Source organism: Sylvia atricapilla, chromosome 5, assembly GCF_009819655.1.
Source record: "Sylvia atricapilla isolate bSylAtr1 chromosome 5, bSylAtr1.pri, whole genome shotgun sequence".
Lineage (NCBI taxonomy): Eukaryota > Metazoa > Chordata > Aves > Passeriformes > Sylviidae > Sylvia > Sylvia atricapilla.
The window spans coordinates 2,280,800-2,352,888 of NC_089144.1; the positions used below are offsets into that span (position 1 = coordinate 2,280,800).

Genomic DNA, 72,089 nt, shown 5'->3' on the forward strand with positions numbered 1-72,089 from the left:
TCCATCGAGCTAGTTCAGCAGAGAGACCTCAGTCTATCAGAAGCTGAAGCCAGAACTATAGCTAAAATGGAATTTGAATTTGCAGCAAAATCATTTATGTTGGAATCGTTGAAGCTGGGCCTAGAAATGAAACCAAACCGTCTGTGGGGATATTACCTTTATCCAGACTGTTATAACTATGATTACAAACAAAACCCACACAATTATACAGGAACCTGTTTAGATATTGAAATAGAAAGAAATAACGAGCTTAACTGGTTGTGGGAGAAAAGCACAGCACTTATCCATCATCTATCTAGAGACAGCCTTAAAATCTTCCAGAAATGCTCAACTGTTTGTTCGTAACAGAGTCCAAGAAGCCATTAGAACTTCCTATGTCTCTAACTCTAGTCACCCCTTCCAGTTTTTGTGTACACACGCCCAGTATTCACAGATGTCTATGAGGAATATCTCTCTGAGGTGAGTGAAGCTCAGACCTTAAATAGTTCAAATTTACATGGCCAGATGACATTTTGCAAATATACTAACTTGCATCAGAAAGAATCTGTAATTTTGTCTAAAAGCTTAAATTAATCTATCAAAGAAGTTTTACCAAACAGAAAAAAAAGAGGTCTATTTTCAAACTTTTCTCATTATATTATCATATAGTATTTTATTCTCTTGAGTTGTCCTCACATGTAATGAATTATCACAAAACTAGAAAACACACTTAGAGGAAAAAAATATGAGTAAAGTTTTGCAAAGAGAATTAGTATACTGGTCTGCTTTTTAGGTTATAAGAGAAAAATACAGTAAAATGGAGACTTTCCTTAAAAAGTGTTTAAAGCTAGTGAGAAAATTCCGTCCTTAGTTGTACTCAAGTAGCTTTTAAATTCGTATTTTAGCATGTTATGGGTTATTTAAGGTTAGGCTTGATTATTACAGTTCTGACTGTAATTTCCCTTCACATTTTATAGACACCAACCCTGTCAGAGACTCCCCCACTCTGGGCAATCTCTTGTTGGTGTTCCAGCCCATGAGGAAGGGAAAGTTAGAGTCCTGGTGATGGCTTTTTATCTGGTGTCCTCCCACATTCTGGACAGTGGGAGTGTAAATGTTGTCCCCAGCTCTGTGGATACTTTCAGGGAGCAAGGGACCTTGTTGGGATCCTAATTAATAATTGAAATCCTATAATCTTTACTTTTTTTTTTTTTTCCCTACAGTAACTTGTCTTTTTATTGTTTTTTTCATTATAGTCCTCTCCCATCCCATACAGGCCTCAACATTTTGCTAGGACTAGGCTAATAACTGACCCTAAAAGGAGAACTCCTAAAAGGAGACTGAACAGAAACAAATTTCCCAAATTAATCTCTGTAAAAGACCAGAGACATTCTCTGGGAAAGAGAGATTCCTACTGTTGAAAGCTCCTTCTCTTGCTACTTTCCTGTTTTAGCACTTTCTGGTAAAAGAATTAAGTTAAAAGAAGAAAAAAAAAAAAAAACCCAGCTGTGTTTCCCAGTATCTTTACCCACAGCATTACTGAAACCAGTTGCTGCCAACTCTGAGCCTCCAGGAGGCAATGCAGCAAAATAAGTCTCAACATGCTTAGAGGAGTGTATATCATATGCCTTACCACTGGCTCAGTTTTACAGTGTCGTTTTTCTAAACAGATGACACACATAAACTGGATATTGTTGGCAGCATTTTCTGGTATCACCTGTGCAAACCAATTCCAGGATAAAATTGTGCAATTGAGAACGGGACGTTTGTATCATTGTGTATCATTGCTTGCTGTCTTCAAAGTAGTTATTTTGGATATGCCATTTACTAAAAGCTTTTTTCATTTGCCTTCATGTTATAGGTTACTTACATTTGTATGATCCTTTGCATGTTTTCCTTCAGGATGACCTGGTCAATACCATTGGAGAATCTGCTGCGCTGGGTGCTTCTGGAATTGTGATCTGGGGTGATATGAATTTAACACAAAATAAGGTATGCTAAATCAATTATTATATGAAATTTTTAAGGAGAAATAAAGTGAAAAGGATGTAAAGCATTATGATCACTTACATTGTATCATCTACTTTTAAATGATGATCCATATTGCCAGCAGTGTTTTTTAGTCAAACCCAAGCATATCTGAGGCTTATTAAGGTCATTAACTATGCAGAACAAAAGTTCAGTTTTTCAATTTATCAGTACTGTAAATGGACAAGTTACTATAATAACCACAGGGAAGTTAGCACTTGTTTAATTAGTATAAAAAGAATTCCTGTATCTTCATTTCATTTTAGTCATGAGGTAAAAGAAAAAATTACTTGGGCTAGCCCAGAACAATTTTTCAAAGACCCTTCTGCTTTTTGGAGTGGGGAACTTGGCAACAGCAGTAGGAGAAGTCAGTCTTTGAAAAGTCAGCCCTAGCCTGTTCCGTGTGTTGTAAATAGTACTTGGATTAATTCCATTGTAAGAAACATCTGAGTCAGAAGAAAAAAACACTGATTTGTTTTAGGAAGGGGAAATACATAGTTTGAGAAACTGTTACAAGGATGGTCTCATAATTCTCTCCAGGTTAGTTCATTCATAACCAGGCAAGTTAGATTTAACAAACTATTGTATAGTTTGTTATAGGGAAGAATTTTGTGGAGCCTTCTGAGTGCAAAGAACCAAATGCTTCACTCCTGCCAGACCTCCTGCCACAGAAAGCATGGCCAAATATTCCTCCACAGCTCTGTGTAGGTTGTTATTCCCCAGAGCACCCCACTTTGACTTTTTCTGTATGTGCCTGCCTTGAGAAAGGATATATCAGTTGCACCTGGAACTTTTCCGCTCTTTATCTCAATATCAGAACATAGATGAGCAGCAACTTTTTTTGTCTGAATTTGAGATTCCTGTGAGAAAAAGAACTCTCCACAGCTCAGAGACTGTGTATTTGTGCACTAACTGCACCTGATTTTTCACAGCTTTTACCTTCACTGGCATTTCAGCAATTAAATATTACTGTAATCCTCACTTCTGCATCAACCAAAATTTCTTGGAAGTATTTTTATCTATTCCTAAAAGAAAACCAAAAACCTACATACATCTGGATTCACCAAAGTGATCTCCATGGTATAAGTAGTAGATGTATCTACATGTGGTATTGGGCAAATGATCATAATGTCAGAAACAAAGAGAGAATTCTCAAACCTTCTGGTCATTAAACTGTGCCAAGAATGCACAGAACATATGCCAATTTCATGGCCAGTTAGAAAGATCAATTATCTTAGCAGATCTTCAATTTGACCATCTGACCACAAGTCTTTTAATTTAAAAATGTCATTTTTTAAAATAAAACTTTAAAATGAAAATTTTTAAATGAAAACTCACTACCCTTGTAGCCAAGCTATTCAGGTCAGGAGAAAGTTAAAAAGTCTCACAGAGATTACTTGATATAAAAAGTATTTGTTTAGGCTGAAGAAGTGAGGGTTTTTTTCCCAGATCGATTCAAACTATTTAAGACTTAAAATGAACTTCAATTCTTCATGAAAATCTTTAAATGCATCTGTTTCAAAATGCTACATGAAACATAGAGATAAAATGAAAGCTTAAAGACAATTGCTTTCTGATCTAACTGCTTTTTGTAACATCTCCAGCAACTACACAACATAAATTTGCTGTGATCTCTGAATTTTATAACAGCTTCTCAGATAAACTTGCTTCCAACAGCGAGTTAGAGCTGTTATCAAATCCTCAGGGGAAACATTATAGATCTTACCGTGGTACTGTTATTAGAATGGCAGCATTTTAATGGTTTCCATACTGAACTGTGGCAGTATAATGCTCTTTTCACAGAACACCTGCAGGACTCTGGACAACTACCTGAGGAGCACTTTGACCCCATACCTCATCAACGTCACAATGGCAGCCAGAATATGCAGCCAAGTGCTGTGCCAAGGCTCTGGTGCTTGTGCACGGAAAAAAAATGGAATTCCAGTGACTATCTCCACTTGAACCCTGAGAATATTGCAATTCGAAGGACAAAGGATGGAAAATACACTTTGCGAGGGCAACCGTCGTATCAGGATCTGCAAACATTGATGGAAAAATTTGATTGCCATTGTTATGCAGGGCACAGCTGTGAACCTAGAGCTGATATAAACGACATCCATTACCTCCGTGCTTGCATTTCAGAAGATATTTGCATTCAGATCTCCCCAAATTCACTTTCAAACATAGAAGCCTCAGAAGAAAAGATCCTGTCTAACAGAACTGAATTTTCATTTATCTCTGAGTGTAAGGGGACATTATCTACACATCCTGAAATAGAAGATTTCCAACCTACCTTTGGAAATAATACATTTAATATAACAACTGCAGAATATAACCCTGTTACAGCTGCCAGTAGCTATGATTTAGAAGAAAATTATGCTCGTATTTCAGTAATTCTTCATCCTATAAGATAAGGATATTTGATCTGTTTCACTTAGTTCTACTTTTGAGAACCTTAATATAAATGCCCATGAAAGTGAGAATATCCTTTTCCCTGACTATATCTGAAATTCTAAAGGGTTTTTTTTATCTACAAAACAAGCACACAAAAAAATTCCTGAAAGGTTTATGGTCTTATCTGTATCAGGTAACTTTTTCAATCCATAGGTGCTACTTCAGCTTGAATGTACTTCCTCAGTTAGTTCTATAAACTAATATTTGTGCCAAAGATATATTGGTCTCTATATACTGATTTTGTCATATGAGAGGATAACTCAGAATAAGAAACATTTTTACAGTTTACATTTTAACCATTATGTTTGGAAAAAAAAGGTAATTATTGACAATGCTCTTTCTGTACTTCAAGTTAAGACAGTTAAATATATAATATATAAAATAAGTCATGAGTTTGATGCTCTATGCAAGAATGAACTTAATTCCATATGAATAGAATTAGCTCTTAAAAATATTTGGCTTTAGATCTGTGAACTTTGCAGCATAAAATTTCTCTGATTAATGTAATGTTCCTCCATTTTTCACAAAACCTTTAGGGATCCCATCATTTTTCTGTCAATTAAATATATTTGTAACTCTTCAGAAGGTTCTAATTTCAGTATAAATGTTGACTTTGATATTACACCTTCATTATTTAAAATTTGAGCCATAGCAGTTTATCCTTTCCTCTCACAAACCTCCCCTTGATTTCAGATGTCCCTTCTTGGTCTCCAGTTGTTTTGTCTTGCCAATACCCACCACTCATCTGCTCTGCCTGTGCATTCCCTGCCAGCACAGGTTGTCAGTCCCAGTTTCTCCATCCAGCCATCCCTAGAAACTGGACAGGGCTGTATGTGCCATTTGGACAAAAGTGTGCATGGGACTCTATGCCTCATTATTTCCTGAGGAGTCTCTTTGGTAATAAATAGTTTGTTCCTTAGGGAAACAACGATGGAGGCAAAAAAAAAAAATAAATTACTGGGGACCTGAGGCAATCTCAGGATCACCTTTCTGATTCAGTTTGCTGGCAGAAACTGAAAGTATTTGCTTAATACTATTCCATTGCCAAAAGCAGTGTGAAAGCAGCAGAGATATTTCAGAAGAAAACTACTTCCAGTATCATATCAGGAGTCTGGTTATGATTAACATATAGTCAGTTTAAGCATTTAGAAGCAATTAACTGCAGTTTATTTGATAAAATAACCTTTTCAAATTATTATGTCAGATGCTTAATAGACAGTTGGCCTTCTGATGGGTGAAGTGTGGCTGCTGGCATGGATACATTAAAAATTTCCCCAGAGCCAGGCATGATCTGAATAAATAATTCACCACATCCCACATATAGCCTGCCTCACTAATGAAAATAATCAGGACTTCAATATAGTGGCCATTTACTTATAAAAAGTTCATTCTGTAATCTAGCAGAAAACATGTATTTTATCAATTTTCTTTGACTTTTCAGGTTGTTGGTCATAACAGAGCTGCAGAAAAATAGATGAAGCCTTTAGACTTAACATGGAGAAATAATGTTTTATGGCTTTTGAACAGCAAGTTATCAAGAGGAAGGACAATTTTCACATCCCAGCTACAGTGATAAGTCCATGAGTCAAAGCTGTTTCTGCCATTAATGTTCCAAGTGGAACCATGAATAAAAAATATATATGTAGCAGATTGTTCAGTACAAAAGAATCCATCTGGTTTTGATCACCTGTGTAAAAACATGCTTTTTCCACTGCAGCTTTAATATTGGTTATTTTATCTGGGTAAAGAAAAGGCATGATGTCATAACTCCTGTGCCTGAATTTGTGGTAACTATCAAATGGTTTCTAAAAACTGGAAACAACACTGGAATGCCTTAGCAAAACTTGTATGACTTAATGAAATTCTGGGTGGTTTTTTTTTTTCCACAATGCTTTGACATGGCTAACTGAAAGATACTGGATCTGTAGCACTTGGTGCTAAGACAGCTTGCAGGTTAACAAAATCTGCAAGTCTTGCCATGAATGCTTTTACTATCAGCCAGGTAATAGCAAGCAGAATATTTGTGATGGACCTCAAGCAGGAAATCACCAAAAAGGAGGAATGAGAAGATAAAAATCACAGAAGAGTTGAAGCAGAGCACCCAGAACCTCCCAATGGATGCAGAGGAAGCAAACTGCAGAAGTGAAAGAGTGAAGCAATGAGGAATGTGGACAGACCAGTCTCTTCCCATTCAGCATTTTTATCTACCTGTTCCTTAATATTGACAACCTTTCCCCAAGGCTCACTGTGAAGATAAAGGAACACACTAACTGATACATTAGACCTATTCCTCAATCTAATATATTTATTTTTTTTTTTCTTGAGAACAGCCAGGACCAAAAAAGTAAAAGGAAGATAGAGGGAAAGCAGTCTATTGCAATAAACTGTGCCTTCCTAAGCTGCTGTCTACCTTGTGCTCTGATGCACAATGCTTTGCCAAACACTTTCCAAATGTTCATTCAGGATTATTTATGTTACCTGCATGTATCTGCAGCTCATGCTTTAAATCCTACAGACTTCAGGATTTAGGTCTGCTATGTGTTAAATTACAGGATTTTCCAAATAATTATTTTTCTCGGTATTATATTTGCCTTACCTGTATTCTATGATAAAGAGTCACCCTGGACTCAATGAGTCTCCACAGAGTAAAAGGAAAAAGAAGGAAAGAGGTGCTATGCCATGCATTGCTGGTGACTACCATATGTTCAAAGCCAAATTTATTTTCTCCTAAAGTGGACCCCTTCCCAAAGAGATTTTCTTCTATTCACTGCATTGCCTGTAATCATTAGTTAGCCTTATAGTTTTCACTTCTTGCATTCTTGTAATTTTGAAAGGATTAAATAGTTTCATTTCAGAACAGTTCATTTTGATTGCCATTCATTATTTTGTATTTCTCCTTCCTAGAGAGACCTCAGGCTGGCAATACTTAGGGACACAGAAATGCTAAAGTGATGAAAGGGGCTGTTTGAGTGAAAGCTGTTAAACACCCTCCTTTGATGTTTTGACATTTCGCTAAAATTTTAATGAAATTCTGCTTCTCTATCTGAATAATCTGGATCTAGTTTATTGTGTGCTATTCTGGGACGTGCAAAGATATTCACACTTCAAAGGGAGAAGGCAATTGACATTTGAAACAATCTGAACAGAATAAAAACAATAGTCCTCACCTTAGAGTTTTTTACTTTTTTTTGGTAAAATAACAACACGGAGAGATGTTTTGAGAGGCCAGTAAAATCACTTTGTTGACAGTCTAGGATGTGACTAGAATCCTGAAGAGTTCAGCAAAATTTGCTTTATTCCCTGCATCACACTGGGATACCCTGTTGTAAATATACACATCAACGAAGAATTATACAGATTTCAGACCCGTGCAATATGTTTTAGACAACTCTAGACAGATTAGACTTCTACATGTACCTATCCATCACTTTTCAGTACAAACAAGACAGCAGAGACAGTTCTGTAATTTTAAAACACATTCAGTTATGATTTTATGATGACCTTTTCAAGATGACAATTAAATTCCACCCTTAAGCATACACACCTAAAACTTGAAAGATTTTTTCACACTGCTTGTGCCAAGCTCTTTTGCACTGGCAAATACCCAACAAAATTAGGGCTTGAGACTTCAAGTTGGAGTAATGAGTTTCATTTCAAAAAAATAACATTGATACAAAAAAAAAAAAAAAATCTTTATTATGTGTCTTAAAAAAATACTGCTTTATTTAATGATTTCGTCTTTCCTAAAGACATTCTTGTGGTGTTTGTTCCTGTAATTTATTCTCCTGTGCTACTGAAAGCCATTGTATAGGTGGCTGGAAATAGATTCAAAGCTTACTCGTCTAACTTCATCCCTTACCACTTCTAAATCATTCCCAATGTGTGCCTATCCCACACCTCCCTCTCTGTTTTTTGGAAATACTTCATTGAATAGCAACTCTGCTTCACAAGATTTTTCATTCTGATGATGATCATGTAAACATGCTGCATTCAAGATAAATTCTCAGCTTTTGTGTCTACCAGTCAGGGTCTTTACAGAATTTACACTATTTACAGAATAGTTCTTTCAAGTGGCTGTTCCAAAACTCTTGCAGCTACTCTTCACTATCACTGCCACTCAGGACTGCAAAAGCTTCCCACATTCGTTGTCCCTTTGTTATATACAAGAAAGTAAAGGGCACCTATCAGTATTATAATCCTTAAGGGAATAACTTTGGATTTAATTATGTTCGCTAATGTGTTACCATCATCAAGGTATATTGATTATATTCTCTTTGGTCAGTAGTAATTAGATGACATTTTTCAGTGTATGCTTGCATAAGCCTTAGTTTATAATGATATATGATGTAATGATATATATATGATAGGGTATTAATTGATTAGCAATCAGACACAAACAGACAGCATGAAAATTAATGTGGATCATTACTTTATGTATTCAACTGAGGTTTTGGCTCTGTGCCACCAATTCGAGGGTGGTGCTCAGCACCATGTGGGCTCTAGACAAAATGCACTCACCTGTCTCTGCCTTTGTTTTATATCAGGAAATATATTTATTCAACAGAACTCTTCAAGATCCTGCAGAAGAGATATACCATATGTTGGCAGTCTCATGGACCACCCTCAGGCTACTGGCAGGTTGGGACAAGAGGACAGCTTGTGTCACCTACTCTAGTGATTAGTTGTGTCTAGTGATCTCCTGAGGCAGGCACAAAACAACCACCCCTTTAAAGGGAGGCTAAGGGCACCCTGCAGTCCCACAACAAAAATATGGTTAATGTCACAACAGAGCACCAAGTACCTTATTGCTGGGGCAGCCAGTAATTAAGGGCCCTGGACTAATAACAGATTTAGGCTGCCTGCAAATCCTGTGCACTATTTCAGCATGAACTGCATATACCAAGTTTAGGTATCCAATCACAGCATTTTTGAGTAAAACCTTAATCTGGCACTTTAACAGTCCTCAGAGAAATCGTTTCTCACCTTTTCCCTCGCCAGAACATGACAAGAATTTAGGGCATGTATTAGAGCTGTGGGGCTGCAGCCAGCAGAGGGCACAGATGACACATGCAGACACTGCTGAGTCCCTCACCAAAAAGTTCAAGACAATCTGTTACCTTCAGCAATGCAGCTGCTTGACTCTGGCCTACAAACAGAGAAGATGACTAGACACTCCCTGATGTAGTGCCTCACTACCAGAAATGACTGATCTACAGGTTTATTTTTTTTTCCCCACGCATCTGTTATATCAGGACAAACCTGAATATTCCAGTGAGACATCACCTCTTCTCATGCTGTCTTCTCTGGAGATTTCATTCTGCTGAAAGCTGCTTCCCCTTAACATCTGCTCAGGGAGGTGTTGAATCACCATCCCTGGAAGCGTTCAAGAAACAATTAAACGTGGCACTTAGTGCCAAGGTCTAATTTACAAGGTGGTGATCACTCAAAGGTTGGACTCCATGATCTTGGATGTCTTTTCCAATCATAATGATTCCATGATCTTCAGGTACAACTAAAATGCATGCTTAAAATACAGATGATGTGATTGAATTTCTTTGGTAGTGCTCTGAACTACCAAATACCTCTTTTCTCCCCAAATGTGAAAGATCTGGACATGCAGTGTTGGTTCAGGTCATTTTGCTGACCATGTGTTTATTGCATCCCCACCACTGTCACCTGAAACCTCAAATACACTTTTACAAATTTTTATAGGACAAATAAGTCTCTGAAAAAGAGTAAGCTGCTTTGCATCCCTTCAGAGCACTTGGAAGACTCAACAAGCTGGGTGCTTTTATGGTCCCATAACACTGCTAAACTCGTTCCTGCAGAATATAAACTCAATAGAAAAGACAGAAAAGTAAAATATTTTGTCAGTTAGTGGTTAAATGTTCCCCAGAAAAATTAAGTGGCCATACAGGATAACAGGATAGCTTTTAGCTATGAAAAAAAAGTGTCCTCTGAGTTGCTAATTGTAGCAAGGCAACAATATGTTTCCATACCATCTTCTATTACCAAACAGTCTGTAAAATAAAGAATGCCTTTTATAATCATACAGTTTTGTGAAAGATATAACAGATTTTAGAACAATGTCGCAGAACTTTAAAAGTGAACAAACCAAGACACTATAAAAGACTTCAGTCATTGTACACTGAATCGATGTCTTAAAATTTATCTGTGCATCTTCGGCCAGCCTTTTATGAGGATATGCCTGAAATGTATTTTTTCAGAGAGTTACTATATCAACAACGGATTAAGTAAACTACCAGCATTATGAGACTCAAACACTACTAAAAAATTAATATTTCTTGCAAAAATAGAGACTGCTCAATTTTATGTGAGTCGTCCCCCATGCAGTAATCAGAACCACTTCATTCCCAGAATTCACTCTCACAAATGGACTGTCTTTATTTCACACATCACCAGATGAGGGTTTTTTTTTAATATTTATATTCATATAAATTATTATATTTATCAGTTTTAAGGTAGCCAGAAGCATTTCACCTATTCACTCAAAATTCTGTAAATGCTTTGGCCAAAAGAAGTTTTTAAAAATTGAAAGATACATAGCAGAAAAATGAAAGATTAGTGACGTGCCTGTGAATTATTTCCCAGCCCTTTTACCCGTCCAACTAGAATAACCACTTCATCAGTTTTTCCACCCATTTCCCCAGTGATTTCCCCCATTAGTTGTAGTGTAAATGGTAAACTGGCTGATATATTTGTGACTGCTGCTGAGGATTGTACCTGTGTATTGAGCAGACACCTGGCTGCTACTCAGAGACAAGGTGAACCAGCAGAGTTCTGCTACACTCTCCCTCCATGCAGGATCCGACCTGGTTCCTTTTACTCTGCCACCAATTTTCAAGAAACTTCAAGAGCCGTATCGTGCTTTGAAACTGCTGAAGACTCTCGGGGAGGGTTTCCTCACCTGAGATTGAGGTGGTTTAAAGTCCTTGGCCCTCTAAAAGCCCCGAGTCGTGTCGGTATAAAAAGCAGAGTCCTCAAGGTCTGTTTTCAGGTTTCTCGTGGTGTTTATTATTTGGTATCTCAGAATTTTCTCTGCTCCCAGCCGAGGTCTGGACAGCAGCTGGGACACGAGGTGACAGCCCACTGATGGGATGTTCCCTGACATTTATACAGATAACTATTGTTGGTTATTTACTATTTTGTGCCAATGCCCAGTGCCCACACTAAAAGTGTCATTTCTACTTTGACCCAATCCACTCCAACTATTTTGTGCCATCACCATCCCAAAAAATGGAGGACGAGAAGAAGGAGGACATGAGGCACCACCCAAATTCCACCATCTTGTCCCCATTCTATAAACTCTAAAACTACTGAATTCTGTATCATCTACTGTGCTAAACTACTGTTTTCACATCCCAGTCGTTTATTATTCCTCTCTCTGTGTCAGAAACCTCTCTCATGGACTAAAATCAAACCCAGTGTTTTCCTGGGCTCTGTGCCAAGGTCTCTGAGCCCCCTGGACCAGCTCCACACCCCTCTGTCCAGGGCTCAAATTCCCTTCCTCGGGTCCCAGGCCATCCAAGGGGATGTCCTGGACTCCAACACTATCAGTGCCACGGTTTTAAGAGTGGCATTCAAAATTCTGACTCCACCAAAATTACAAATGCTAGGGAACAGCATTAGCAGAAATGGACTACCTGTAGCCAGAACAAAACCTGATGCTACTGGGAAAACAACAATGAAAAAACCCAACTCCCTCCTTCTTTTGTTTGTTTGAGACTTTCCACTGAATATAAAATTTGGACTAAAGCAACCAGATTTAAGGGAAGCAATGAAAAATAATTCCCCAACATTACCATTGGGTGGCAGGGCCAGCTCCAGTGTCCAATCTCATTTTGGAAACGTGCATTTAAATGTACAAGAATAATAACTCGGTAGTTTTAGAATTACACTACAAATCATTTTGACTGTGCCTAAAATCAGGGCATGAAAAACCATGAAGTCTTTCACCTCTACAGCTGGCCTACAGCCAACTGCCCTTGAGAGCTGTAAGATTTTGTGGTCCAGCTGACATAACCAGTAAAGTTTTGTCACAAACTGCATTCTCGAGATTGCTGAATTATGTCTCTCAAAACACCAAAAAAACCCCCAAATCTCAAAATGCTTTGATGATTGTGCCATGTTTCAATAGAAAAAGTATCCACACTAAATGTGTATGTGGCTTTACACCTGTATGAATGTCCTTCATCAACCAACACCACCAGTTCCAGAACATCAAATTTCAGTTGCATGTTCTGAGACTGGCAGATGGATCCAGAAGTGTTTTCCCTGTGGTTATGGGTAAAACAAACTTTTCTCTAATATTCTATGGCAAGACGACATGCTGAATGTCCCTTATTCAGTGCAGGCAGAAGGTTCTTGGTGAAGTAGCATCCCTCATCACTGATCACAACACAAAATCACTATCACAAGCATCTTTTGAGGCAAGGAGTCATACTACGGGCGATTTTCCAAAAATTATCACCGAAGAAACAAAATAAAACCATGGCAAGCCCTGGATCTGGAAGCCTGTCACTACACAATGAAGAATTGAAGCAGAGTTTCCTGGGAACAGTGGAGGTCCCTGCCTCCACATCATACCATGTGATGGTATGAGAACTGCCATCGCTAGACGTGAAGAACCTACAAACCCGATGCTGTCCAGCATCCCACGCCCACCAGCTCTGTAAGGCACTGCTGCCAGCGGTGTCTCGGTGCTGGCTGTGTGATGCTGTACAGCCGCCCATGTCAGCGGCTCTGTGCCGGGCTGTCACATGCTCGCACAGCGCTGTCCCCGCACGGATCCCCGCGGTGTCCGGAGCCTCCCCGCCGCTCCTGCGGACCATCCCCTCCCTGTGCGCCCCGGCCCGCCGCCCTCGGCCCGGCCCGGCCCCGGCAGGGCACTGCCACCGCTCCCGCCCGGCCCGGCACAGGTTAACCCCTGCCCAGCCCGGCCCGGCACAGATCAGCCCGGCCCGGCTCAGCCCGGCACAGATCAGCCCGGCCTGGCACAGATCAGCCCGGCTCAGCCCGGCACAGATCAGCCCAGCCCGGCTCAGCCCGGCCCAGATCAGCCCGGCCCGGCCCGGCCTGGCACAGATCAGCCCAGGCCGGCCCGGCACAGATCAGTCCAGCCCCGCCCGGCACAGATCAGCCCGGCCCGGCTCAGCCCTGCCCAGCCCAACCCGGCTCCGCCCAACCGAGCCACGCCTAGCCCCGCCCCGCCCCGCCCATCCAGCCCCTGCCCCGCCCATCCAAGCCCCGCCCACCCCGGCCCAGCACCGCCCGGCCTCGCCTATCCCGACCCAGCCCCGCCCGGCCCCGCCCATCCAGGCCCCGCCCCGCCCCCGCCCGGCCCCGCCTATCCCGGCCCAGCCCCGCTCAGCCCAGTCCCGCCCCTCCCGGCCCCGCCCCCCCGGCCCGGCCCCGCCCCTCCCGGCCCCGCCCCTCCGGCCCGGCCCCGCCCCTGTCGGCAGCGAGCGGCGGCGGGCGAAGGGCGGCGGCGCGGTGACGTGAGGCCGGGCCCTGCGCTCCGCTCCCCGCGCAGCCCCATCGCCGCCGTCAGCCCGGCCCGAGCCCCGCCGCCTCGCCTCGCCTCGCCTCGGCTCGGCTCCCCCGGCGCTCCCATGCCCAGCAGCGAAGCGGTGCCGCTGGGGCTGGGCGCCTGCCGCAGGTCGGGGGCGCTGGGCGGGATGCTGTCGCTGGTGGCGCGGCTGCTGGAGTGGCTGCGCTCGCTGTTCTGGAAGGAGGAGATGGAGCTGACGCTGGTGGGGCTGCAGTACTCGGGCAAGACCACGCTGCTCACCGTGCTGGCGGTACGCGGGGCAGGGCGGGGCAGGGCCGCCCTCAGGGGCCGGGGAGCCGCCCTCAGGGCCCCGGCAACAAGTGCGGGCTTTGGGGCTGCGGGGGTGGCACCGCCGGGGTATGCCCTGGGATGTGCCCCGGGATGTGCCCCGGGATGTGCCCTGGGATGTGCCCTGGGATGTGCCCTGGGATGTGCCCCGGGATGTGCCCCGGGATGTGCCCCGGGATGTGCCCTGGGATGTGCCATGGGATGTGCCCTGGGATGTGCCCTGGGATGTGCCCTGGGATGTGCCCCGGGATGTGCCCCGGGATGTGCCCCGGGATGTGCCCTGGGATGTGCCATGGGATGTGCCCTGGGATGTGCCCTGGGATGTGCCCCGGGATGTGCCCTGGGATGTGCCATGGGATGTGCCCTGGGATGTGCCCTGGGATGTGCCCTGGGATGTGCCCTGGGATGTGCCCCGGGATGTGCCCCGGGATGTGCCATGGGATGTGCCCTGGGATGTGCCGTGGGATGTGCCGTGGGATGTGCCCTGGGATGTGCCCTGGGATGTGCCCCGGGATGTGCCCCGGGATGTGCCCCGGGATGTGCCCCGGGATGTGCCCCGGGATGTGCCCCGGGATGTGCCCTGGGATGTGCCCTGGGATGTGCCCTGGGATGTGCCCTGGGATGTGCCCTGGGATGTGCCCTGGGATGTGCCCCGGGATGTGCCCCGGGATGTGCCATGGGATGTGCCATGGGATGTGCCCTGGGATGTGCCCTGGGATGTGCCATGGGATGTGCCCTGGGATGTGCCCTGGGATGTGCCCTGGGATGTGCCCTGGGATGTGCCGTGGGATGCGGAGGAAGGGGAGGCGGGCGGGCCGGCAAGAGCGTGAAGCGGCTTTTGCATCCTCGAGAATGTGACAGCAGGAGGGCAGGATGTGCGGGGAAGTGTTTTCAGAGGGAGGGAGAAGATGTCTCCAGTCTGGCTGCCGACCGTGCCCATCTCGGAGCAGGCTCTTGTCAGGTCGGCTTTCCATGCTCGGTGTATCCCAGGATAATATATTGTGCATCCATCAAGGCCGCAAATTGCCCGTTACTGAATTGTCTCCTCCCATCGGATGCAGCAATTCTAATGTCTCCCACAAATCTTCCCCAGCATTCAAGTCTGATTTCAGCGTTCTGTTCATCCTCTGGCCTTGCAGCCTCTCTGATGCTGACACCTACCATGACATTGTTTCTTTTGTCACCACGCTGAAATATATTTCTCGTCTTTGTTTGCTGTGTCCTCCAAATTGCATTTGGGTCTATCCCAAAAATTTGCTTTCTATCGAAAGATGGAAATAAATAAATATATATATGTTACATTTGCTTACTGCTGATCATGAGGCTTAGTTAAGCTTTTTTGCCAGGTGGTATCTCTTGTGAGATAAGCAGCTTCAGCTGCTACCAGATGAAAATTTCTAGATGTTCTTCAGTCCTTATCGTGAAAATCATGAATCAAAACCAGACTGGGAGGTGTGTGGGTTAAAGTCGGAGAGATTGAGGCAATGAAGACCTAAGTATATGCTATTTTTTACTTGCTTTTGTGTATGATTATGGATTAAGGGAAAAATAAGAGATCATGAATTAGTGTGAATGAAGAAGTGGAAAGAGAGAAAAAGGAATGGCAATTGCCCAGTGAAAGTGACAGCAGCAGTCCATGGAATGTACCTGTAGCTGGTATTTTGGTTGATTTGTCAGGCACTGGGGTAATCTTGCTAAGAGAGGCCTCGGTGCTTCTTATGTCCATTGGAAGTGTTCATTTCCCAAGGACAGGCCTGGCCAAGGAATGGGGAAAAGGCATGACAAATGACATTGCTCTGTTCATAAAACAACCCAAGAAATAAAGAACACAGCAGTTCAGAGAGCTCAGTAATGTGTGGTGCCAGGCTTTGTGTGTGTCACTGTTTGTCCTCTCCCTTGTGCTATCCCACCGGTGCAATGGCATCGTAGGTGTTCGTGGTGTTTTCTTCCACACCAGAGCAGTCCTGTTACTGATTTTCCCTGCTAATGTTATTTCATAAGAGTATTCTACGAGGCATTCATGTTTTGTGACTTGGGGAGGGTCACACACGTCAGGTTTTGTAGATTTTGGATGTTCCAGTCTGAAGATGACATGCCTGAAGAAAAGTGGTTGGAGGATTTTGAAAAAAAAACCAAAAAAACCCCAAAAAACTAGGATAAGGCAATGAATAATGGTTTACTCTTGAATAGTGTTGATGTGAGAAGGGCAAACAGATTGGGAACTCTATGAATATTTGTGAATACGTGGCAAGAGTGTGATGAAAATAGCTGTTGCAAAATAGTGGCTTCCTTAAAATGCAAGCTGCAGTGGATCAAGGAAGAACATTGGAAATTACAATTTTTTCTCTTTGCAAAAGCACTCAGAGATCCAATCGTGCTAAGACTGAATAAACACCCTTTGAGACAGTCTCTGCTCTCAAGAGTTTGAGCCATATTTAGTCCTTAGTTACCAATGGAAACCTTGGGTAAAGTCACTGTACTGTTGATGTGCATTGGTGTAATGGAGTAGAATCTGGTCCGTGGTTGTTGGTAGGGTAGAGGGTAATGACAGTGTTCATTAGCAGTTCAATATTTAGAAAATTTTAGAGGACATTCCAAACTTCTTAGCATCAGTTATTTTTGTTTGTATTGGGAGTAATCTGTTTTTTATTGAAATATGACCATACAATTTTTTGTGCTTATTAAATATTCACAAAAATAGGCAATTTGTCATGTAAACCTTCCTTAGCAAGCAGAGTAGTACAGACTTGACTTTATGGTGGTCAGGTGGTTACAGCACTTAAAATAGTAAACAGAACTCTTGGACATGTGGGCAAATGATTGAACCTATTCCTTTCTTCACTGTGTGGGAAAATAAAAACCTGTTGTCATAATACTTTCTTTGTATCTTGTTTCATTCAACCAGAATGGGGATTTTTTAAAGGAAAATACTAAAGACCAATGAAGAGGATGCTAATTCTTTACATTCTATCCCCAGTGCTACAGCAGTTATAATGGTTTGGCTTTTTACTTATTTTATTTTTGGCTTCTAGTTTAGTGTATCACATATGATGTATAATTTGCTGAGAAAAGTAGAATTCAGACTTTCTACAGCCTCCTGAGTCAGCTGCCTCGTTTTCCAGGCATTCCTGTCATTGAGTAATGATGCTACGTTTTCAGTGTTTATGTGTTCATATGTGTTCCTATGTGTTTCTATGTCAGTCCTCCACAAATATAGGTACTATATATTTTAACAAATTCGTGTAATCATAGAATCATTAAGATTGGAAAAGAACTCCAAGATCATCAAGTCCAACATTTAACTGAACACCCTGTCAACTAAGCCACAGCACAAAGTTCCACATCCAGTCCATTCCTGAACACTTCCAAGGGTGGTGACTTCACCATTTTCCTGGGCAGACCAGAACCCAATATACAAGAACTTTGTCTTACTACATCCATTTAAAAACTTATATCAGTGCTGGGTGTGTGTGTGTCTGTATGAAACTGTAGGGGCTTTTGTCTTCACCTTTTTTTTTTTCCTGCTGCTGTTGACAAGTTACTGGAGCAGGGAAGAACAGGGAAAAAAAGAGACAAAAGGTGGTGAGGATGTATAAGTACAGAATTTAGCAAGAAGATTCCTGTGAGTAAGGTAGAACAAGGAACTGATGGAAGTTGTTTCTTGCCTGAAAGATCTAATTCCAAGCTCCAGAATCTTGTGAGACAATCATGTAACTGTCAGGAGTTAACACAGTTCTTAAACTCCCGGTTTAAAAATGATTAACCTCATATTGTAAATTCAAACTGGAGGCGGAGTGTATTCTCACTCCACCACAAACAGGAAAGAGAGAAGTTTCAGAAATTGTACAGATGCAGGGAATAGCCCTGGAGGGCTGGACTGACACACATTGCTGTTCCAGTGCTTCCTGAAGCTCTGATCTTACATTTCTCAGATGAGAGGGAACTGATGGAACATGGCTGCATCCTGCCTTGTTGATATACCCACAATTTTCTTCCACAAAAAAAAAAAAAAAAAAACAAAAAAAAAACAACAAAACTCAGGGCACATGAGTTGAAGAGGTAAATATGGGCAGATAGATGCAGAAGGGCAGTGGCAGGCCCAGAAGGTGCTGCTTTCTTTGCTGTGTGACTGGAAAACCAGGATTGCTGTGCATTGCAGAGAGCTCCTGGGTCTCTGTGTGGACATAAGTTACAAACTGCCTGTCTTACTGTACCGTGTCCAGGAGACACAGTAGCTTGTTCATGCTGCATTCTCAAAAGGAAGGATGGTGAGTTTTGTCTTTATCCTCAAAAGGTGTCTTCTGTAGTGTGCAGAGGTCTGTAGGTTTCCCATTGGTGTGACAAGTGTCTCTGTTGTGAAAAAACTTCTCTGACCTGGGGGAGGAGGCAGCGTTTTTGTGCTGAGGGTTTATGGTATACTGAGTTAGTACTTTGTACTTTCCTGTCTTAGTGGCATTCTCTTAGCTCTGCACCAGGATTCCTCTGCTGTCAAATACACAGAAGAAACAAGTCTGCACATAGTACTCTCTGCATGGAAGTCCTTCACTGTTTCTATATTTGGAATTAAACTAGTGGTGACAGTAGTGAGAAACTACAGGGAAAAATCATGGTGTAGTCAGTTTTATAATATTCTAAAATTTATAATATTTATCATATCAGGGGTAGGACTAGGTGACCTTTGAAGGTTTCTTTCAACTCAAATCATCCTACAGTTCTGTATTTTGGCTGTGCTGCCAAAGGATCAGATGAAGAATTATCTGAAGTCTCGTGGTGTCTGGGGTGATCTTTGTTGCTGAAGAGAATAAAGGATCATTTAAAGGGACTGGAATGAACAGTCTTCCTTGATGTGACAGTGCAGTAATTGAAGTGCTGGCCAGCGTTTTTGCTGAAAATTAATATCATATTTTACTGTATTGTAAAAGAACATTTTTTAATTTGCAAATGAGAACCTTTCTTGTATGTATCAACTATTTTATAATAAATGTAATTTTGGTTTTATATTCTAGTCGGGGCAGTTCACAGAAGATATGATTCCTACAGTTGGCTTCAATATGAGAAAAATAACAAAAGGAAATGTTACTATAAAGGTAGGTGTGCATGTTTGAATTAATACAGAATGAATAAATCATGGGGTAATTTCAACTGGAAATAGGAAAGACAGGAAATTCCTTTTAAAATGATAGGGTCCCATCTATGTTTTTCTAGCTCCAGACTAAATTTTTTTAAAGCAGTAGTAATATATTTCTCTGTTACATTAAACTGTTTGATTTCATTGTATTCCATCCCAGGCAGGAGCTTTGTTGCACTTTTTTGATTTAGGAAAGTCATAAAATGTGGAGGTACTGAGGTAGCTGAGTTGACTTCTGGGGATGTATCTATCTTCTCTCTCCCCCTTCCTGCCTCCTCCCAGCTGTAAGTGAAATCTGGGGCAACTTGACTCCTAACTTAGGGTATCTCAGTGGGGAGTGTGGTTTAGCTCAAATGTTAGCTCTGCTGAAATAGAACATCTAGTTTAAGTTAGTTATCAGGGAAACATCTCTCAGAGCTATAGAGACACATAGGCATCAAAAAAGGGATAAATCACTCCAGTAGCCTTAAGGCACTGTTTGTTGTTTGATTATGGAGGGAGCCTGGTTGATTATCTAGATGAAATTCACAACTTCTAGCTAAGACTAGGTCAAGGGAATCTAGGTTTTTTTTTCTTTACCTTATTGTTTCCCTCCTTTTCCATAATATCTAAGTTCTTTTCTCCTTAATAGTTCTATTGATACTAATCCTCTGGTTTGGTATGACTCCTAAACCACTGATCAAGTTCCAGAGGTGCCACAGCCAATAAAAAAGTTACCACATTTAACCATAGTCCATAAATAATCCACAGGAATAGGAATTCCTTTTGTTTTTTGCACAGAAGCAATGAGGCCATGATTGACAGAGAGAAAGCACAGGCATATTTGGAGGGCTGTGCTGGTGCTGCTGCAGAATTGTCAGATGTAGAAGAGACCAAGTTGTGCAGAGAGGGTGTGTGTGAGGTTCTGTGGAACTGTGCCTTGTTTTACTCTTTGATCTCAAAAGTAATCTTATATATAGTTGCAATAATAAAATTTTCAAGAATAAGGAGATAATGCTAATGTAATTAATATGTTTATTAGTTTCAAAAATGATACTTGATTTGGAAGCCAGTCTGCACAAGAAGATACCTTGACTCATTCTCACAGTCTTTGCTACAACAGCATTCAGTGAAAGTCAGGGGTGTAGGGGAAAATGACTCTTACACATGGATGCTTATTTCCTTAAAAGTCTGTCAGGATAAACTACTTGTATGTTGCTACTCCTGTATTTAAATTAAAATCTTACAGGTTATTGCTAGGTAAGGTTTCCAAAATTATTTTACTTTGAGAAAAATGACATCATCTCTTGATAAGTTGATGACTCAAGAATCATGAGGAGGTGCCTCTTTCTAGAATCCTTTTATGAGCTATTTGCAGCCCAGTAACAAGGATTCAGAATAAAATTTTCTTTAATCTTTTTATCCCAACAAAATAGGTAACCCTTCTCATACAAAGATGATATTCAACTGTCAACTATTAAAATTCATGGATAAAGTGTTATTTTACTAAACCCATGAAATTCTTAAAACATGACAGAAGTTGTTTGTGCTAAGCAAAGACATGACATTGTGTCTCACCTTTTTCAAAGCTTTTGGGGACACTGCAAAACAGAAACTATTAAATTTACTGTAAAATTGAAGCTGAGAAATCATCTGGGTCAAAAAATCATCAAGTGAAAAATTTGCATTCTGGTAGTGTAAGATTGATCACTTTTGGAAAAGTAAGTTGCAAACCCAGCAATTGGTGATATTGATCCTTTATCTGTTTATTGCTGTATTTTGGGGTAGGCCACTAAGAAGAAAGTATTATGCTATTGCAGTGTCACTGCCTGGTTTCTTTACTTCAGTTCCATCTGCAGATTCCATACAATTCCAGAAGGCACAAAGAACTGAAACCCGTGGTGTTCTTTCCTTTCTTCTGATTTTGGCAGTCATTTCCAAGAGCTGATAGATTTATTCTCATTTTTAGTCTCTAATCTTAATATGTAAAAGTTTGGTCACTGGCATGTGTGTGTGGATGACTGTTTATCTGAAGCACACTAAAAGAAAAGCATTTATTTATGCAAGCAGAGGAAGATGCCACTTTCAGATGTTCTTGAATTGAAGCTAAACCTGTTCAGAAGTGTGAGGCTGTCAGCTTTAACCATGAAATGTCAAATTTTGGCTTATCAATATGTTTAATAACCTATCACCTGTTATTTCCAAGAAGATAAGGAAATAAAGGAAGGATTTTACCACACGGTATTTGAAATCTAGGCAAGCAGTTTATATTTTGAGGCTGTGGTTGAGGTACTGAAATACAGAATGATTTCTAGCACTGAAATATTTTATGTCCTACAACTTAGGGATCTGCTAGAACTATTGTATTGAAGTTCATCACAAAACTGATGGCTATCTTTTTTTTCCCCTGACAAAAATATCTGACTGAATTGCTTTGAGATTTTATTTCCAAACAAGTTTTGCTGTTTGCTGAGTGATTTGATTTTGATGTTTTTTCCGTGTTTTGGGTCTGCTTAGTATTAGCAGTCCTTTTGTTTTGGTGAGATTTACTGTTCAACAGGCTTGATAAAAATTAATAAAATTTACTGTAACAAGCCAAGTTGAAGAACCTCAGGAGACTTTGAGTTGTGAGTTGCTATTTAAAGTGGTTGGGAGCCTCCAGCTAAGTAACCTTTAGTTCTTGCAGTGATGGTCTTAGAACAGTCTCAGTTAAAAGGCAATAAGGCACACAGACACGTGCACACGCTCAGATAATGCCACAGATTCATTTCCCTTACTCTTGCATTTGTTTTTCGTGGCCAGGCAGATTCTGCACTTCCCAGCCACTGTGGTGGAAGGGAGTGTAGGGCAGCTGCTCAGGGGACTGGTGCTGGGGGCTGGGCTGTGGTCACTGTGGTCACCCCAGCTGTCACCACTAGATGCCGGTGTCCCTCCACCACACCCTGCACAGCCTGGCTGCGGGAGAGCCGAGCTCAGCTTCTTGCTGCTTGCTCTTTGCTCTCATGAGGCAGAGAGGCAGAAGGATACCAGCTCTGTGCAGTCCTCTGCCAGCTGCCTTTGTTGCAGCACTCCTGCTCTGGACAGTAGCGTTTTCAGCTCTCTCTGCATCCTCATAGAAGCAGAATCCTCCTGCTTTGTACTGCTTCCTCCTACTGTTCAGGTTATCTTACCTGTTGTATTGTCATTTCAGATGTCATGCAGTAATACAGCTCTGTGTGTGTACTCTGAGTGTAGCTCCAGCAGTGTTTCAGCACATACTGGCTATTCTGTATGAGTTGGATCACTCTGAAAAAGCTGTGCTGTGTCTGGCCTGATTTCAAGTCAAAGCGTTTTTTCTATTAAAAAAAAGGATTTTTGCTGGTTGTCCCAGTGTTTTATGATAGTTGTCTGTGAGGAAGAGCTGTACTGGTGGATTCAAAAGAGCTGTGATCCACAGCAGGAAGCCCAGCCACTAGTGCTAAATCCCAGGGATTGTTTAGTGTTTTCATTAGTGACCTGGGTGGTGGGACAGGGTGCACCTTCAACAAGTTTTCTGGTAGTACAAATCTGGGAAGAGTGGCTGGTGTAGCAAAGGGCTCTGCTGCCATCCAGAAGGACCTTGACAGGCTGGAGAAATGGACTAATAGGACCTTTAGGAAGTTTAGTACAAAGACTTTGTTTTCTTGTCCTGTTTAAAATCCACCTGTTGATCCTTCTAGCATCTGACAAAATGGCAAATAGCCCCTGGTCTTTTAGAAATACTCTTTCCCATTTAAATGCCTCTGTGCTTGTTGTCAGGAGTTGAAGGCACTTCATGAACTTAATTTTGTGTTGCAAGTCTATTTCCAGTTCTTCAGTGAAAATGTTATGATTAAATTATGAACATTAAAATGCACATATAGCTTTTTCCTTTTATCTGATGTGAATAAAATGCCCAATGGTATGTTTAAAAGTTGGACTTCATCAGCACTAGAGGAGGGAGAACACAGTTCTTTAAAGGGCCAAGACTGATTTCAAAAAACATAGTGTTCTGAGAAATATTGCCTGCAGAAAATGTAACCACATTGCTCTTAGAGTCAAAAAAAAAAAGTGCAACTATGAGAGAATTTCCAATATATAGGATAATATATAGTAAGTATTCTATATTAGTAAGATACTATAACTTCCATGATAAGTTACATTGGCTGGTAGGTACTACTTACGAGTTAGGCTCTATAGATTTGTATATACAGGGCAATAATTAAAATGTTTAAGGTTTTTAGGTTTTTTATTCTTCTGTTTATTAAGGAAAAAGATGGGTATTTTTGCCTGAAGATTCCAGTCTAGAATAGGTGACTGTTTAGGATTTGTCCCTCATGAGCTTAACCAGGTGGTAAGTAACCCATCCTGAGGCAGTTGTCTGAACTTGCTGAGGAGCAGGGGATGCTTTGAAGAATGGTTCACCAGGTAGGTCAGGTGGGTAAAACAAACAGAAGAATTTACTGCTGTTGGTGCCCCCTGAGCACTTCAGTAGCCAAAGAGAAATTTTGGCCACCTGGATTAAATGCCTACATTTTAGATGATTGAAGTTGTCTCATGCTTTCCAGTTTTCTCTATCATTGCACACTGAGTTGGCTGTGAGGACAATGACTGCTTGCTGTGTATGTGTGGGCACATCTTAGGCTTGTCTCTGTACATTGTGTTGCCTTATTCTGCCCAAATACTCCTCCCTGCTTAACAAATTCCTCACCTGTTTAGGTCAAGTTCTATGGCTGATACTTCCTGCATACTTCCAAGAAGAAAGATACATTTCCAAGTTCAAATATCTGTACTGTTGGATTCATCTTGCACGTTAAGATGTCTGCGTGTAAACAAGTCTATGTCTGCAGTGAGGTTTAAACTCTTTTAATAATAGAGGAGCTGTAGTTGGTATTGTCAAGCCTAGAGCGTAATTCAGTCATCCTAAACAAGATGTTACATCTGATCAGCCTGAAAGGCTCTGTAGACTTGGCTGACTGCTGTGAGATTGTAGGCACTGAACTCACACACTGACATCAAGATACAAATTTCTCATTGTAATCTCTGTCCACAAGACATCTCCTACCCAGCAAATCTGAAAAAAAGCCATGTAACATAACAATCTAGAAAACCCTTTTCCTGCAGCTTTCTCTTGAACCATCAAGCCTTCCTTCAATATGAGCTAATTTGAAGAAATGCAGCTAGAATGTTAATGAACCTTCCTGTAACTGAAAGCTTTCAAAAATCTTTGAACCTATTCATGTGCATTTTTGCTGTCATGATACAGCTCTGTGCAAAACAAAAGGATCTGCTCCTTAAACAAAGCTAATAGCTATGGTCTTAAGATGGTGCCTTAGATCCTCCTGAAGAAATTGGAAAGAGATAAACCCAAAGTTTTCTCTTTTTTAGAAGAATTTGATATATTTCAGGTAAGCAGATGGTAAACAGTGGTTCCATCATGGTGATCTAGTTACAGATTAAAACATTGCACTAATTAACGACAGTGTAGACCTGCTGCAAACACAATTGGAATTACTACTATAGGAGTAGGTGGGAATGAAGAAAACAGTGATGTATAAAATGCAGTGCCAACAAAATATGTGCCTTTGAGATTCAACCTGAAAAACAAATCCTTGAGATTTTAATCTTCTGTGAGGCAATGGTACTGCCTCAAAGTACCATTTTTGGTCATTCTCAGTTTGGTCATTCTGTTAACTTTTGTTGATTCCTAAAAATCAGCTGGTGTTCTAGGGATAAAATTACCTTTTAAATATTACGAAACTTTTATTCCTGAGGGGGCAGTAAAAGCCATGGGAGAAATTTGAAGATTGGCCTCTTTTTAAAAACAACCAAAGTAAACTTCTTTTTATAGCCATCTGTATGTTTAGCTGTTAAGGTTTAGTCTCCTGCCTTTCTCCATTCATACCCAGATCATTTTTTTTTTACCTATGTGTTAAATACTGGGATGCAAAAATAGTTGACATACAAAACACCCAAGGGTCATGCAAGAAAACTTCTTTAACACTAAGACCTCTCCTCTTTCCTTCCTGGATGCCTCTTCTATTCTCACAGTTCTGTCTGTTCAGTTGTGTGCTGAAACTGGTTTGGTGCAGTAATTTGTATTTTGAATTAAGGAGTTAACTCTTTCATTGGCTATTTAGTGTAATAAAGAGTATTAGAAAGTTACTTTTAAAGCAGTTTTGATTTCAAAGGGAAAGAGGTGAGGAATTTTTTTCATTTCATACATTTATTTCTTTTTCCGTATTTCAGATAATTATTACTAGATTGATGTAAACTTCCAAAGCGTTATCAAAAAACACCTGGTCTTTATTGTGTCCTTCATGTTGTACTTTAATGAATAGCTGTAGGCCTGATTAGGGAAACTGACTGGAAATGACTTATCTTTCCATTGTTTCAAGGTGACTTTTTCTCCTAATGAGAGTAATCTTGTTCTGCAGTGCAATTTAATACTGTAAGATACAATATATCAGCTAGCAAAGACAAAACCAGTTTTTTTTTTTTTTTTTTAATCTTGTATTATTTATTCTGTGTTTAGTCCAGGCTATATCATCTTGTAGATTTTCATGGCTATCAGCATTCCAAAAATCTAATCTGACTACTAGCCTGTCCTATTGTCTTTCCCTTTTTTTTTTTCCTTTGGTCTACCAATAATAATAATAATTTAGTTTCTTTTTCAAGACACACAGATGTGCACCAGATGGCTTTCAATAGTTTCAAGGTCTTGATGAGTTATTGGGGTAATTAGTGTTGGTCTAAGTTTTGTCACCTAACCATAGTGCTGAACTGTGTACTCATCACGCTCAGGCTTTTACAGTATAAAGGTTTATTTTCATAAGACCTTTGATACAGTGCTTCAAATGTCAGTACAGATAATAATTGATACTTCATGGTCAGAAGTCTTTCATGTGTAAAATTTTTGATCTTATTCAGGGGATCAAAAGGCACTGTACATTTAGATGATACAGTAATTTTACATTGGAAGGAGTGGTAAGATATCAATCAGGGAATGATTTTAATGGCGAATTGGGAAATATTTCTTTCTAAAGTATGAATATAAGATATTGAAAATGATACAGAAATTGATGGATAAATATGATTTACAGGCTGTGAAATTAAAAAGATAGTGGACATTAATTGAAAAATGCCTTATACCATGGGTCTGTGAAGTCTTGCTCTTTTGTACAAAGCTTTGTTGCCACCACAGGCTTAATTTGGATTTATGGTGTAAATGTGAGGACAACTCTTAAAAAATTTGTTTCTGGATATATATCTTCCAAATTCACATATTTCTTCCATTCACAGTTTCTTCTGTGATATATATGCCTCCTAGATCTGGTATACAGTATATATTATTTTGATAGCTAAGTCTGTTTAAAATAAGAAACGATTACTTGTCTTTGTCCTTGGCAGAGGAACAAATCCATTACTTTTATTTTACATTGTTCATCACTGTCTTAATCTGTGTCAGTTGTAACACAACTATCTTTGGATGTAGTTGTAACAGATACATTATCAGGAAGCCCTGACCTGCATGATGTAGATATGTTACCTGGCGTTTTGACCTGAGAAACAGCTTTGAAACAAGGTATTGCCATCCACCAAAAATACCAATTTTTTTTGCAAGTAAAGCAGAATACATAGCTCCTGTAAAGGAGGATAGTGTGTTAATATTTTAACAAATAGGAATTCCATAGGATTGCTGGACACTAATAGCATGTCTAAGTATTTATGGGATTGGAGCTTTTATAACGTCATAAGCAGAATTTGAGCTTTCTTTCTTCAAGAGACACTGCTTAATCACTTCAGGCCTGTTTCCTTTCTGATTCTGTTTCATTAATCCATGTGTCTTTTAAAGCACACTTGTTGAACCAGTGGGAGAGCTGTGGAGGTATTGGAGCTCCTTGGAGTGGGAAATGTCATCCCTTACATTGATTCAGTCTGCTCTCTGACCAGCTCTTTGTTTATTTACCATCTCTCTTTATCCTGTTGAAGATCTGATAGATTCTTAACTCAGATCTTGCTAGCCACATTAAAAACTCTCTGCATGACTGTTCAATACAATGATGGTGCTCTTTTTTGCTTTGAGATTCTGCAGTTGCAATTATTCACTTCCATATGTGAGTAAGACTTTTCTTTTAGTGAGTGGGAAAGGGTAACATTCTCAAAAAGAACATTTGGAACTTTTGGTGTCATAGGGCTGACTTACTCTGTGAATATGCTTGTCCCCCTCCATTAGCTGGGAGGTGCCAAGAAGACCTTTTAATAAAATTTTGGAATTGGCAATACAACCTGCATTCTGCATGTAAGAGTTAATTTATTCTGTTGGGTTAGGGCTATGTAGTTAAAATCCATTTTGGAGCTGGAGTGTCCTTCTCTTTTCAGGTGTGGGACATTGGAGGACAACCAAGGTTTCGAAGCATGTGGGAGCGTTATTGCAGAGGAGTCAATGCAGTTGTGTAAGTTTTCTTTTGTATGTCCACAGAAAATGTACTTAGCAAGATATATTATAAAAGTAGGTATTACATTATATTATATATAAATAAAATAGATTTTTTTTTCCTCTCCACCTCCATCACATCAGGAGTCCCAGTATAATTAAAGTACTGTGTTCTGCTTTTGCAGCAACCCAGACATGTAAGTAATTGCATATTCCAGGCCATTTTTTCCCCACAGGCTGTATTTAACTCTGTCTTCCTTTATCATAAGTGCAGGGCTTACACAGCTTCCAATTTTTCTAATTCTCTTGTTGGCATGAGCACGTTTGTCACATTTCAGATGTTTTAATGCGTATTTGTGCAGGTAATGGTCAATACTATAAATCACTATTCTTCATTGCAGTTACATGGTGGATGCAGCAGACTTAGAAAAAGTGGAAGCTTCAAAGAATGAGCTACACAGTTTGATAGATAAGCCTCAATTGCATGGAATTCCGGTAAGTATTTTTATTACTGTTCTTATCTGAATGTTGACAATGTGTCTTAAATCCTCATGAGTTGGTTCCTCTGGTCTCTTAAAAATCCTAGGGTATATATGATGCAGCCTTGATACATTGAGCACTCTTAGAAAAATCACTGTGATTTTTTTTTTTTTCAGAGTACTCAACAACTTATATGTGCTGCATTATGTTTGTACATTTTCTTGTCTAAAGGTCAGAATAGATTTCAGAAAAATTGTGTTTTCACACGTGGTGTTATCAGAGAGTAATTACTTCCAGTTAGTCCCTTGTTGGCTGGGTTTCAGCCAATGACCCAGGTATGGTTCTGGCAGTATCTTGTGGCATGTGAGATCAATCTTTCTGCAGGTTGGCAGACGGTAGCATCAAACAGTAACATCCTCTGCCTCCAGAAATTGTGTAGGAGCTTGACTTTTTATGTGTCCTGACTTTTCTTGACTTAGTATTTCAAACTAAATTGTGTGGAAAAAATGCAAATATGCATCTGTTCTCCAGTTGGAAGCATCAAAGAATAGTGTATTCAGCTGAAATTCTAGTGAGGAATACGAAGGTGGAGACTAATGTTGTTTATTTAAATGTAATCTGCCAATTTAGGAATCCATCAGGTTGTCATTCATCTTTGTGTTGACACCACCAAGCAAGAGTTCATACCTTGATTATAAGAAAGAAAACAGTAGTACATGCAAATGAGGAAGAAGTTGCTCACAATTTGATGGTTCTTCCTTGGTCCCCTTTTTTGTAAGCAGTTATTTGGACACTTGGCCACTACAAAGTTACCTGAGGGTGAGTAGACAGTGTAGGACTTAAAGAACTTAGTTGAAGTGTGTCAAAACACTGTCAAAGGCACAGAAGGAAGTTACTATAAGATAGGCCATCCCATCAGGGACTTGAGATAAGCACAGATGCCACAGTAGGCAGGAGCTAATTCCATGCCTAATGGAGCTGAGGGTTTAGATGACATCTGGACATGCTGCCCATCTGGATGTTGCCACCACAGCTAACTGGGAAAGGAAGTGATTGTACACATGCCATCAGTCATGGGAATGTCATCTCCACCCCATGGATACCTGGGACTTGGTCTGTATAAAAATGATGCCTCCAGTATACAGGAGGCTCTCTCTCATAAAGGAGAGTTTTTCAAGTGCTTCTCCATCTTTTTTATAAGGTTTGCTATTGTTGTGGTTTTATATGTTTATCTATTGAACAAATCCTTCAGAAATCTACAGTTATGCTGTCCATGGGGAGTGACATTGCCTGCCTTTTGCACTCTCTTCACATGTTTTTTGCTTCTAACTTTTCCTTACTGAAGTGATTGATCTCTCATATCTTCAGTAGTATTTAATTAAGTTCCCTGCCTTTTAAGTGTTATAATATCACATTCCAAATGCCCAGCCTGACCTGTGTGGTAATTTGCAAGGTGTGCTGACGTATGTTTTACTTACTTTTATTTCATATGTAGTCATCAGTATTGAACCTCCTTCAATTTTTTGTGCTCAGGATTTGGCACTATACATTTTAGAGCAACTTTATTAATCTGGACTGCAAGTAAAAAGTTTAATATGTTCCAGATTCATGGGATATAATGGGACAGTCTTGACTTAGAATTGTAGCATATCTGGAAAACAATAATGCAATCATAACTAGAAAAACCTCCCATTGTTAACTTTATCTTAGATTGTGCTCAATCCATTTATCTGACCTTCATTTATACTTGAAACCTTAAATAGGAACTCTAAAGTTCCAGCATCTATTTGGTAAATTTTCTTCATTTCTTGGACTTAATTCCTAGTGGCTGCCTTTCAGATTTCTACCATGGATGCTCAAATTGGAGAGAAAGGTGGCTAGGGCTTAGGTGATACTTGGTTCAGAGGCTGAACTGTTCACTGATTCAGTGTTAGGAAGCAAGGGAGCAAAAAAACATAGTGAGAATTTTGTCTGGATCTTTTATGACCAGCCTCTGCTGCTGGGGCCATACTTTCCATTAATATCAGTCTTTTCCTCTGAATTGAATATCCTTTGATGGCTTGAGTGCACTTGATGCATGCTCTCTTCCACATTTCTTTGCATTTAATCTGACACCATCCTATAATGCTGTCTAGAATGGAGAGATTCACTTCCAGAGGAGATTTCTGATACTGAGGCATGCAGAAATAATTTAATCCAGTTTTCAGAGGGTATACATCCAGCATCTGCTCCTGACGAGGAGTGAGATTGTCATGATGTTCCTACATTCATTGGTCATTTTGAATATGTCCTCTGTTACATTCTAAATAGCTGCAAGATCCAGAATAATGCCAAGAAAAAGTTACAGAAAAAAACCAACTTTGATTGCTCCTGGATTTGATATGCATATGAATTATTTCTTTCAGGTGTTAGTTCTTGGAAATAAACGAGATCTCCCAGGTGCACTGGATGAGAAGCAGTTAATTGAAAAATTGTAAGTAGCTGCCTTTTGTAAAAAGCTGAGACACTGTGAAGTTTGATATGTAAGTCAAAAATATTGATAGTTTATGGCAATAACTTGTTACAAAAGATTCTATTTTACGTTGTCAGGTATTCCACTTCGAGCTCTGCTGGCACCTGATGTAGTGATCTAGGCTGGTAACTGCTTGCAGTAGAATTGAACCTCTCTTGATTGTTGTTTGGTAGTGTAAAATTATTTCAGATAATCTTGTTTTCCCATCACTGAGGATAGAACTGCTATGGATAATGAGATGGTAATTTTAACTTCTCACAGTACAATGTAGTGTCAGTTTAATGCTTGAATGGCATCAGAACAAAGCCATATCAATCTAAGGCTGGTAAATTTAAGAAAGTGAGGTATTTTTGCCATTTATCCAAGGCATAACGTAGGGATTACTGAAACTGACAAACTGATGCATAGTAAACGTAATTGTAAAGAAAATACAAAATTTCATAAAAATGACCAGTATAGCACTAAATTTGTAAAATAAGACTCACAAGTCACATAATTTTAGTTAGTAGAAAGTAAGTGAAGCTTTGGTATAGTAAGGACGGTCCAAAGTCTGGGCTACTAAACTGGGACTCACAGAATGGCTGAGGCTGGGAGAAACCTTGAGGTTATCCACCTGCTCAGAGACTTTTGCCCCTTGGAGCTGATGGCTCTGGACCATGTCCAGGCAGCTTTTGAACATCTCCAAGGATGGAGACTTTGCAGCCTCTCTGGGCAGCCTTTGCTAGTGCTTGTTCACTCTGAGGTAAAAAGTGTTTCTGTGTGTTCAGAGACAGGTTCCTGTGTTTCAATTCATGGCTGTTGCTTCTTGTTCCATCACTAGGCTCCATCTTCTTTACAGGCTCCCTTCAGATTTTTGTACACATTAATAAGAAGTTCCCTAAGCCTTTTCTTCTCTAGGCTAAACAGTCACAGCTCTTCAACCTTTCTTAGTAAGTGAGTTGCTCTAGTTCCTAAATTATTTTAGTCGTCCTTTACTGATCTCTATCCTGTAGATTCCTCTGTCCCTCTTGTACTGATGTTCCACAGCTGGTCAGGTAAAATGGAAGGATCACCTCCTTCAGCCTGAGTGCACCCCAGAATTAGCATTTTTACCACACTGCTTGATGGTGTTCAACCTGATGAGCCACCAAGACCCCGAGGTCCTTTCCTGCAAAGCTGCTTTTCCAGACAGTTGGTATCCAATGTCCTGGTGCCTGGGGTTGTTCCTCCTCGGGTGTAGGACTTTGCACTTCCCCTTGTTGAACTGCAGGAGGTCCCTGCCAGCCCTTTTCTTCAGGTTGTGGAGGTCCCTCCAGCTTGTGGAGGTCCCTCTGGGTTGCAGCATGACCCTCTGGTATATCAGCCACTCCTCCCAGTTTCCTGTCATCAGCGAATTTGTGCTTTGCCCCATCATTTGCAACAAACGAAGATGTAGAACAGGACTGGACCCAGTATTGGTACACTGGTAGTCACTGGGTTCTAGCTTGCCTTCATGCCACTAATCACCCAGTGTTCAGCCCTTTTCACTGTCTGTGCATCCAGCCCATACTTGCTCAGCTTGTCTGTGGGGATTTTATGGAAAGCACTGCCAAGGCCTCCCTCAGGTCAAGGTGCACGGTATCTGTTGCTCTCCTGTCATCTACCAAACTGTAGATTTCATTGCAGAAAGTTATGGAGTTGGTCAAGCATCACTTCCCTTGTGTGAATCCCTGCTGATAACTCCTGGTCACCTCCTGGTCTGTCACATGCCTGGGAATAGTTGCCAGGATTAGTTACATTGTCACCTTCCCAAGAATCGAGGCAGGGCTGATTGTCACCTACTTCCCCAGGTCCTCCTTTTTCTGAAGAGGGACATTTACCTTCCTTTACTCTAAGGCACCTCTCCCAGTCAACATGATTGTTCAAAGTGGCCTCACAATGGCATCAGCCAGTTCCTTTGTCACTTGTAGGTGCATCCCACCAGGGCTGATGGCCTTCTTTATATGAAGTTTGCTTATTTATTCCTTGATATAATCCTCTTCCGTCAAGGATACAACTTCTTTGCTCGTAACTTATTCATGGTCTCTGGGGCCCAGGTTTTCTGAAGGCTGATCTTGCTAGCAAAGGCGGCATTTTCATGTCCTGTGTAACCAGGTCCCCTGTCTCATTGGGGCACACTGTCTCCCATTTCTCACTTTCTAGTTTTCTTTGACATCCCTCATGAGATCCAACTTCAGCTGGGCTTTGGTGGACCTACCAGTGTCTTTTTTTCTTGGACAATGTTTCTTTATTCCTTCCAGGTTACCTCTCTGCTTCGACCTTCTGTATACTTCCTTTTTATTACTGGGTTTTGCCAAGAACTTATTGTTCATCCACTTAATGCCTTTTGTCTTTTTTTCCAAGCTTGTTAGGATAGGTTATTCTTAAGTTTGGAGATGAACTTTGAATATTAACCGACTTTCTTAAGTCATTTGTTGCTCCAGGGCCAAACTACATGGGACTTTTCCAAGCAGATCCCTGGAGAGGCCAAGTCTGCTCTCCTGAAGGCCAGGGAGCTCCCTGTTTAGTTCTCTTCTTTACTAGAATCTTTTATGTGGTCTTCAGACTTCTCAGTGCCTTCACTCCCCACCTGCTTCAGGAAAACGTTTTGTGCATGTCTGTGTCACTTGTGTGATGATAAATAAATGAAAAAACAACAAAGTGTTCAGAAGCTCTGAGGTGGGAGGTTGGAGAATTCCCAGAAAGAAGATGATTAAGAAGCAGTTTCTTCCCAAACGTAGAAGCATCCTTTCAGAAGGCGTCAGATCTGATATATTAAGTATGATATAGTAAACATCCTGAAGATAAATGGTGTGATCATTTGAGTACTGTTATTTTATTACAATTTAGTGGAGAAAAAAACCCTCAGAATTCTAAGTGAAAAGAGTAAAATGTGAATGATAAGACATGGGGGTAATACTTGGTTGCAAACACAAAATATTATTTTTAGCTTATGGATTTCTGTGGTTTTATTTCTCACTATTGCACTGACCTAATGAGAAATTCAAATTTTTATGAAATGACTTTATAACATTTTAATCCTTCCAGTTTAAGAAACATGTGGTTTTCTGTGTGCTGTGGCATATTTTAAGAATTTAACATCTGGTAATAGAATTGAACCCACTGCGTAAAAAGCAGAAAACAAGAATTTAATGGAAATTTCTGTTTTCAGTGTTTGTGAGGTTGTAACAGTACTTATTGTTTTTGTTTCTGTAGAAACCTTTCAGCTATTCAAGACAGAGAAATCTGTTGCTATTCTATTTCCTGTAAAGAGAAGGATAACATAGGTAAGCTGCTTCTAGTGTCATCAGTATATGCTTTGTACGTTGGATCAGATCAGGTTTGAACATCTACCTCCACTATATTATTGTAGATCTCAATTTACATTGAAAGATATTTTGCAAATATTGTACACAACTGTATTTTTTAACATAGAATCATGTGTAATTAAAAAACTTGTAGAAATACTTAGTTCCATGAAAAGTTAATTTGACTGGGAATTTGGAAAAGCATATTTAAAGCCTGGAGTAATTGAATCCTTTACAAGAAACGTGTGTTACTTTTGAAAAAACAGTAGCTGTGTATGAAGGCCTTCCAGTTTTTAGGTGGTTCTAAAAAAATCTTGGTGATTTACTCCATACACAGGTTTTATTTGGTAAGCAGGTTTTATGTGCATGTGGCTGTTGTTTGAACTGAGGGATGGGTGCCTTTTTCCAAGTGGAAATGCAATGAGTGTGTCCTGTAGTAAGTGAAGATCTATCCCCAGGAACTTGTCTTCCATCTGCCTTTGCTTTTTGCCTTTCCCTCTCTCCATCTCCCACTTCCCTATCCCTTTTCTCTGTGGTGTTCTCCCATTCCCTTCCCTCCCCAGGGCAGGAGGAAGGGATGAAGGACAGGTTGAGCTAGCAGCAGCAATTGTCTGGGGGCATTCCACCTCTGTGCCACCCTTCTCTGCATTCTGCTGAGACAAGTGATGCTGGATGGGATTGGCCTGCCTGGATATTTATAGCTGCTATGTGAGGAAGGCAGGCTTGATAGAAGAGCTGGGAAGCTCTGTAGGGCTCAGCTGAGTGAGAAACTGTGATGGGAATGGGAAGAAAGCCACTTTCTCTCAGCAGCAGAGGAAATTTCCATCCTACACAGAGAGAAGCAGGTAGTGGAGATGGTGAGGAGACTGTACCATGGCACCTGGACTCCAGAGAGCTGGGGGAGATTTCAGCTGTGTGCAGAGATGTGTTTGGCAGTGAGGGCTTCTCCTGGAAATGGTGTACATGGCTTGGGTGTGTTAATTTGAAGGAGACCAGACCCATGTTTGCTGCAGCTTGGGGTGCAGCTGTTATCTCTGAGTGAAGGAGATGCACAGAAGGTGCTGCTACACTGGGGAAGATTAGACTTCAGGAAATAAGGACTGTAGAAGACAACACAGGATAATCTCAGTAGTTGAAGGGCAGTGAATGTTACCAGGGTTTTCAAAATGCTGTGCTTGATGCTTTTCAAATTGGCAAGGCTGCAGTGGAGATTCTTAAAAGTGGGGTTGTGACTGGAAACTAGTAAAAACAGCTTAATTTCTGTTTTTATAATAATGGAGAAAACAGATTTTGATCCCAGTCCATTTATCTGGATGCTCTGGAGGAGAAAAGCAGGCAACAAAAAGCATGCTAAAATTTGCATGAAAGAATGATCATTAATGCAAAACAGTATAGATCCCTTACTTGTGGAAGTTCTGGGAGTAGTGATGAAAAAGACTGAAATCCTAACTGAGACTTGGTCAGATATTTTCCAGTGTAATATTGTGTCTAGAAAGACTAACCAGGTTCTTGAGTATTTGCCAAAACAAAAATAAGAAATGGGAGCACACTGCATATAACACTGGGGACTGTGTGGGCATTGGTGGAGCACCATGTGCCATATTTTGAGGAAGACCTTGAGGAAAGAGGTTTGGTGAGGAGCTAGGGAGACTAAAGGCCTGTAAAGTACCATTTATAATCAAAGACTGTTATGCTAGTTTATTAAATTGATGAAACTAGTAGTCTGTTCAGGAGAAGACTGGGAGCTGTCTTATTACTCTCTGTTTTTTGACTGGTGTCACTGCAGTTGAACGAGAGGATACTGGTTTTTCAGTGTGAACTGCAGCCTAGCTAACTGGTCTCATCAGGAGGTGTAGGAGTAAGGCTGCCAGTTACTGTGTCCTGAGAGACCATGGAAGATAATTATTCAGTTACTAACTTTGATACAAGTGCAGTGGGTTGCTTTTTTCTGCAATCTCACTCCCTAGGCTGGTCTGCAAGGATATTCATGGAGTGCTGTCGTGAACTTAAGACAAATAAGGCAACAGATTTCAATTTGAGGGCTAGGAGCTGCTGCTGCCCCCTGACATCCTTCCTGCCTTCCTGACAGATGTTACTGCCTTGAGGCAAAAGCATCTAATCTGCTCGTGAATCAGTTTGTGAACGGCTGGTTTTCAGCTCAATGCATTGGATTGCATCAGGAGGGCTGCCAATTGCAGCTATCATATTTTAGTCCAATGTTGCATGTCTTTCAAAGACCTTGGACTCCTACAACCTCCCTAAATAGCTTCTTAATGTACTGTCAGATGTTTGCTCTTCCCATTCCTTTTGTTTGTGTATTTGCCTTTGTTCTCACGCAGCATTTCATTCTAGTCTAGATTTTACAGTTTGTTTTATGGTCATCTTAAATCATTGCTTTTTCAGCAGTTCCTTATCTATGGCTTAGAGAACTTGATGTCAGTCATCATATTTCAAGAAAACAAAATGCACATGATTTAAAAACATACAAAAAATAACTAGAAAAGGCCACCTGGAGATTGAAGTGCTTAAATTATGTGTGAACGAAAAGCTGGGGTTTCTGGGTTTTGTTTGGTTGGGGTTTTTGTGTTTGTATTAACTTACTGGTGTTGTGCTGTGCTTCTGCAGTCTACAAATAGGCTATTGAGTTTTTTGTTTCTTCTATCCTGGCAGACATAACATTACAATGGCTTATTCAGCACTCCAAATCAAGAAACTGTTGAAGAAAGTTTTGCTGAAGATAACTCTTCCCCAATCACTTTGATTCCTATCAGCTATACACATTGAAAAGATAAGGAATGCAACTGTCTACTACCAGGACTCACTGTGGTCATATTTGTTAACAGAAATAAATCTGACTTGTAACTTGTCTATTTTGATTATTTTTTTTCTTTTTTTTCTTTTTTTTCTTTTTTTTTTTTTTTTTTTTTTTTTTTTGAATCCAGATGTTTGTCTGCCTAGGTGAAATTCCTGAATGCCTTAATACAAGACTGGAAGAAATTAATAACTTTTTGAGCTGAAATGTTTTGAGTTTATGCATGCAAATTGTCAAATACATAGTAATTTTTTTCTAATTTGAAACTGAATAAATTGTGCAGTGGAAACAAGTGACTGGTTTTTTGAATGTAGCATATAATTATTCACACAATGTCTTCCCTCCAAACACATGTAGTTAGTATACTAATGATCAATTAAAACTGTAATTAAGAGCTTCTTATTTGAACAAAATCCTAATATTCAGAACACTTTCACATGGTCTGGAGAAAAGTTATTTATGAAGTTATGAATCTGTAGTTACTTGGTTTTTCCAGTCACTAATGTGAATTATTCATATAAATATTCTTGTGGAAATGAAAAATAAAACATTCTGGACAACCTTGTCCTTCTTTATTGGGAAAGGAAAGAGTCTGGAATTGTACTGGATATTTTTCTTTCTTAAACAGAGAGTGAAATAGAGAGCAGGTGAGATCATGTGCATCTTCTCTGACATTATTAACCCCCAAATTTATGGTTTTCCTAAGCATTTTTACTGTAAATGAAAATTATATTTGTGGACTGCTTTGTCTATTCCTGAATCTTTAGATTTTTCAAGTATGCAACACAAAACAGCTGGCCTCTGAAGCAGGATTAGTCCTTTGGAAACAGATTAAAGAAGCAATTCACTTTTTAAATTTTGATGCTTCACTAACATCTTACAGATACCTTCTTCCAAGTGCTTCGCTTAAGAAGCAGTCTGATGGAGCTTTTCTGTGAGTATAGAAATTTTATTACATATGGCAAGTTCATGTCAGAAACAGACACTGGCCAAGCGTTTCAAGGACACTCAAAGATCTAGGAGGGAGTTCAGGCATGGTTCTGAAGATGATGTAAATTGATGAATTGCTATAGCATTGAAAGGGCTGTAAGTAATTTATGCACTTCTTGCACTTTAAGTGCATGAACTACAGAAACAGCAACATTTTTTTGTCACTTCTATTTGAGGATGCTTTTAGGCTGGTGGCTCTAATAAGCTGCTAAGAACTTGATAAAATCTTCCTTGAGTGTTATAGGAATGCTGTTTACAAACGTGATAAACACTCTAGCACTTACTGATAATGTTTGCAGTCTCACCCCCATTGGGGGCCAGGGGCTCATTGTTCTGTGGTAACATGAAAATTTGAGTAAGTGCTGAGTGCTCAATGTATAAGTAAGTGGGTGGATGCTCCTGGAAGGGAATGTGGCAAATGACCTTCCAAAATCTGACATGTAATCCATCTAGAGACAATTTGTATGATGAAAAACCAGCACTCGGTGGCAAAGGTGACGAATTTCAAATGCTCTTGTTGCTCATGGACTTTTGAAGGAGTAGAGCCATTGTAAGATACACTGGGATTGCACTCACTATCCGTACAACACGTGAGAAGAGCTACTTCTGCACCACTGGTCTCAATATCCTCCCCGTTGTGCTTTTTGGCAGTAGTGCCTCATGCTTCAGAACTACCATCCTGGCGTGGAAATTCATGCTTCTGGCATAAAAACTTCACCTCACTGAATCACTCCTTAATCTGAACCCCTCTCACCCCTTGGCTGCAGGAGGTTTGTGGGAGTGGACACAACTTCTTTGCAGGTTTATTGCAGTTGGTAAGAAAAGCAGTGCTGGCTCCTATCCCTCCTTTTCTTTGCTCAGTGTAATATTTCCTTGGGAGGTGACCAACAAAGTGACCTTCCTGTGTGTGATACCAGGTACCAGTACAACCTAAGGACAACCTGTGGTGGGAGGAGCTCAGGTTCCAGATTGCCCAAATGAATCTTTGGGAATAAGAGGTAAAAATTAGCAGTTTTGTTATTGAAATTATCCTATTACGTGCCATATGCTGGTTCTTTTTCTCATCTCTCCTACTATGTGACCTTGTATCCAAACCTTAGGCAAATCAGCACAGGCGCTGGTCTCCCTGTTCCCATCTGCAACAGCCTGTTTTTCAGCAATTTGCCTTCAAGTGATTTTCCAGAATGGGCTTAGCTACTGTCACATCCAATAGCTTTGTGGGAAAGATGGATTGTAGGTGAGTGACAGCTGTGACATCTTATTTCTGAGACTTTTGCTAGGAAGGGTTACAGAGATGTAGACCACTGGAGACATCATTGTAGCAGAATTGTTTGGAGAGGTCACAAACACTCTGTGCAGGGAGTGTCCTCTTGCTCGGGCAGCAGCACATACTGCAGTGCCTTGTGTGGATCCACACGTGGTGTTTCAGAGGCAGAGACAGGGAGTCACCCCGCTGCTTTGTGCTTCTCAGCACTGCCAGAAGGTGACTGAAAAGCAGAGCAGCAGGGGCTGCTGTGGTGCTCTGGCTCTGCCTGGGAGGTGCTGAGGACTGTTTGAAGGTCCTGATGCCCACCCAGCATGTGTGGTGCTGGTAGGCTGATGTACACGCACAACATCCTCCAGGCTCTGGGAAAAGAGCAGCGCTGGGGGTTGTGGGCAGCTGAGGAGCCAGGACTGACCTTCAGTTTAGGCACAGCTAGAAATCCCACACCCTACAAGGTCAAGAGCCCTAAAGCAGCACAAGTATAACAGTGATGCAGACAAGTTTCACTTACCTTTTTTCCTTCTCCGAGTGTAGGAACAGTTCTAAGTGTCACCCAGAGCTATAAAGGACCACCAGGTGCCAACCATCTGTTTTACTTCCAGTGCATTTTATTTATGATTTTTTTTTTCCTGCTAGCGGTGTAATTCCCCTCAGATTTCTTTTCCATTTGCATTGTGTATTGTAGGAAGCAATCATGAACATAAAATTTTAGTTAAATGATATTAAAAAAAAAAACAACAGATCAAAGTCAAGTTTTTTAAAAAATGCACTATAAAACTTCAACATTTATTGCAGAGAGCAGTGACACATACATAATTTGTTCCTGAATAAGCTATTTTGTAAGATGCCATTTTTTTCAGTCACCTGAGCAGCATATTAAATTGAATGCCTCTGTTCTAATCCCTGCTTTAGGACAGGGTGTACCTAACAGCTGTCACAAGACTTTGGAGCAGGTGATGGAGCATACACAAGATTTGTGTATAGTGACCCCAAAACTGTAAAGTTTGTGAAACAGAACAGACTGTACTTTTGGCTCATGTCACCACCAAGGCTCTTCAGCCTCTGGCTGTGCCCAGCCTGGTCAGTGTCACACGTGCTGTGATCCTGCAAGGGCCAGCATAGCAAACTCTGCCTAACTCAGGCCACAATATCATCTCTTGGAAGCCTGTAAGGGTTTGGGAGAAGGGCTGGCTTCTGGCTGTTTTCTGCGCTGTGGTTTCCAGGCCAGTTCATGCCTTGGAGTCAATAAATATCCATCTATACAGTACACATGTGCACCATTTGTTCCTATGGATTTGTCTTACTCAAATGCCTTTAAAGAGCAGGACACATTTGTACATTTCCTTTTGAAGACTCCAAGGTGCACTGACTGGAGCCTTAGTATGTCTCCATTATATTTTTGTGCTTGGAACCTAAGAAACAGACATACTCTTTTATAAGGAGTGCTTGTGAATCCAGTCTAGAACCAAAGGTCAACAGCACAGAGTGGTTGGTGGAGGACAAGATATTGAAAGCAGGTAATTATGAGATACCCTTACATCCTGCTTATTTCTGGAGAAGGATGATTTTAAGATCTGTGGGGCAATGTATGAGAATAAATGTCATGTGACATCAAATATGATCAAATTTTATCCCTGGCAAGGGATGGTGTTGCACTATGCAAATCAAATAATTAATGTCATCATAGACTATCCATCACTAGTAAACTTGAAGACAACAATGTTCCAGGCTCTCAGAAGATATGGTCATCTAAAAGCCTCAGGGCATGGGGCAGGGTAGAAACTAGTTTTATTTTCCTCCACTGCAGAACAAATAGGACATCAGTGAGGAGTCATAACTCTGTTCCCTCAGCAGATACAAGGACTCCATGAGAGACTGCAGACTGGATACTGTTGTGTTTTCAGCTTTCAGTAGAAGCCCTTGCAGGTTATACATATATATATATATATATAAAACATACTGGCAATGGTGTTACACTCAAATGCATTGAGCTCTGCCTTTCTCGGTCTCCCTGCCGTGTCAGGTATTTTCTCCTGCAACTCAGACAAGTGGCCTGGCAGTTGTCCATCCTGGCTTTAACCCACTTCAGGAGCTGCTGTTTATTTCCATTCTGCCTACACTTTGCTTCCTGGCAAAATGGGTGTAATCCAAAGAGTCTTCTTAGTGCTAAACTCATCTTGAGAGAAAGCATCATATCCCACTTCTTGAGGACACTGTCTGCATTGCAGCATCCACACAGGATCCCAAGAAGAAGAGGGAATCTGGAACTGGGCTAACAAGAAAAGCTGAAGAGGAAATGCAGTCCAAGTTGTATGGTCAATGTGAGAAGACATGAGTTTGTGGTGTGCTCCCATCAGGGATGGTCCCTTCACCAGCCCCCAGTTCTGCAAAGAGCTGGGGCAGAGCCCAGCAGCAGACAACAGCAGCCCTTGAGTGCTGCATGCAGTGTCCAAACCCCTCATTTCTCCTAACCTTTTCTATGCCTGTGTGGCTGTATTTTTCTGGCGGTACTGCCTCTCTTGCCTTTTCAGGTGTAGCTGCTGAGCAGCTCTTCACCAGCTCCTGAGGAAGGGAAGAAAGCTGATGCTGCCATGGTCATGTCACAGCTGAGGGGGTTGGCCAGCACCCTCCTCAAGGCTCAGTGCTGAGCCTTGCAGGCTTGATGGCTTCATAATGGAAAAGGACAGGAGATGTGCAGCTCAGACAGCCATCTGTGAGACTCTGTTCTCCACTTGGAAAGAGGGAGCAGGATAAAGAAGACTACTGCTCTGCTCCGAGGTTTTCCCATGGTCAGTTGGGTGCAGACCCTTTGTGACATGCTCAGGTAATCCTCCTTGCAGGCACCTGGAAGCGTACTCATTTTGGTGAAGGATGGGGCTGGGATAATTTCTTGTGTCTGAGAAATTTTGAAGACACACAGCTTTTTAAAGGACAGGTAATCCTGTGACATCCCTGGGAACAAACTCTGTCCAGCTGCTGCTGGGATGAGTTGGTGGCCTTGGTCCCTCTGGAGGTGACTGTCAGCCAGCAGCAGCATTTGGATTTGCACTGAAATAACACATTAAGAAGGGTTACCCACCTCTGTATAGATTCTCCAATGTCTGTCCAACGTCATGATAGTGTGGACAAGGTTTGCAGCCTTTTGTTGCAGCTTTAATATTTTGGTTTTAGAGCTGCTGCTCTGGATGTGGGTCTACTTTTCCTGGGCTTTGCATGTTTCCAGCACATCCTGTGGTGGAGTCAAAGCTCCACAGATTTGAAGAAACAGGCAAGTGATTTCTGTGTTATCTTTGAACACCTAATCCTTGCTAATAGAGGCAATTTGTCCCTGGTACTCAAAGGTAGTCATTTAGAAAATGCTTTTGTTTTTTTGTCTGAGTAGGACCAGATTGCACTTAGTGCATATAATTTTGCAAAGTGGTCCCCAAGGAGGGTGGCTTGTCTGCCTTTGAGTTTCAAAAACTGAAGCACTATGATGCATCTATGTAGGCAGTACACTTTGTCAGGGTAAGTTATTTACACATAAGTGTACTTGAAGTAAGTGGGTTTGTTAGGCAGCGTTGCCTGACTCTTTGCTCATTGTTATCTATAGATTTCAGAGGAAGTATTTTCACTCTAGTGGAAAGCAAGTCAATATATTTCCCTAATCCATCCTTCAATGTAAAACCAGGCACGTGCACTGCTGGTATTTAAAGTTATTTACCAATTAAAAGACAAGAAATCCAAGTTTGCAGCATGCCACTTAATTTGGAGGAAACATGGTACAGCCATATCGGACAAAGAGCTGTGTTGCAAAGATCTTCCATGTGTTTAACAGCCTGGTTCTTGTAATGTTGATAGGATTACCTAAGCAAGGTTGTCCTCCTTATATGCTATGGAGAAGTTGTCCTCTAGACTGAAAAAGAGACTGGAGTAGATCCTAAGGCAGTCAAGACCATTTATGCAGCATCTTGTACCTTCCTTCATCTTTTTTTCTTCCCAAAGTTTATAGCAGTAGGACTTGAATGAAGTGCTTTAAAAAAACCAATTTATTTTTTTTTTGGCAGATGTGGTGAAGTCTAGTGGTGAGATACACTGTGTCAGCTTCCCCTTTCTGCTCACACATGGACACAGAAACTCTAGGGATGAGTAGATCTCACAGAGTAAACTGCTTCTGTATCCATAAATGCAACTTTCTGGCTATGAAAGATGCCTCTATAGTTCAGAACACAGCATAGAAATGTGTCTGTCTGTCTGTTTGTCTGTCTGTCTGTATGTATGTATGTATTAGTGCATGAAGTGGTTGAATGTGTATCAGACATAGACAAGGATTTCTTGACATTTGTTGGACAATATTTAAGTGTATTCTTCAAAAAATGGCTTAAATGGGACTTTTAGGAAAACAGTCACTCCTTTTCAGTCCCTAGAGAACAGTAAATTGTGCTTTGAAGGTTTAGGCTTTACCTTAATTTCTAAACCTTTAATCCAAATCCACACCCTAGATCTTCATCCATTCACAACTCCAAACACACACATAGCAACTTTGATGGGCTATAAAAGTATACATCCATGTACTTTATGTGTAGTTGAACATGCAGATTGGTAGTTGGCTACCTGCCTCCTTGATTAAGGTCAAAATTAACCAGATATTTGGAAAGAGAGGTCATCAATCACGAGGATTAAAGAGCCCTACATGGCCTCTCTTCTGTAGAAATTAATGTGGGTTATCTAAAAGCAGTTTTGGTGTACTTATGGTGCATGGAGGGTAAGTGCTCCAGAATTAATCTATCAAGACAGTCCATGTTAAATTTGATATTTATGATACACTGTACCACTTCCAGATCAGGTGAATTAAGAGCCTGTAATACCACTCCACATGTGACAGGCTTCAGTATGTGCCATCTTGGATCATTCCTCAGCCCCCCAGAGGTCAGCTCCCAAACTATCACTCTGCCCATTCCCTTGGTGTGCAGCAGATGGAAAATGCCCTGAGCACTCTGGGTCTGACTGTAAAATTGATGATGCCACATTAAGGCAACAGTCAAGTCTCTATAACCTCAGCTTCCATGTTGAGTGAAGGAAACCATTTTTATCATGCACCTCTTTATCAGCTGATTTATCCCCTTGTGCTATACAGGAAAATCCACTGGTTTTCTGGAGGACCTCCTGAGGAGCAGAGAAATGGGTTGGTCAAGAAGTAAGTTTCATTTGCCTTGAAAAATTGCATCGTCTTTGAGAAAGATGAGTTATTGTCACTGTAAAGTCTCCCATGAAATGAAATGGAAGAGAATATGCTCTTAATATGAAATTCTCAGGAGGGCTATCTTCTATTTCTAGGACCTGAGAGTTTGATTTTGTTAGTTTTGCCTGTGAGGAATCCAGATATTCCAGGCAGTGAGCCTTTTAACTTTTTTATCACCTCAGACCCATTTTTTTTGTCTCTGCACAGTCTTCTCTGCACTCTGAGATTTTTTCAGAGTGACCCTTATGACCTGACCTGTATTGAACTTCTGAAATGTTATGAATTGTGAGCTTCTACCTTTTAGGTTAGCTGTCTCTTTTTTAAATAGACTGAGTGCCAAAAAAAAAAGAAAAAAAAATAAAAAAATGATAGAGCATAAGATACTAAGATACTTCTGTTGTGGATAACATTTTAGTGAATATAGTAATGATTTAATAAGTGCCTAACATCCAGAAGTGCCCATGACCATCAGCAAATGCACATGATATTCTACATACTATTCATATTGCTGCTAATCTCCTTGGTCTAGAAAGTAAAGGTATTTTATCTGTGAAAAGCATATCACACAGCATGGGTCAGGTTGGAAGGGACCACAGGGTCATCTGGTCCAACTCCCTGCTCAGGGTGGGCCTTCCCAGAGCACATTACATGAGGTTGTGTCTGGACATTTCTTGAGTGTCTCCAGTGAGGGAGACCAAAACCTCCCAGGGCAACCAGTTCCAGTGTTTGGTCACTCACATAGTAAAGAAGTTCTTCATCATATTCAGGTGGAACTTCCTGTGCATCAGTTTCTGCCCGTTGCCTCTTGTCCTATTGCTCAGCACCACTGAGAGGAGCCTGGCTCCACTCTCTTGGCACTCTCCCTTCTGATTTTTATAGATATTGATGAGGTCCCCTCTTCTTGAGGCTGAACAGAGCCAGCCCCCTCAGCCTTTCCTTTTAACCTCTTAACAGACACCTTCCAGTCCGTTAATTATCTTTGTTGCTCCCTGCTGGACCCACTCCAGGGCCTCCAGTTCTCTTGTACAGAGAAGCCCAAGCTCGAACACAGAGCTCCAGGTGTGGCCTCACCAGAGCTGAGTGAAGAGGCAGGATTTCCTCCTTTGATGTCTGTAAATGCTCTTTTTAATGTCCCCTGAGGTTCCATTGGCCATCTTGGTTACAAGGAAATGCAACTTTGGCATTGACAGTTTTTTCTTCCAACAGAACAGATCTCTCTCTGCAGAGCAGCTTTCCAGCAGGTTGTTCCCCAGCCAGTACTAGTGACCTGGGTTTATTCTTTCCCAGGGACAGGACCCATTCAGGCTTGGAGGCATGTCTTCGGTTTTGTATGAATAAAAAGTATATTCTATTCCATCTGTTGGAACCTGGATGGGGAGATTTTTTTTTATCTGTTGTAACTGTAGAAGGGAGGGGTAACTGCTTTCTCTGATGACAAGCCAGCTGTTAAAACTGTGTGGGGAATTGTTTCTTATCTCTCTTCAGTCTTCCACTACCCCCATGGGGATATCTTCTGTTAATGGGCCGTTAAAGCTCACCAATGACATCACACATTACATCACCCCATTGTGAGATGCTCTACCCAGGGAGGAGGAGCCAAACCATCTCCACCTAGATAAAAAAGAGCCACAAGTGTCACCAGACATCTAGTGTTCCCACGGGACTCCCAAAGGAAGACCGGACCCATCTCTGGACCCTTTGGCTCCACAGGACCATCTCAGCTTCCAACAGGACCACATCTGCCACTCCAGGAGGGCTTAACTCTTGGACTGTTCCAACACCCTGACCAACAGGGTGTCAGGTTGTATTTTTGACTCTGTCAGGGTTTTCTAGGATTTCTTGTTTGTTTGTTTGCTTGTTTATTCTTCTGTACTACAACACTTGTATTTTTTATATCCATAGTAAAGAAGTGCTATACCTATTCCAAAATCTTTGCCTGACAGCCTTTTAATTGCAAATTTATAATAATTTGGAAAGGGGGAGTGTGGGGAGGGCTCACATTCCAAGGGAGACTCCAATCTTCCCTGGCAGGTACCTGTCTATCTAAACCAAGACAAGGCAGAAGAGGAATTGGAAGGCCTTTTGATCAGTGGAAGAATGAAATTACCTAATGTGTTCTTAACCTTCTTGAATTCTCCTCATTCTCATTTCTCCCATATCTGGGAAGTCCTAAAGCTGTTTTTCATGCATTTGACAAAAGTCTATTACACGCTTCATTTGCATCAATTACACAAAAATCAGAACTGAATGGCCTGTGAGTGGGGGTAGAATGATACCTTTAGCACTTCAGGAAAACAATATTTAATAAACACTACTCAAAAAGATCTATTGTGCTAGCACTAACCATTCTCTCTGAAGATACTGTGCTTTGGAAATAGAGGAATACAGAAAGAGAATGGAATACACTTACGACTTATATTTTAAAGATACTGCTAAAGAGATTAGCAATTAATCCCATACGCATTTTCAATTTCATTGCATGGAGTGCTTCTTTGAAATCACGTTATAGTAAAGTCACTGAAGCCCTACTTTCCTTTTTGTTTATATGATCATCTGGAAATATTTTATGAGTGGGTTTATGGATTTCAATAAACAAAACCCAACAAAATAAAAGAATCAAGGAATAGTGCAGGCTTTATTGAAGGGAGTGATTATCATTCATAAAAACTTTGTTTTTCTACTTATTATCTGAGTGGTGTGCATTAATTGGTTTTAATTTTAAAAAAAAGTCAAGCTGTCACACTGCCTTATGTGTGCCAAAAACAAAGTTCAAAGTTGTAGTTCAGTCTACGTTGAATTGAGCATAAAAGAGGAAAACACAAACAAAATAATGCTGCAGTAGTCAAACTGTGGGGAAATTGATTGCTAATTAAATCTGACATAAATGTCAAAATAACTGTGCAATACATTTGAGAAATGAGACTCCAAAGTCACATGTAAGAAATCTGAACATGAGAATTTCTCAAATTACTTGAGCTGTAAACTAATGAATCAATGTCTTTAAAATGAGATGAAAGATGAGGGAAGAGCAAGAGATATTGTCACACTGAACAGAACAAAAGGTATTAATAATTTTAGTGGATATTTTAAATGACATTTAATTGCTGTACTTTAAGTCTTAAACAGAGGATTTTAATGGGCACTGTAAAATTTTTGCCATTAGTTTTCAGTGCAGTAAAATTAAATGCCTGATGCTGAGCTGATATAAATCAGTGAAGTCAGTGGAGTCACAGATACTTTGAGGCTCAAGTCCCTTATTTTACATCAAGTGCAGCCAATCTGCACTATCAAACAGGAAAACATACTGTGTGAAACCTGGAGTGGGAATGGCATCTTTTGGGGAGGACAATTGGAGGTCATCATTGCTGATTGAAGTTTGCTGGTCTAGAGGCTAATGAAAACTGACAGATTACTCCTCAGGAAAAAAAAAAAAAAAAATCTCCTCGCAGAAATAACAACCATGCAAATTAATATGATACACAAAGGGGATGAAGATTTATGTGGCTGTTTCCTGCATACTTTTCATCTGGCTTCCTTTTTTTTTTTTGTGCTGCTCCTTAATGATGCTCATTTGTCTGCTTCACTTATTGCTGCCTCCTCTTCCTCCCGTGCCCCTCTATTACTGCTGGGGCACAGGGGGCTGAATCTTCCTGGCCTCTCTCCAACCCCATAGGGGTGTTTTGGATGGAATTGTAGCTAAGGAAGCTCCTTAGCCCATCTCTTCATGCCACTTCTCTGCCAGAGCTGATCTCCTCAGAGCACAAGTGCTGGGATGGGCTCTGAGGAGGTCAGAGCCTTGGAGTTGTGTTAGTTAGCAATCTGTGAGCTGCTGAGCTGGGAGTGAGCTGGTTTATTGCCTCCTTGGTTAACCTCTGCCTGCCAGGCTTCAACCTAACAGAAGCAGTGAGGAAGAGCTGGGGTGCTGAAGTGGCAGCCCAAGTTCATGCAGATCAATAGGAAGGTTCCTACTACTTTTTATGGAAATAGGAAATGGCTTTAGATTGCCCACAAGACTCAATTCTCCTGTGACTTGTAGAAAGAGTTAGGAGATTCACTTGGCCAGAACATGAGTAAAGCTCTCCTTTCTGTCATACCATATTGCACCTAAGCTCAGCTGAAGAATAGTGCAGTTAACTTTCTCTACTTCCATCTTCCTTCTCACATCCCTCCCTATTGGTTTTGCTCTGGTGAATCTGAAACTAAATTTTGGCTTCTTAGAACGAAGTCCCTGGTTTTCCATTTAAAGTGCAAGATGTTAGATTTTTTGGAATGTTGTGATATGATAAATGTGCGATGTAAAAATCTGTTTTCTGCACTTAGCTGGAGAGTAATTAATCCTAGGTCTTTTTCTTTCCTTCTGGGAATGGAACTATCAGCTGCTTCCTGAGGATGAGAGGCAGTTGGCAAGAGGTAACCCTCTTGATGAAGTGAGATGCATGGTGGATTTCTCTGAAGATATTGATATTGAACAGGGTCTGTGTATGAAGAGAATGAGGCAAAAGGGAGGGAAAGGGACGACAAGTGAGGAAAACCACTTCATTTCCTCTTGTCCCTCAAAGCCAGGAACAGCTCACCCTGAAGGCTGTAAAGCAGCTGGTTCACTGTTATATCTGCTCTCAATCTAATGTAGCAGAATATATGTACAAGATACATGTTTAGCTACACACACATACATGTGTAAACATGCCTGTGTAGTATGAGAGCTGATGCACTTTTTATTTAGATGTATGATATAATGTATTAATGAGCTTTGGTCTGAAGTTTGAGCTTTTCACAGCCCAGTGTGAAGGGCTGTTTTGTAAAAACCTATGAGCATTAGATATCCTGCTAAATTCCTTACTCAAGTAGGGGAGAACTATTACAGATAAATGCTCATTTACTTTCATTTCTGCACATTTGTGGCTTTGTAGTTTGCAAATATGTCTTCTGCCTTGTGTTTAGCAAGTAAGCATTTTTCTTTTCTTTTGCTTTCACATTAAGAGATATGAGATCATACTATGAAATAAAGCTATTTTTAAAGATTTCACCTTATGATATAAAGCTATTTTTAAAGTCACTTTCAAATGTCAAGGCATCCCTTTCCTGCATACATTGTCATTTTTTGAAACAGGACATTGGGAAACTTAACAACTCCTTGACTCCCTAGAGCATTGCTCTTGGTTGGGAAGGGTTTCAGAGTGATGGGCTGGTTTTTATATTAGCTGCACAGGTTGCTAATCTTGATTCAATCTTTTTTGCAACAAGTGATGATCCTTTTAAGATATGTATAACTTGGAGTTGATATAACCAAGAGCTCCTTTCTGTCTCTGTGAGAAATTTCTTTTCTTTGCCACCTGGAGACATTTTATTAAACTGCTGGCCTAGATATTGCTGAAATAGAAGCTTTGGGGTGACCCAAAATATTTTTTACCACTAGTTTGCTCTAGCTGAGGTTACAGGTAGAGACAGTGAATGAAAGAAAACTCATTGTGTATTCTTCTGCAGAGAAGTGAATCACACTGCTAGTTTTATTGCTTGCTTTTCTTTTCTAATCTTTTTTACAAGCTGAATATTTAAGAATTGTAATGTAAAACTTAATTTGAAGAAATTCTCCTCAGAAATGCACTGTGCCAAAACCAGTAAGCAATGCAATGTGCTCCCCATTCTCCTTTCAGGAGAGGAAAAATAAACGAAGGCATTTTGAGATACATACATATTGGTGTCAGAATACAGTAGTTGCTCAAAACAAACTTCATCCTGCTTCTGATAATGGGGCAAGCATTCAGGATGGATTCTACAGCTCTATATTTGCAAGCTAGGAGTGTTAAGTGGCAGAAAGATAAATTATCCAGAATCATTCAAATGTTCTGTTTGCCACCAGCTGATGTACCTTCACCATTCTTCCCTGAGAGTAATAGTTATATTTTCCATTGTCTTTGTGTGTATGACAGATTCTGATCTGAATTCAAGGGATTGCAACAAGATAAATCTATTTAAACCAACATAAATCACTGGTAAGATTTGGGGCTGCTTCCTTATTTGATTTTGCTTTTCCTGCAGGCTTTCCTGGAAGCTGCTTGGCTGTGTGTTACAGTGAATGCTTTGCTCATTATTAGTCAGAGCAGGAAGTTTGCTGAAATGCTGCCTCTTCACTGAAAAGAACAACAACCATCACTCCATGGTTTGGGAGTTACTGAGAAATAGTTGAACACTGTTTACTCCATGGAAAGTCTGTTCCTATCTTAACTGAATTGGATAAATGCAGGGTAAGAAGGGAATTTGTTAGTTCCTCACTGTTCCTTGGCAACACTGGGCTGTTTTTAATACATAATCTCAGAATGGTGGCTTTTGCCTAATACTTTATAAAATGAAGTCATCCCTTGCAGCACGAACTAGGATCATGCAGTTCCCAAAGAAAGGGGACAGCTTGCAGTAGAGTGACTTTGTTTGCAGTGTGACAGAGACACATCAGTTTGGTGTAGTGTGTGACTGATTGCAAGACAGGCTTCATAGAGTAATGCAAAAGTCAAGACAGACTTCACAGAGTAAGTACCAGGCTGACCCTGGCACTTCAAGTGCAACAGGATGAAGGATCCCACAGGTTTGGGATGGATCAGTACTGCCTCTGCTCATGCCATTTCAGTCAAAGCTGGTAATTTAGAATATCTCTAGCACATGTTGGGTAAATGCAAATAAAAGTGTTGGATATCTTCTTTATTGCTGTTTTGCAGACTGCAAACACTGATGTATTCAAGCTACAACCTTCCCTTTACCTATTGTAGCGTGATAAAACTATGTAAGAAGTTGGACAAAGATTCCTTTTTCTGTTAAATTCCATTGCTTTTTTAAAATTCAGCTTTCTACCCCAGAGAGCTGCAAATTTTCTGAATAGACTACATCCAGGATCTTGGAGGACATGAGAGCAATACTTCTGGAGAGGTCTCCAACATCCCAGAGAGGTACTGAATGTGCACAGGCTGGCTGTATGACATGCACAGTAAAATCCAGCCAGAGTCTTTGAACATATGGCACAGCAACAACTGTCTGCCTGCACAGATGGAGGGAGCAGGGTGATTTATCTCTTCATGTGCAGCAGCAGCTTCTGAGACACACCACAGTCACCAAGGCCATGGAGCATGTGAGGTGCTAGCTGGGATGAACAGCCTCTCCACCACTGATTAATGCATCCTGTGTCCATTCCAAGCATTTCATCCTTAGACTCAAAGATGACAATCTCTGTGATCTGCCTGTGTGATATGAAACAGAGTAAGTACCCTGAGCCAGGCTCACAGGTGTGAACAAGGAAGAGGGAAATACTAACTTGTATTCAGTCGTGAAATTACGTGGCCATGGGAGCTGGGCTCAGTGTCTCAGCAAGGTTTGTCCTGGGAATCTTGCTGGAGATATTCAGTATCATAAAGAGACTGAAGGATCACAAAATGAGAGAACGTGCTGAGTTGAAAGGGTCCCATAATAATCATCCAGTCCAGCTCCTGCCCTACACAGCACCATCCCAAATTGTCCCACCCTGTGCCTGAGAGCACAACTAACCCTAACCCTAACCCTAACCCTGTCCAAACCCTTCTGGAATTCTGTCAGGCTGGTGCTGTGACCACTGCCCTGGGGAGCTTGTTCCAGTGCCAAATCACCCTCTTGAATGAAGAATCTTTTTCTAATATCCAAACTAAATCTCCCTGACACAACTTCAGGCCATTCCCAGGGGTCCTGTCACCACAGAGCAGAGATCAGTGCCTGCCCCTCCTCTTCCCCTCACAAGGAAGTTGTAGACTGTGATGGGATCCCAGCTGTCTTAGGAGTAATTTCTTTTGTTGGTTAATGGTTAATTCAACCATTTTCCAACAGCCTCTACTTGATGATTTCCCCTACAGGCCAGGAGCTTTTGAATCTCCTTATGCTTTTATCAGGGTAGAAGTCAAAAAATACTTTTAAGAATAATTATGAGAAACATATCATAATCATAGCATTATACCCTTAACAAATAACACTTGAAATATTATTTGGAATCCACAACCTGAAAACCTATAGTCTTCAAACCTTTTCATATTTAACTGAAATATGAAATTACATTTTAACTATCTCTTTAATTTTTCAGTGATTTCCTTAAGTTCAGCAAAGCCTCATAAGATTCTGCAGACTAAAGGTGTGTTGTGTGAGGACCCTGTGTGTCTCTCTCCTGTCATGGGAAGCTTCATCTCAAAAACTACTGTGTGGTTCAAAGACCTACACTGTTGAGTGGGGCAGCAGATTTATCTCTAGTGGGAGAAATGAACAACTTCAGTTTTACTGTAAGCTCCAGGCATTAGAGACAGCCAGGTAATATCCTGACTCTGCTTAAATCACTGCCAAAGAGTCTGCTGGGTTCAATAAAGCCAGGATTTCGTCCACGGCATCTTTAATAATCTGTATCAAAATGAGATCAGTTCTTTGCTGGGAGTGGGAAGACATGAAATTGTTCTAAAATGGAAAATAGACAAGTTGCCAGTAACTGAGAGACATCAGGGAATTGGAGAAGCTTCCATCTGGGAAACATCTTCAGTTAGTCTTCCATGTATATAAAAAAAATATTTCCTGTCTTCCACAGCTAATTAACCAGGAAGAAAAAACCATTCTCCTGGTGGGTATTTCCAGTTCTCAGATATCATAATGTAAGGTCAGCTAGTCTATCAGTGTCAGAAAGACTGCTGGAACTTTGACTTTTATTGAAGTATCACCATGCCCCCTTTTCCTTTAATTTGTACATCAGTCTGTGGGTGTTGAAACAAAACCTAAGCTGCTCTCTGCAATTAATTAATATAATATAATATTTTATAGAACAATTAAGCTTAGAAGATAGGACTTGAATCTTCCAGGTTTCCACAAACTTGGGCTCCAATACAGAAAATACAGTATATACACTGTTAATTTTGGCTGAGATTAACTGGCAATGTTAGTAATAACAGACAAGATATTATATTTCAAAGTCCTGTGAGTAAGTAACTTTTCTGCCTTCTTTGAGCAGTCAGTAACACTAAATGTTACAAGAATTTCAGATTTTTGAAATTTCTGATTTCAAATATGTCTACACCAAAGTTCACGTTTGCCATTAACCTATGTGAACATATATCATTAAAGAACTAAAAGAATAAATTAACTTCTTCAGGGTTATTATAATAATAAAGCAATTATTAAAATTATAAATGCATTTTTATATAATTAGATAAGTCAGTCAGGTTCTCTGGTAAGCTTTTGCCATTCTGTAGATTTCTGATCATCTATCTATAGATATATCTATAAATAGATATATATGGATAGAATCCCCCCACTGATCTTCCTGTAAAGCAATCAGATTCCTTTTCATCTGATGTTGTAGATTTTGCCCAGAAAATTTTATTTTACATCTTTGCTTTTCAACCAATAACTAGTTATCCATCTGTGTTCCTCTGTGATAACCACAGCTGGATTTTTTTTCTCTCTAACAGCAGTAATTCTAAGAAATAACTGTTGGTTTAATAAAAGTGGCTTTCTTTTCAATTACATCTTCAGTGGAGCTTCTAAAAAGCCAAGTCAAATGCTCTATTGCATTCAGAAATATTTCCAGAGAAACATCAGAGCTACAAGTTAAACAGAGAGCATCTTCTGCTAAAACTTGATGTTTTTCTGTGGCAATAGAGTGTGTAAAAAAGAAAACAAAGCCAATATAGCCTCTGAAAGAGCTGAATTACTTTCTGCTCTGTGGCAAATGGAAGAACATGATGCTGTGGAAGTCTGGGGAAAAGGAACAAAGTATTGAATTCCATTCCGTGCCCATTTATTGGGATAATCTCTTCTGTAGTAGAACCACAATGTTTGGACTAGGAAACAAGTGTGTCTCCACTCACTAGTTTTATAATAGCTGCTGATATTGTAAAATGTAGAGACCTGAAAGAGGGGGCCTTTACCTCATCTACTGTTGATTATTCTCTTTTTCTTCATATTTTTTTTTTCCCTTATTGGTCTTGCTGTACCACAGCAGAGACAAAGAAAGAACTTATTTAGACACAGAGATACTGCAAATATGCACTTAATGAAGTCATGTTGCACGTTGAGGAATATTATCAAACTCTCAGGCAGAAACAAGTGGATGTGAGAGAGTTCTTGATGCTTGTGCTTGCAGTCAGTCCTACCCATCAGATTGTTTATGCATCTGATGTCTGTATGACAAAAAGCAGAAATAACCCAAAGATATCCCATGACTTTGCCATCTTCTAACAGGAGCATAATCTTCTAGGTAAAAATCAGATTTTCTCAAGCTGCCATTCTCCCAGTACAAATCTTCTGTTCCCCCGGTTTACAGCGGTCTGGAGTGAGCGGGGAAATGGAGGAATGTTCTTACATGAATCATTCCTCCTCTGATGCATTATTCCATGGTTACCCTCCCTGGACCAGGGAGCTTGGGCAGCAACCCTTCCAGGCTGTGGAGAGCCCAGAGTCAGGGCTCACTGCTGTTGGCAGAGCTCCCTGGAGAGCTGGCAGCCATGCAGGAGGACAGGCAGCAGCACTGCTGTGTTTCAGATGGCAGCAGCAGGGTGTGTTATATGTGTGCTGGGTGTTATTGATCAGCTCAGCCTCAGGCTGCCTGCTCAGCTGTGCAGGGACAAGTGGCCCTTTGAGTCTCTGCATGCACTGAGAAGTTGAGAGATGCAAACTCCTAATTTAGGCTCTCTAAATTGCTCTCTGGAGGTGTTCAGAGCCGTCTGGTGTGCATTTAAAGAGGCTGGGCATGTTTCCTGCACAGCTTGCACTGCCTATAAAAGGACACTTGCCTGGTTTTAAGATGAGCTTTAGTTTGGACATAGGCTCAGGGTGGGGTGGAATCCGCTTCAGGTTCACTGTGTGGGTGTTCTCCATCTCTGAAATGGGAATGACAGCTCTCTGCATGGAAGTTGGGTAGTTTTGTATACTGATGTGTCTCTGATTATGCTGAAGCCTCCACTGGACTGAACCCCTTCAAACCCCCTCAGCTTGTCTGTGCTGTACCCTTCTGTTAATGCCCAATGCAAGTTTTGCTCCACTATGTGTTTTTTTGTGCCTTTAATGAAAGACAACAGAAATATTTGAATGCAAATCCGTGGCTTCTGGCGGGATGTAAAATCTGTGCAAAGGAACCACTCTGCTCAGGCTGTATTTGCTGCAATCTTTTCCGTAAGAAACATCACATATGCCACTTAGCAATTGCTAATGAGAACCAGAAGCTTAATTGGCATCTCACCAGATGAACAAAGAATATTTTAAAAAATCCCATTTCCCCGGGGATGTGCTTAGGTATCTAGGAGTAAGAATTCATTCCGTAGCTGAGTTTTTGTAAATATTGAATTTGTAGCTGAGTTCAGCCTTTTCATGTGGTCAGCAGCTCTGCAGTGCAGGGCCTAAGCAGTGATGCATATCAAAGTTACAGCACATGCTCTTGCATTTTACTCTAGCACTAAGTTGTGCCAGACTTCAAGGATGGAGACAACATAACCACACATAACCACTCTGATGTGTTCCTTGTGTTCTCAGTGCTCCAGTTTTGCTTTTTATCCTGCTTCTTTTTGTTTAAAAATATGTTCTGAGGCAGAGAAGTTGAAATCATTTAAGAAATAAGGCAATGTTTCAAGTAGTTAGCACTCCAGGTGGACAACAAAAGACTAATAAAGGACTAGTAATCAAACATTATAAGTGTTAAGAACTGCTCTTCATTAAAATACATCACAGTCTTAGGGATTATGTTTCGTCTCTCCTGACACTGACAACAGAATGAGATCTCCCATCCCTTCACTATGTATTTGGCTTTGGCTTTTAGTAGTCTGTGTACCCTTTCAAAAACATGTGACAGTGTTTTCAAGGTCTGGATGTCTGGTGTATTTGAGTTTACAAAAATCAATTTTTGTTATTGCTCTGTTTTGTTAAGAAAAGGATTCCAAAAAGCTGGGCAGTTGGGCAAAGTCTGAAAGGGTTTAGGAGAGAGAAACAGTTTTTAAGAAGTGGTGAGGGCTGACAATAAGTAAACTAGTGAGTTGGGAAGAAAGGAACTGCTGAAAAGTAGTCAGATTTCAAAAAGAGCCTTATTTTTTCTTAATGTAGGAGTGAAATGCTGAGCCTAGACAACTTCCTCTCAGATTTAGTACAACTTGAAACATTTGGTGTGCCTAGATGTCTCCTGGAAAATATATATCTTGTGCTACCTTGTGCTAATTAAGTACACCTACCAAAAGCTGCAGTTATTTTATTACCAAAGTAAGCTCTGAAACCCTTATGTCACAAGTGGTTTCTTAATATCTGTGACAAAACCCTGCCAGATTCCAGCTGGATCCATGTTTATGCTTTTCTCCCCTTCTTCCCATACCCCTGCATATGTGATGTGTTATAATTGCAGGGCAGTAGGGTTAGAGACCTCAGTTTGCAAGCCTTTTTGGGATAATGTGCACTTTGGATCCCATCAGGCACCAAGGTGAGAACCTACAACCACCGAGGTGTGAACTGACTTTTGTCTCAGATATGTAAACTGAGGGAAAATCTCACTGAAGTATTCTCATGCTTCCAAATTAGTGACCCTCAGTGGCTGGCTCTACATTTCGGAGATAATTTAAAGCAGTCGGTAAAAGGAAATTATTGCATGAAAGAATATTAAAAAAAAAAATAATTGAAAACAAGTTGCTTTTGGCACAGCTTTAAACAAGCCCATCATACATGGCAGGTGGCTGTGTGTGCACAGTATGGCACTCAGTGATGTTCCTGGCACACAGCCTGTCCTTCTTTTGTGCCGCCCTTTTATTTGTTCAAATTTATTATTCAAAATGATCCTACCCTTTAACAGGTGCCCATGATGTTAAAATGCAAACTGGCCCACAACAGATGCCCACATTGGGTTTTTTTTTTTCTTGGCATAGCTCTGCATCTTCTTTTATTTGCCAAGAAGTTAATTCTAGTGGGCCATGAAGGAAGAATAGGCTTCCTACCTCTGCTCCTGGATGTTTATGGATGTCTTGGAGCAGTTTTTTTGCATGGGGTGAGTATCATAAATTTGTTACTGGGAGCAGGGTGGCTGTATGATCAGAGATCAACCCTGCATTGTAACTGTGAGAAATCAGGGTCCACAAGGATCATCTTCAGAGAACAGGGGTGGGCTCAGGCTTCCTTCATCTGCTTTAGCTGACAGAGCACCATCTCTTCCAGATGCTGTTCGCTGACAGATAGTATTTGCAGCAAAATGTGTCAGCTCAGTGTTCTATTTATGAATATATTTAATTAAAATCCATTCATGCAGATGTAAAAACATTCACCATTTAAGGATACTATGAAAAGGACACAGGGAGGACTTCTATTCCTGTAACATTGTGCCCTGTAATGTGGGCTTTTCAGTCCCTATGTGAATTTCCCAAGATATTCTTAGATTACCTGTTTGACTAAAGTGGCCTTCAAATATAGATGCTCTAAATGGAAATGCTTACAGAGAAACTATTCCATAGTCAAAGTCCTTCATTCCCCATCTCTCAGCTATCTGCAGTTTCTGAAATGCAGTCTCATGACTCTGACAAGGGCTCCATGCCCAATTGCCAAGACTGAAAATAGTGCACCTGCTACAAATATATAAACCACCACTTTACAAAAGATTCAAAGATTTTAAATGACCACAGCATCTCCTAATAAAAATGTGTCAAGACTCTTATCTACATTAGATCTAATCATACAAGGCAAAGAAGTACTCTGATAGTGTTAAACTACAAAGGCAAGCACTCCAAAATGGCTAATGTCAAGAGAACCAACACACCCCCTGAAGGATATCATGGTTCAGTCTTCGAATCACAGGATGATATCCTATTTTTGGAGTTATCTGTATGTATGCTGCACTGGGAGTCTGCACAGTATCTGCAGATGGACATCAGATTTGTGATGTGTAGGAAGGATCCCCAAACAGGCATCAGAATTTAAGCAGATTGCAGAGAAGTCTAGAACTGCAAAACATCCTGAGGACTCTGGTTTATTATGCCAACTAGCTTCTCTCTTTGGTGTAGTGTGACTTCTGTGGATGATTATAAAGAGAATGTCTTTTTTAATGAGTAATACAGCTAAAGACCGAGGTCTGATCTGTCAGCAAACAGAGATTTAACAAAAAAAAACCAACCCACTTGTATCATTCTGACTCATTTGAAAATGCCCAGATGTGTCGAGCAAGCCATTAGATTGTTGTATCTGTAACTACCTGTCTCTGAATACCTTCTAGTGAGTGTGCATAGGCAGGCACAGGAGAAAATGGTGTAGCCACTTAAACTGCAAGGAAGAGATGGCATCTGACTTTCCTGATGCCACAGTTGCAAAAACAGAAAAAAAAAAGTCAAAAGAAGGTCAAAGAAGCTCTTGAAACCACCATAAAAACTGTTTGGGATTCTGGAAGCAAAGGAAAGAGTGGCATTAAAGGAATTTAAAATTGTCCAGAATAATAGCAATTTGCTACCACTGCTGCTGAGTAAACACAACAGATTCTTCTGCCTGCCACAGTTCTGCCATTAGCACAAGAGAATCATTCATACCACAGCACTGAAGAAAACAAACAGAGATCTGTAGTTAATTTGCAGTGAAATCCTGAGACAGCAGCCTTAAGAAGATGAGGACAAAGGACCTTGACAATACCCTCCACAAGCTGCACCTATGATATGAGTGAAAACATCGTGTGTGTGATCGGAAAAGCAATGAAGCAGCCTGCAGGTCTGCAAGGAACAAACCAAAGAACTGCCAACCAGAGGCAGAGGAGATGGAATATCTGTGTGCTGGGCTACAGCACAGCCAGGGCAAAGTGGGCAATGGACTCACTGAGCAACTGAGGAAAAGTTCAAAGAGACAGGGGTACAGAGGATGGAGGTGTAATAATCTGAAGAATCACCAGAGAAAAGCAGATTGAAGGGAGCTATAGAGGTCCCACTAAATTCACCCACCAGCCCAAGGCACACCAAACTTTCTTCCCATCATCATCATCCAGAAAAAGCAGCAAAGTCCTTGTTGTAGTCGGGGTGAGGTTGCTGAAATAAATGCCCAGGAAATCCCAGCTCTGCCACTGAACCAAGCGTGGTCGTTTTGCATAGCTGTGGTGAAGACTAGTTGGTATTTTAAAATGTCAAAGAGCCACTGCAGTCCCTCTCTTCATTAAGACCTTTACACTTTGTGAATTATCAATTCACTGCCAGCCCTGAGGTCAGACAAAATTAAGTGTCCATTCCTAACGTGGGCAAGCCTGTGTGAGTCACAGGAGCTGATTCCTTCTGGCAGAGGTTTTGCACGTGGTCAGAGGACAAACCATTCATCTCAGGTGAGCTCTCCACCCACCCATAAAGCAAGCTGAAAGGGCAGAGCAGGAAACACAGCCCTGTGCCACTTCTTCATCTAGTCAAATAAGCCTAAACTCACCAAAGCTGGCGCTTGTGACAACTGCTTGAATTCGTGGAAGTGACAGATATCAGTGTCACAATTGACATCACTAGTGCTGGGGCTGTCTTTTCTCAAGGACTAGCTAGCTGCTGATCAGCAGTGGATATTTTGCATCTTTTCTGGGATTGTTTGCTGCATCTACATCTGCTTTGGCATATAAAGATATACTCTGCAATAGAAACAGCTAAAATATGCTGGGCTTTGAGATGGGAGATGAAGAAAACTCAATCAGTGACTCTCATCTTTCAATAAAAGTCCTTTTAATACTGGAAATGAATAGAGGTCATTTTTTTTAACCTGAGTAATGCTGGATGGAGACTAATAGTATTTTAATAAGTAAGGTTTTGATCACTTTTTTGCCAACTATGAGTGCATAATGGAAGTCAATAAATTAACCATTTCAGTCTAAACAAAATTTAAGAATCACAATGAAAAATTCAATTGCGGGAAAATTCCTTTGGCAGTAAATAAAATTTTATAGCACATGTAAATAACAGTTCAAGTGGCTCAATTTAGCAGTGACAAAAGCTGTTTTCAATGCAGAGTAATTGTTCAAATTGCCCCCTTATACAGAAAAAGCAGTTAAAATGAGACAATTTATGTAAGCATTGACAAGAATTGTTTTTGACTGTAGGCATTCTGTTAAAGCTGTTTAAAATTAAGTAGATGGTTGCCAAATTGAAGCAATTACTTAGACATCATAAAAAGAGTTTTAAAACTATAAATGCATCTGCTAACAGTATTAAATTGAGGCAATTAGCCAACAGGAGTTTTAACCTTCATCTAGCCACCAAGAATCTATTTGGACATGAGAAGTACTTTCATATATCTCACTATACTTTATATGGATAATTAAGGAGGGGAATTACCTGGAGATAGATCACCAACATGAGTTTTCAAAGGTGTGCCTGTCTTCAGCCAGTGTTAAGCCATGCACTGTGGATAAATTGGTGCAGCATGAACTGTGCTGATACCTTTCACCTTTATGTTTCATGTACGTACCTTTGGTTATTTAGTCAATTAGTCTTATACTCGAAAGCATCTGGAAACAACCCAATCTTATTAAGAGAGAGCAATTTTATGGGATGAGACCTGTGAAATTCCTCGTTCTCTGCATCTCTGGTGGATGCCTTGGTGCCACACCAGGTCCCCAGGACCCTGCCTGTTTCAGTGCTGACATGGCAGGTGCTGTGAGTGTCACTGCTCTTACAGTTTGCCCAGAAAAAGCTGTCTGGTGTATCAGACATCAGTCAGGGTGGTAGACTCCTGCTGGTCCTACATCACTCACTTCAGTCCATTTCTGGTTGTTCTGTGCAGCATTGGGACAGTTACTTACACCCAGAAAAACCAAATCACATCAGTGCCACTGACTCTTACCCAAAGTTCTGTTATCCTCAATATTAGTCTAAGAGTGTGAGCCACAAAACTTTTAGGTAAGCCCTAAATTTCAGATTTCAGATTTCAGATTTCACATTTCAGATTTCAGATTTCAGATTTCAGATTTCAGATTTCAGTTGCTGTTTCCTAAGCTACTGCAGTCCAGTCCTGCTATAGCAGGCAATCATCCCAAAACACTGAGGTCCCTTTGTTGAGGAGGATGGAAAATCCATGTCTCCCTTGTCTTATCTGTGAGATTGTATCTGGAGACTCCAGATGCAAAATGCTTTTCTGACATAAATACTTCATTTTCTAGGGATTTTGTGTTCTCACCATGAGCCTGGAGAAAGAAAGTTGGAGTTTAGATAAATCTTTCTGTTTAGCATTTCCTGATAGCTATCTTAGATAACCCCTAATACACTATTAAGTATAATGAATTATTTTCAATCCTACTTGGAGATGCTTGACTTCCCCACACAATGCTCAGGCATTTCTAGGCAGCAAATTCCTGCCTGAGATCCAGGCATCCTGCAAGAGCCTTGGAACTTTCAGCCTTGCAACACCTAAACCCACTTAAAGTTCCCATCTGTTAGTGGGAACAGCACTTACCTTGGAGGAATAGTGCCAGACAGTTAAAAAAGGATAACTGCTGTCAGATGCTGTAGCAGAGGAAGCCATGTGAAGAAAAGGAAGGAAGAGTTGATTGGAACTTGTAATAGATTAGCCTGAATCCTGATCAATTTTGTCCAGCCATACTCTCTCCTAGGGACAACAAAAACCTCACAGAAGAATAATGCGTGCTCAAAACCCCACATTGGCCTGAGTTGCATTTCCCTGTGGGCCTTGACTGAGCAGGAAATTTTGGGGTTCTGATGCTCTGAGTGGGCTGTTACACTGGGGAGGAGAGGGGTACTCAAGTTTGGAACCTGTGGGAAGTACTGCCTTCTGGGCTGAATGTTCTCTACTGACACTGCAAGTCTTTCACTCAAGCTTTTTTATCTCCACCATTTTTGGGTCCATTCATTCTGCATCCTTCAGTTTGTCAAACATCAACAAGGCAGAGAGATTCCCCTATGAGTTAGAGAGCCAGGGAAGGACTGTGGTTATGTAGAAATCACTCTCTGCAAAACATTACATTTCTTAAAATATTACATAAACTTATTGCAGTCTTCCAAATGACTGGTCATTTGCACCCACCGGAGAAAAAGCCAACAGCCAAAAATGTCTGGTTATCATCTATACCATGCAAAAAGGCATAAAAATTAAAGTTACTTAATGGCATTTCAGATGTTATATTTCAAAGCGCTATTTATTAATTGCAATGCAAAGAATACATTTTAGAAAGGTAAAATGAGAATTTCAGAGCATTATAAGTAAAATCTTGTGTTCCTTGTTAAGACTTTCTTCCTATATCTTTAAAATTTTGGGCTAGTATTTTCCTCAATGCATTTGCTTTAGAATTCTTCCTATAATGGCCAGACTCTGCCAAATTGTCTAAAATAAAATTATTTAGGTCATCAGAGAGCAGCTATCAATCCTTAATTGTCAGACTGGCAAGTTTCACACTGGGTAGAGCTCCATGAGCCTTTGTCTTGGGTCCATTCAATATTTTAATTAAAGTCCTGGAAGTGGAAATTGGAGTTTTCTATTAAATCTGCAGATAAATTCAGTCTGGGAGGGTCCTCTACTTTAAAGTAGAGGTCTAGAATTCCACATTATATCAATAAATTCACAATATGTTCTTGAAAAGTAGGAGGCTGCTAAACAGGAAAAAGTAGGAAATATTATTTGTGCATAGGAATAATAGATGGCACAAAATCAAGACAGGAAAAGAATCACGGACCTCTCTGGAAAAAGAGATTTTTAGCAAAATACATGAATAGGAAGCAGTGTATGTCCTATTTAACATTTTTTTCATTATAGCCAGTAGTAAATAGCACCTCAAATGGAATATTATGTCCATGTGGAGTATTCCATGTCAAGACAAACATGGACCAGGTAAACCAAATTTTACACCCAAACATCAGAAAAATCAGGAAAACAAAACTTGCGGGCAGAGAATGAAGGAGGTAGATTCATTCAATATGGATCAGTGACTTACTCAGGAGACACAGCTATAATCTCAAAATTTTAAAAATATTTTTGCAAGAGGGAAGTAAATAAACCGTAAATTTACTGCAAATTTACACACTGCAGATGGAATGAAATAGGAAAAACTTGAACTGGAGCAAAGAAAATTTGGGATAGATGCCAAGTGAAATTTTCTAGCAGGCAGGAAGGTTAAAAACTCAATAGAAAGTGTAAGGAGGTTATGAAACCACTGTCTTTTGAGGGTTTTAAAGAGATTAAACCAATCTCTATGAGGAACAAGATACTGTGAAACCTGCCATGAGCATGACAGAGGGAAAATGAAATGACCACCCAAGGTCCCTTCCAGAGTTGTTTTGTTTTTGTAATTTTTCGCCCAAGAGCATCCTCAACAAAATATTCGGAAAGAAATCTTTCAGCCTCAGATGGCACTGCCCAAATTCTGGACTGTTCAGACTCTAATTGTATTGACTACCTTCTTCCATTTCTAGAAGAAACTCCAATTTACAAACAACCTAATTACTTTGCTGCATTTTTTTCTATTGATCAGTTATTACTGTCTGATTCAGCATAAGCTGTACACAATTCTGCAGGAAAAATATATTTAGAAATTCATACACTTTCCACTTACCAGAGTATGTTCTCGTCAATGAACAGAAGGCAAGAAAACTTTTTTCTATTGACCTCTGCTTTTTTAATCTTTCCCCACTTTCACCTCTTGTTGTATCAGAGTTCAATGCATTTTTTAGGAAGGTTATTTTCTCTTTTTTGTCTCCAGAGCCTGTTCCTCCCTTTCTCAGGCAGGCAAGCTGAGCCAGTAGGATTTCACAGCAATGTTTGCCTGTTCCTTCTCTTCTGAAATGACACAACTTGCTACCTTCCTGCCTTCCTTCTCTTCTCTTATACGCATTTATTTCCTTGTGCTCTCTCAGTCTAAGGAAGTCACTGTATAAGGCATAGTTTGTTGCCCTGTGTGCAATCCACAAAGGAATTTCTTGTGTCTTGACAGTAGAAATGATTATCAGTGTAAATTTAAACAAATCAGCTTACCTAAAATATTTTCTAGCCTTTTTTCTTTACATTGACTGCTCATAGCTGGACTCTTTTTTTCTGTGGCTTCATTGTGCCAGCAATAGAGAGTGCACACTGGTCAGAGTATTTGTTCTGAGACCTTAACTCTACCTTTCTACATTTCTTTTTTTGAAAAAAAGACCACATTATGGCCTGTAGTATGGTTTATACATGGTTTTTGAATTTGTTTATTTCTTTCTTTGTTTGGATCTTTAAAGTAAAATTTCTAGGCATTGAAGTTTTAAGATTCTTAATAGAGGAATTTCTGACTATTGAAGTTTTTTTCCTAATATAGGAAATCAAAAGCTATTGCTTTTTTACAGTAGAACACAGAATGCAAAACTTGATGTGTCCATGAGTTTATTTATGCTGCCTGAGCTCCTAAGAGCCTTTATTATTTCATTTTGCTTGACTGTATCATACTTTGTAGAGGATTTTTTACAATTGCATTCCTTTCTATATTGTAAGCTCTACAGTGAAACAATTGTCTTCTGTTTCTGTGCTATGCCTTGCTCCCTGGCATCATGCTCTTATTCCAAGCCTTGAGAAATTACTGTATTGATGATAATAAATGAGAACAGATCATTCTAGTTGCATGAGCCAGGTGCAATGTAACAAATGAAACCATTAAAATGACACTGCCTTTTTTCTTGAAGTTTTAGTTTTCTTGTACTGTGAAAGAAAACCTCCTTTAAATGAGAGGTTTGAAGGGAGAGGAAAGATATTCTACCACTAAAATTTTCATTCACACTGTTCACTAGCCTAAAGAGTTCCAAAAGGCAGCAGTGGCCAAGCAGACTAACACTCCCTAAATATGTCAAGAAATGTATTTTCCCTAAGAAATAGCTGAGGCTGCAGTTTCCCAATAATATGTGGTGCTGCTGCCCTGTTTGTGGCTTTTTGTGGGATCCATGTGGTCCTTTATGCATAAATATCACTGTGACTGGAGTCTATTGTGTGCAAATGGTTGAGAATCCCTCAAATATTTCAGTGTTATTTTTCTGCTAGTGATTAAAATCTTGGACTTGTGCCTGCCATTCATTATTCATTATTCAACATGAAAAAAAAAAAGTTTGGTCACAGGCAGAAAACAAGAACAATACCAGCAGGCTTGGTTAGCATAATGTATAATTAAAATGAATAATTTCAGTCAACAAATTCAAAATCTAGTCCCTTAGTAGTGCTTTCAAATCAGCCATAGGTACTGAGAAGAGATTGCATTGCAAATGTTTTGGAAAAAAAATAAAATAAGGGAAATCAAACCCATCATCCTTTAGTAAGTAAATTAACCATTTGGTTGTCCATTGGCCCCAGCTTTTAAGTGTTTTTATTGCTGAAACTATTTCAGGCTTTAGGAACAGATTAATTGACTGGGAAGATTATATTTTTGTTTTCAAACATCCATGTGAGTTTACATTAGTAGATATTAAGTTTCTCATTAACTGCCCAACAATTTTACTTCTGATGGTTTTTGCAGAGATATTTTAAAGTCGCCTTTTTCAGCTCCTGGATGTTGTAGGCAGACCATGACTCAGTACAACACCAGTGTGCGAGAACTTTGCTTAAGAGGAAAGAAGGAATAAGACAATTAAGTGACTCTGCTAACTTTGAACTTTTAGGGAAGATATTACCTAGAATTGAAATTTCAATGGGCAGATTTCGGCGAAGAAAATTTTCTACAGAATGCATAAGGATCATCTATTAATTTCATATCTTTACTTGAAAATTCAATATTAGAATTCCAAACACAAGTAGCCTGGGATGCTCTGCTGCTTTAAGACATAAAACTGTCACTGAGATGATGTCTTTGTATATTGACCTACTTTTATACCCTGTTACACAGATGCATCCCTCACTTTTGGCATACTAATGTCTTAAGCAAAATACAGCTGCAGACATGATCTGAACAAGTTTGATGCAAACAGACTGACAGCTACCTTCTCTGTACCTCTCCTGACTGCAATCAAAAAAAAAGAGAAAAGATAAAAACCCAGCCTCTTTGAGATGCATCAAATGTATTTTGGATATTGATGATCCCAGTTATGTGCAGCAGTTCACAAATTAAACATTCAGAGTACATCACATGAAAGTCAGGCAGTTACAGGGAAGGCCAAAACTTTTATGGTTAACTGGAAAAGAAGATCTGAATAGTAATTATATTAACAAAGAAATACTCTCTGCTCCTCCATTTGGATGAACAGAGAAGAAAATTGTATTATAAGATTTCCCACTCATCTCACAAGCAGAGTATTATGAAGACTTTTTTCTCTATTTGTTTCTATTCAAACTCATTTTTAGGTTGTTAAAAACCCAATAGTTTATCCTTTTTCCCCAAACCCACACACAAGAATCAGCAGGGTTAACCAGATTGTAACCCTAGCCATCAAAAACATCTGTCAGCTGGATTTATCATTCAATTATTAATTTGGGCTTTGTGAGGTGTGTTTAGACTTAACTCCCCAGCTAGACTGGCCGCTTGTGCAGTGCCCAAACTCACTGGTGCATCTCAGGGAAGAGATGCTGCCTTTGTGAGGAGTCTCTGCCCTGACTCAGGGCAGAGACTGAGTCATTTCTGAGCTCCTGAAAGGATTCACTGGCCCTAAAGTAGCCATCTGGACTTGCATATCTGAATTTTTTACCCTTAAATATTTTTACATTCATTGTAGAGAAATATTAGCCTCCAGGAAGTAATTTTATCCAGCTCTCATAAGGAAGACAGGACACAGGAATCATCTCCCAAAGCTCTTTCACTCTGTTGACTACACAGAGCAAAGGGTGAGGAGAAAGGCTTCAGTACACAACTGTTGAAGGACTTTAGTTAGTTTGCATGAATCCCACACAAATTATTTTATTAAAATTGTATTTAGTTCAAATTACTGGACTTAAAATTAGAGACTTCAGGTCTTCAGGAGATTTACCTGTGGGACTTTTCTTGGCAGAGTGTAAATGTGTATGTGCAGTGGGTCACTAAGTTTTGCTTTGCCTCGCATTGCTGAGTGTTTTATTCTGAGTTATACCTCTGAAGATAACAGCTCAAGAAGTAAAATGCCAATCAATTTGCAGAAGGAGAGAAAGCTATGTTATGATAGCAGCATTTTTAGACATCATTTGTAAAAGTGGCTTAGAAAGGAACGTATTCCTGTTCCTTCAGCTCCTATGTTAGTCAACCAGTTCCTTCCCTCTTTCATGTATAAATATGCATATGAAAGTATAAATGTCTCCTGTGAGTCTTTTTAGTTCTGCCACCTTTCTCTAAGCAGCATTCTTCAATTGCAGTATTCAAGAGAAATTTTTATTTTTTAATTCACACAAAAAAATCTGCAGACTACCTGTTTGGAGGTACCAAAAGAAGTCTAGAAGGCCACATGAAAGGAAGAAAGGAGTTGTGTAGTTACAGCTCTGGACTGAATTTCGGCTCCAAGATTAAAGGAAAAAATCTTGAAAAGTGACAGGGAGATAACAAGGTTTCAGCTTTTGGCTTTATTATTTTTTTATTTAGGATCCCAACACATGTTGGTGTCAAGATGTTTAACTCAGGAATTCTTAAAAAAGTGTATTTTCCTTCCCTCATTTTTATAAACAAAATTATTTACCTAATTCAATCTTAGCACACTCATTTTCCCTGAATTAACTATTTTGCAAAAACTTAGGGGTCCAAGAAAGGTCGATCAGTCTTTCTTCAGACATCCATTATAAGTTGTTGCCCTTTTCAGCTTTTCATGAGTTAAATCACCTAAACTTGGGACCTGGCTCTGTGTGTTTCATTCCCAAGTGGAACTGTGAACCAAATAAATGGTTTGTATGTGACTTACCAAAATATTGAGGCTGCAACAAGCACATCCAAGCAGGGACAATTACAGGGTCACAGCTTAATTCATTAAATGAATCCCAGAAGATATTTTCTGTGACTGTGTTAGTCACCTGTTGTGTTCAGGTTCCTGAATATAACACAGCACAGCCCTGTGAGCAGGGAAGATAAATCTCTTGTGCTTCTGGTCTCCTTTGGAGGTAATTGGAGCAAGCACTAGCTAATCAGAACTGTAATAGTTTGTATTCATTTGCATCAGCACCTTTGTCTGCAGGGATGAAAGATGGCAAGGGATCCAAACAAGAGCTGAAAAGATTATTTAGGAAGAAGCAAGAGAACACTGGAAAATTCATGCTGATGTTACTGTGGCAAGATTCAGGAGCCTTCATATTGCTTATAAAGGCACCCATGGACAGTTTTTAAAGGGTTTATCTAAGATTTTCCTTTTTTATTAACATATAAAAAGATAGGACAAGCTACATCAAGATAGTATTTAGAGTAGTTAAGGTTATACCTTTCTCATATTAGTGAATTGAAATATGATTCCCAAGTAGAAACGGCTTCAGGAGGTGACCAGCCAGAATATACCCAGTTATTCAGGCACAAAGACTTCTTTTTTAATATATATTGTAAAAAAATTTGTTCTTGTCAAATAAATTTTTAACCCACTAGAAGATTTGCCTGCTTTCGGGTGGATTCTCCTTGAGCTTAGTGGCTCTATTCCCAATATTTAAATTTCTCTATATGTGCGGTCTGGTTAACAAGGCTTTTTTTTTCTTCATGTTTATAATTTAGCATGACTATCCTTCAGTATTCCAAATTTCAAGCCAATATATGGCTTAATAAACTCAGTGACTTCCTTGACCATGGCTAGAACGAGAGACTGTCAGAGTGTGCCCTCTGAATTTGGCTTGACACCCTTATTATGCTGAAGGGCATTACTTGTCACTGTGTCCTTTCACACACCCAGACAAAAACATATTCTACTTTGTAATACTCCTAATATCAGCAGTACTGTCTGTGGCAATGATTGAAAGTCAGGTCCAATATTAACACACAGCTGTAGAGCACAAATACCCGACAGAAATTAATGATTATGTTATGGCTCTGAGTCTTTTACCTTGACTTTGTGATTCTTCTCATGACTTGCAGTATCTCTTGAAGGACACAAAATAATACTTTTTTTTTTTTTTCCTGTGATACTTAACGTCCTATTTGTTTTGATGTTATTTTATTGCAGAGAGGAATTTGATGTTTGCAGTAAGTATGACAATCAAAGGCAAGCTAATAGCTCCTGGGAACATGTTGAGTTGCTATCTTTTAACACTAGAGGGAAGTGTATGTAAAGGCACCAAGGATCGTGCACCCTGCACTTTGGTAAGTTGTTAGATGAACAGGTGTTTTTTTTTTTTTTTGCAAAGATTGAAAATTCAGGAGTATAAATGTTGAAAAGCAAAATAGTACAATGTGTAGGGCAGTGGTGTAGGGTTGAGACAATCGTGTGACCAGCCTCCTGGTGATTTCTGGCCAGGCACTTTACCTCCCTTTTATCTGTTTGGACTGCCCATTCTTTCAGGGCAGCAAGTCAGGCCAGTTTTAGAGTTGACAGAGAGCATTGTGCACTCCCAGCAGCAAGAGCATACAAGTGTCTTGAGAATAAGGAAGAGCTTTAAAATAAGAACAGAAACCTTTATGGCTTATTGGATGCCATTTCTATAGCTGTCAGCCTTTGGGCTCTTTTATGCACAGATACTGTGTGCAGCCCCACCAGAGCCTTCCCAGTACCATTTAGAACTTTGGGTATTTCCCATCTCCACTCTGCTTTAGGGACATACAACAAACCTCTGCAACAGAGGGGAAAGACTGTTAACTGAGTGTTGTGAAGGATGTTTGCTCCATGTTATTTATGCAGGATTAGATGTGCCCTCTCCATTAAAAAATAAAGTCTCAGCAGATTCACATGTTCACAGACTATTTTGAGATGGAAGGGACCATCAGAATCATCAAGTCCAGCCCTTAAGTAACTGGCTCATACAGAGACTGAATGCACAACTTTGATATTATTAGCACCATGTTCTGTAGAAGTATTAATCTCCTTTGCAGGGAAAACTTTACCCCATAAGTGCTATTCTTCATTTCTCTTGGCAGATGATGAGGTAGAAGCCTCCATATAAGAAAAGGATCCCTCAGTGATATTATGCTGACCCATGTGGATCCTGATCCAATGCCCACTTCAGCTAGAGGAGAGTCCCATGACTTCACTGAGCTTTAAAAATGTACATTTTGATATACATAATTGTACTGCCTGAGTGTCAGGTAAAGCTGGGGAATGAAAGGAAATCAGAAGAGATTTAGATAGAGGAATTGCATTCAGGGTAAAGTTTAACTGAGAATTTTTTTTCTAACTCTGGTCATCTGTGTGACCATCTGTCTCATTCCAGTATCTCAGCAGAGGAATTGTTCTTTCAGAAAATTTCACAAGTCAGTAAACAGGTATAGCTTTTGGGGTACCAAATTAAACAGTAATACTGCAGAAGAGATTCTTACAGTTTGGGATAAATAATAAAACAAAATAGTTGTATGGAATGCATTTTAAAAAATTAAAGAACCTGCCATTTGTGTTGTATTAGCAGATAGTAATGTATAATGTGAGGAAAGAAGCTAAAGTGCAACAAAGTTATGTTATAATATATCTTCACACACATTGAAAATATTGAAATGGGTTGCCAAGTTATTCTAACAAAACACAAATTAGTGTCTGTAATAAAATTATCAACCCATTGAAAACACTTATGTCTTCATCTTGGTTTTCCTTATATCTGTACAGTTTTTGGTAACTGCTCCTTCTTCTGGTGTTATGCCATTTCTGTCCTCTCTCAGATTATTTACAAAATGCTCAGGAATTTATATGATCCCACAACAGCTCACTTCAGTCTTATGCTACACACAGCTTCTTCAAATCCTCACAGACTACATTCTTTCCCCCAGACATGCTTGTACTGGACTTCACTTCAATTAATGTCTGACCAGTGTTTCTTATTCCTCGGTAGTTTTTAAAAATGAACCCAATTTTTAAGGTATAATGCCATTAAATAATACCTTTTTTTATTATTATTATTTTTATTTTTTATTTAGTGGAGAAGAGAAAGTGAGAATATTCAATTCTAATTAAATGGAAAAAATGATTTTTTTCCCCCTTTTTTTCCTTGTAAAAAAAAGTAAAAAATACAGTAATTACTAATTCATGCTGGATGAAATACTCTGTTCAGTCAGCTCTACCCTTCAGTGTTTCCAAGCAGTTCTCACATCAAGAATGGACAAAAAGTTGGATTTGTCATTACTGAGGGAGCATAAGTATTTTATTCTGCTACTGTCAAACTGATTTTGCTCAACTATTGATTTAGTCAGCTACTGATTGGAATATTTGTTTCAATGAAGGAGCTGAAATTCAACTCTTTATTTGAAGAAACTTAAAAGTTCATCTTCTAGAAGCCAAGAATACAAGGTGCCTGATACCGCAAATATCTGCTCATATTATTCAGTGAAGAAAAGTTGCCCAAGTCTCATAAAAATACTTACTGTATGATATTAATAAAATAGCATGATTAAAAAATCTGGGGGTTTATTAAGACATTTTCTGATTAGCAGACAAGAGGAAGAAGCATGGTGTTAGATTGAGAGAATCACTGGATTTGGGTTAAGGTAGCGAAGCTATAATCCAAGTGGCAGAAGAAACCTTTATGAGGAGCCTTCATCACCCTATTTAAAGGAGCAAGAAAGGGTGATGGAATTCTGCTGGATTGGGTTTGCCAGGAGAGGAATGACCAACATTTCCACCATCTGTAAATGGAAGGAAAAGCAGATATCATAACCTCCTCAG

General features: G+C 40.2%; 2 protein-coding genes across 2 annotated transcripts in view; both read left to right on the top strand.

The window, feature by feature from the left end:
* The window catches only part of LOC136360975 (hyaluronidase PH-20-like), a 5,330-nt gene extending 645 nt beyond the window's left edge, over positions 1-4,685 (top strand). The window contains 8 exon segments of the mRNA XM_066318577.1: positions 1-281; positions 283-395; positions 398-459; positions 1,882-1,971; positions 3,811-3,933; positions 3,936-4,389; positions 4,392-4,472; positions 4,475-4,685. The exon segment at positions 1-281 is cut by the window's left edge and continues 35 nt beyond it. Of these exon segments, the coding sequence (XP_066174674.1) occupies positions 1-281; positions 283-395; positions 398-459; positions 1,882-1,971; positions 3,811-3,933; positions 3,936-4,389; positions 4,392-4,472; positions 4,475-4,515 (1,245 nt within the window). The 3' untranslated portion in view covers positions 4,516-4,685.
* Positions 4,686-14,051: 9,366 nt separating this feature from the next.
* Positions 14,052-37,262, top strand: LOC136360974 (ADP-ribosylation factor-like protein 8B). The gene is made up of 7 exons (XM_066318575.1): positions 14,052-14,282; positions 19,327-19,407; positions 27,807-27,880; positions 28,263-28,356; positions 30,747-30,814; positions 34,067-34,137; positions 36,829-37,262. The coding sequence occupies exons 1-7, from the start codon at positions 14,094-14,096 to the stop codon at positions 36,876-36,878; spliced, it is 627 nt and encodes a 208-aa protein (XP_066174672.1). The 5' UTR covers positions 14,052-14,093; the 3' UTR covers positions 36,879-37,262.
* Positions 37,263-72,089: the final 34,827 nt, after the last annotated feature.

Coding starts and splice junctions, on each gene's coding strand:
- LOC136360974 (XM_066318575.1), top strand. CDS start 14,094: ATGCCCAGCAGCGAAGCGGTGCCGCTGGGGCTGGGCGCCTGCCGCAGG. Junction 27,881..28,262: donor AGAGGAGTCAATGCAGTTGT/GTAAGTTTTCTT, acceptor TCTTCATTGCAG/TTACATGGTGGATGCAGCAG. Junction 34,138..36,828: donor TAAAGAGAAGGATAACATAG/GTAAGCTGCTTC, acceptor CTATCCTGGCAG/ACATAACATTACAATGGCTT.